Genomic DNA, 71,713 nt, shown 5'->3' with positions numbered 1-71,713 from the left:
CCTCGCATGCCACACTTTTGGAATCTCTCACTTCGTTTAACTCCTTACTCAGCCAGGTGACCTTTTCCCAGAGCTGGGCATTTTCTTCAGTCCCTAACCACAGGCATGTGGCCAGCAGCCACAACAGGCATTCCTTCTTGGGCTTACCCCGGGCAGCAGCAGCAAACCTAGCCCAATGATCGGGTACAGTTCCCAGGTGGCTCCAGGCAGCTCTCAACCTATCCTTATCCCACCCGGGATTCTCCATCCTTGTCACTTCCTTAAGCAAAGCCATCAATGGGGCCCATACAACTCCCTCCATTCTGACCTTTCTCTCCAGACCAGAGCCTCTCAATCCTGCTCATGATGCCAATTTATGTCTCAGCCAGCTGTGGAGTGTTCAGGATTGACTGAGAGTGTGGTCAGATGGTAGAAAGGTAAGAAAGGTTTATTGACTTAACAAAAACACAACTACACGTAGTAACAAGACAAAGAATGACAGACAAAAATAATTCATGTCAGCAAATTATCAGCAGTCCCCTCTGATGTCTGATGTATGACAAGTTTCTCTTTCCACAAAGCTCAGCGAAGTCAGGCGTCCCCAATCAGCGCTGTCCGAGAGGTACCAGGAAAGACCCTGGTATTCAGTCCTTGGGCTCCTTGAGATCCATGGGCCCACTGATCCAGGTCAACAGCTAATTATTCCCTTTCACAGAGCTGTGTCTTCCTTCTGAATGATTTCTGGATGTTTCAGCCAATTTATAACTTCTGAACTGTGCTGTTAACTTACAGCCACTCAGATTCTTTTTACTTCAGCTGTCCTTAGACTAACCAATAGCAGTACAAGCCTTGCATTCCTTTGAGAAGGTTAATTCTAACTATGCCACAGGGCCTTACTACTTCAAGGCTTTGCTAAATTTACTAGGCCTTACTTTATACAAGGCTTTACTACATCTTAAACTTTAATTAGGCTCTTAGCAACAACATATAGCTTAATATCTAAACAAATGACAGAAAAACACTTGGTCTAATCTTCATAGAGCCTTCAGCAAACACCTTTATCACACAGACATAATTTCATCTGTTACAGGGGAGCAGAGCCAGACCTGGAACAGTGCGGGGAGAGCATGGCCAGATGTGGAGTGGCAGGAAAGGGGTGTGTGGAGCAAAGTCACACCTGGAGTGGTAGGAAAATTGGGGTGGAGCAGGGCTGAACCTGGAGCAGTGCAGGGGGGACTGGAGTTGGCCCAGACCCAGAGTGGTGGGGGGTGGAGTGGGGCTGGACCAGGAGTGGTGGGGGGAGTGGAGCAGAGCCAGACCTGGAGTGGCTGTGGGGGAGCAGAGCCAGACCTGGAGCAGTGCAGGGGGAGCATGGCTGGAAGCGGAGTGGCAGGAAAGGCAGGTGTGGAGTGAGGTCAGACCTGTAGTGGCGGGTAAAGTGGGATGGATGGTTTTGGGCTAAACCTGGAGCAGTGCGGGGGGAGTGGAGTGGGGCCAGACCCAGAGTGGTGGAGGTGGAGCGGGGCTGGACCTGGAGCAGAGATGGGGGAGTGGGGCCAGACTTGGAGCAGCCGGTGGGGTGGAGCATGGCTGGACATGGAGTGGCAGGAAAGGGGTGGGGGGGGGTGGAGCGAGGGTGGACCTGGAGTGGTGGGGGAAGGGAGTGGAGCAGGGCTGGACCCAGAGAAGCAGGGAGGGGGTGGAGTGGGGCCAGACCTGGAGTGGCGGGGGCGGGGGCAAACCAGGAGCACGTGGGGGTGTGTAGTGAAGCCAGACATGGAGGGGCAGGCAAGTGGGGGGTGGGCCTGGAGTGGTGGGGGAGGGGAGGGTGGAGTGGGGGTGGATCTGGAGCAGTGGTGGGGGCGGGGGGGTTGCATCCAGAAACACAGCAGCAGGGAAGGGGGAGTAGGCTGGGGCTGGACCTGGAGTGGTGGGGGAGGGGGGGTTGGAGTGGGAGCACATGTGGGGTGGTGAGGAGAGTGGAGTAGAGCCAGACCCAGAGCAGCAGGGGGCGGGGGAGGGGAGAGAGTTGGAGCAGGACAGGACACAGAGGGGCCAGGGGTAGGGCGGCGGGGCACATGCTTGGATGTGGTTCTTGGTCCCCACCCATCTGTCCCCACATCATTCTTGATGGGAAATTTGGTATTTAAATAAACATTAGCACTGTAGTAACACGCACAGCACCTTAATCCCCACTGTCCCCATCCACAGCTCTGAAGGTATCTCCAAACCAGACTTCAGTCCCAAGAGTGCTCAAATCACAGCCTGAAGTTGCTTCTAAATCTGAGTCCAGCTCTTTCAGTGCACAACTCTGGTCAACTGAGCCAGTGAGATCTCTGGCTTTGCCACATTCTTCCACTGTCTGGGAGACCATGTGTTCTCCTCCATGCCTCTCATCCTTTTTTGTTCTTGGTGAGTCCTGCTTCTGCTTCCTCTTTCCTTTGTCTTCTAGTGCCCTAGGGGTTATAATCCAAATTACAGACAGCACAGATCTGATGACTGACCCCTGCTGCTACACACATTGCATTCACATTGTGTATCTAATCAAACATTGTGTTTGTCCACTTTGCCAAAACACTAAAATGAAAGCTCTTTCTTTGGTCGGTTTTACCACAAATGCCAAGTCCTTATCTGAGACACAGTGTTGCTGAAACACATTCTCCATTCTGCACACTTGGTCTCTGTTCTTCATTCCTAGATGCATTGCTTCACATTTGTTTTTATTAACACACATGTGGTTTGACTGTTCCAATTTACTAAATACCCCAAACTGGGCAGCTGGAGCCCACCAGAAGGAGTTTTTTAGAGTCAAAAACATGAAAAAATATTACTTTTCAGGGGCAATATTGGAAGAAAAGATCAAAGATCACCCTTGATGCCTGTCTCTGGACCTTCTCTAGTTCTTCTTACTCCTTTTGAAGGTATGGGGTCACTATGAGAATTTGTGCTGAATGGCCCCCAGAAAACAAATTAAATCCAAGATTTTATTTCCTGTGGTCATTTGAAAAATCTGTTATTCAACCTGTACAGTATAAGTTAATCTTTTTCCTGGGTTATAATTGCTCTAGCAGGACAACAAATCTTCTGGCCAGAGAGATATGTAAAGTACAGAAGTTAAACAAGCATTGGAAAACACCCTGTGCCATCACTTTAAGAGAGCCCAATCACAGCCACAGAAACCTGAGATTCCTACAAGCTTATTTGCATGAACAGCACCATATATTGAGGCCCCCGATCACAATTTTTTCACTAGCCTTGGAGACTGAATCAGGTTGAGAGTCATCTGGATATCATCAGAACTTTGCATCATTGAAAGGTGAGTCCTCTGGGAGTCAGTAAGGCAGAAATAGAGCAAAAACTTTCCTGAGCTATGAAATCAAAAATGTGGATTGTGTAAACTAGACTTTTACAATTCACTTTGGGATGTTTATACCTCCTGGGAATCTGGACCTGAATGGGGAGAAATAGTTTCCCTGTAACAGAATCAATGAAACCAGATTCTCCAGTGGATGTGAATGGATATAGCTATATTGCAATTAGCCAGTCCCTATTCAAGCGGCCTAATGTAATGCAAAATAGCTGATTAGGAATCAAGAGTTGGGAAATATGGACCAAATTCTCAGTGGTATAATTTAATACTGCTCATTCTTGCCAGCCGGGGTGGACATGTTCAGCAGGGGGAAGATGAGAGAGGGGAGGTGCAGTGGTGCAACTACACCCCCTTTCATTCCTGATCCATCTAAATTTTTAAACCAACTGCCTGGCAGTGGCAGCAGCATTTCTATTCAGGAACCAGTGAGGGAATCAATTGACTCCACTACTTACTATATCCCACCTGATTCTTTCTAAACTCTTCATTCCACAGATGTTAATAGCCCTCTCCCCTTTTGAATGCCTTTGATGTTCCACTAATCAAGCTAGCCTATTTTTCTTTAATTCTGCATCTGTTAGTAGCTCCTGGTAATGAAGCTCCCACTTTATAGCCCTGCAGACTGTTTCTTTTTTTATTTGAGCTAAAAACAATAACTCAGGAGTGGAAATAACATTCAGGGAATCTTTGGGTGCACTTTCAAGATGCTCAGGAAGACTAGATTGTGTTTTATGAATCTGAAAAATTCTAATGACTAATGAAACAACATCTTTTATTTTTCCCCCTAGTTTCTTCTGTTTCTATATGTAATATAGCAAATACAAACTTGGGTAAAAATACTTGTTTTTACTTCAATCTTAAATTGAATAATTTAGGCCCCTAACGTAATAGTCAAACCTCTAGTTTCTATTTAACTGGAAAATATATACATTGTATTATATGTGATGATGCACTACAATATCTGCACCCACCCTCCTTTTCAAAATCCAAGATCTGCCCATGCTTACCAAAGGCTTCAGCCCAAAATCATGTTATCGAGTTGATTTCTTCTCACTGGAGCTCTTCAACACCCTAAGACTATCCTTGTTTTCTTCTTCCGCCATCTCCACCCCAGTTATTGTCATCGCTTAATGCTGCATTACTGGGTCTGACACAGTCTACAACATCTTTTTGATAGGGCTGGTTAAAGAGTGGAAAAACATATTTATTAAAAAAAAAAAAATCAAGTTTCCGAAGCAGTTTTCATTTAACATGATTTAAATGGAATTGTTTATAATGGTTATCAAAATGGTTATAAAAATGAAAAAAATCTATAGATTTAGGGTTTGAGGATCAAATTAATCAATGGGGCAGGATCAATCAATCAATCAACATTAATCAAATTGATCATATGCATAAGAATAGCAATCTTCATTTGAAGCACGGGGAAATGAGGCACTTCCAAAGTGGGATTCAGAGAGCCTGGCGGTGTGTAGAGGGAATCTCAGCATGAAGAAGTCTAAGGCTGGAAGGGATTTCAAAGGCCATCTAGCCAGTGGAATCCAACCTTTTTCTCAGGCATGCCACACATTAAGCCTCACACCTTCCTTAAATTCCACACCAATCCCCTTCCCCCACCCAATCTGCTGCTCTGCTTTCTGATCCCTGCCCTGTGATCTCTGCCTGGTCTTCTGCTCTGCTTTCTGCCCTGTGCCCCATGGTTCCTACCCAATCTGCTTTCTGCTGCCTATCCCCTCTGTAGCTGAGCTTCCTATCTCCTCCCTGATCCTCATCATACCACACTCAGAGATATTGCATGTGAGTTGTGGAAGGCATGCCACAATTTGGCCACTCCTGGGTTGGATCCAGCCTCCTTGGATCTTGAAAAAACTTGTGTGACTTGATATGAGTCTTAAATGCTAGTGTTGCTAGACACCAGGGTCCCACTTTCAGGAAGAGTTACCAGACTAGAAGTCTGTACCCTGGGAGTGATGCCAAAAGGCCAGGGGCAGTGTATGGCTGCACAGATTCAGTAGACATACAGCCATACAGGATCCAGTTTGGGATTTAAATACAGCAGCTAGGAACTTACCTAGGAAAGGGAGATCTACCACTTCTGACACTGCTCTCTATGTTGTTCCATAGGGTGACACAATGGCAGCTGCTGAAGAAAAATCACAGGCTAACTGGGAGGAGTTACTCAAGTCAGCCTTCACCGGACAAATGAACCTAGAACGCATCTTTAAGAATAAAGGGTACCTGATTGAGTATCCCAAGCTGAAGAAGTTCCAGACATATTTGAAGGAAGTGACTGATGAAGAGAAGAAAGCCATCTATGAGGCCTACAGCAAGATGTTTGACATCTCTGAGGGCACTGAGGTTATGGAAAAGCAGATCCAGAACTTCCGCAAGGGAGAGAAAGAAGGGAAGAGTCTGTCCCTGACTGACCTGACTGACCTACAGAACATAAAGAGCAAAATAAAGAATTTCATGGACTCAGCTCAAGGCATGAAACAGGTATTCTTACAGTTCATTGACCAGGTTCATAACCAGTTGTGTTATTGCAGAAATTTCAAGTGTGACTGTGAGAAGGTTCTAAAGGATGTTCAGGTGACCCTGGAGAGGGAGAGGGAGAAAAAGGAAAAAGCGGAGCAAGATCAACAGCGTGCAAGACAGGAGATGGAGAAAGCCCGCATCCAGATCAAGGAATACCTGAATTCTTCTCCCTTATGGTATGACCTCAAGTTCATGGCCTCCTTTATGGAAGGAAGTGATGGCAACCACTCTAATGAGCCAAATCTGGCTAAAGATCAAGGAAGTGGACTCAGTGAAAGAATGAAAGAAGACAACGACAAGGCCAAAGGGTTGGTAGAGGCACTGAAGAAGACAAGTGAGGCATTCCGTCAAAGCCTGAATGAAAACAAGGGACAGGAGCTAATCGAGTTCATCTGTAACCTGACGAGCTATGAGCAGAAAAAAGATGACTGCAAGGAATTGATGAAGATACTGTCTGAAGGGCTGGATAATCTGGAGGTGTTGATGTCACAATGGAAGAATATGGTGAACTTCTTCGAGACACTTGAATCTTGCCTCGGCCAGGTCAATCTGAATTTAGATTCTGTTGAAGTCACCCAGAAGTTCACAAAATCCAATCCCAATCTCCCAGTCTATGACCAGGCTATCAAATCGCTTCATGAGGCATACTTGCTGTCTTCCACCTACATCAAGCTATATGATAGTGCTGAATGAATCTTTACTAATCTTTCTTCTAGCTCCATTTCCAACTATGTGCTCATCAATAAATGGAAGGTGGTCCAGAAGACCGTTGAGTACCTGGAGAAGAAGAAAGATATTTAAAATAATTTTAAACACCTTATCATCTTTAAACACCAATCAGCTTCTCTCTCTTTCTCAGAGCCTAAAAGCAGCTTCATTTGTCTTGCTTTCCATATTTTTACAATATAGAAGCAAGAAGGTAACTTGTACACATGACAGGGTTTAATCCTTATTAAATTCAATAGGTTTATGAAAATTTAAATGATTCATTTAAAATTGATGTGTCAATGTTTCTAGGTGGCAGCTTTTAAATCAAATTAAGTCCAGTTCAGGAGAACTTTAACAATCTTTTCTCCAATGCCTGATGAAGGGTGTTTGTGCCCAAAAGCTTGCAATTAATTTTTTTTTTTAAATCTTGTTGGTCTAATAAAAGATATAATCTCTACTATGAGTCCTGATTGCCTTTTCCTCTAGACCAATATGGTTATAACCTGGATACCTAAGTTTAGTGTGCAGTTCAAAGTAAATTCCATCAGCGGAGCCATATAACAATCCACCCCACTGATCTCTTTGGTACACAATTACAGCAGGGGGTCCCAGCAAACCCGGAATCCCCTCACTCCTGAAACACTGTCCCACCTTCAAGCTGCCCACAGGGAGCTGCCCACATCAAGCTGTAGATGCCTGCATGGTCATACACCCCCCGACCCCTTTCTGCATGGCCCTAGCATGGGCACCCCCTTGTGCCTTACTGCCCATTGCTCCCCAAAGTGTGCGCTTAATGACAGCAGTTGTCACCCCATAATCTACCCTGGTTCCATCAAAGAATTAAGACCTGCTTGGGTGCCTAAAAGGTGCACTCTGGAGTGCTTTCATTTGCCCTTCAGAGCAAATAGCCCCCTCCTGCTCACAGGACTCCCCAGGTCCAAACACGCTAGGTCCAAAAGACTCTCCAGGTCCAAAGTGAGAGGATTAATATTAATTTAATGCATTTTTCTGTGTGCAGGCATCTCCCTCTCCCCCCAAGCTGACCTGTGGTTATTTAGCAGAATTGCTGGTTCTACCAGTTTTTCCTGCGTCCCCCTTGCTGGTCCCTCTGCCAGCTGCTGCTAATTTCCTGCTAACTGACCATATTCTGGCTTCAGCAGACTCCTTCATCCAGCTGCCTTGGTCCGTGGGCAGCACAGTGGGAGTGGGTGAAGCCAGGTTTTGACCAAGGTGAATTACAGGTGGGGGGTGGACTTGGTTTTTCCCTGTACATTTGATTTAACCTATGTTGGAAGTCTTCTCCACTCACTGCCAACTGCAGGGAGAGGTCTATCTCTGATATATTTTATCCCATTCCCCCCAGAGAAAAATTTGTATCAATTTGCTTAAGAATCTTAAAGGCCATGAGGGCATTCTTACTTTGGCTATAGCAGTCTGTATTTCTAGTTATCATAAGGATAAAATCATAGTGGGTTAACATGAGGGTAAATTTAACAGGGCATAATGCATCATACAATCTTACCCACCTCCTCACTGTAGTTTTTCTGGAAAAAAAAAAATGCTTCAGGGTCTGAGGGGGCAACATGAATGGGGATATTAATTTAAAAACCATCTTCTGATCAGGGAGCACTTTTGCTCAGTCAGAGATGGATTGGAGGGAGGAGAGGGGGAGGTAAGTCACCTGGGGCCTGAGAGAGCTTATCCAAGGACTGGGATGAGATTCTTAAAGCTCCCAGGTGACTTGGAGGATAAGTCCTGGGACCCGGCTCCAAAGTCCTGGAGGCCCTTGCATACAGCTCCCTGATGCTGCCAGCCCGCCCAGCACCTGTCCCAGAGCTGGCCCCAGATGGGGACATTTTCCCCTAAGGAGAAGTGGAAAGTGCCCAGGCTTTGCCCCTTCCAAAGGGCCATTCTGGCCCACATGGCTCCAACCCCTCTCAGGGCGCGCTGTCTCACATGTGAAGTGAGTCTGCTGGTTCTCAGCATGAGCAGCCAGGTGGTCCTGACAATAAAATATATTACCTCTTGCATGATTCCTGGAATACCACAGTTTTAACATCAATCTAATATTACCATAGCTTGCTTCATTACATTATGCCTGCATGAATTCTCTTTCAGTTTCAGTAAAGCTCACTGTCACTCAGAAGCTCATTTTGAGGCTTCATTCTTTCTACAAAATGCTTTTAAAACTCGTATTATGCACCCCTGGAGCACATACTGCTGCTATTTATTGAATGAGATTACAATAGAGCTGAATTATACACACAGTCTGTATACTTTTCTTCCTTTCAAAATATTAATTCCTGTGCAGACTAAAAATGAGTTTGAGTTGTAGAGCAGAGTAGAGGGTGTTTGGTTTTTGTCAGGCTTCTGGTCTTTGTTGTTTGCCACGTGGCAGGGGATTACTTTCCTTGGAAGTATCGCGTGTTGGCTGCAACTTAGGTTGGGGATTAGGACTGGGCTGTGCCACAGGTGCTGAGTACATGGGAGCCTAAAGGCCCTGGCACCATTCAGGAAGAGGGTAGGGTGACCACCCATTTCTAATTTGGTGGGACAGATTGAAGCCCCCATGGTGAGGGAGGGAGTGGGGCAGGGGCTGGACCTGGGGGTGCTGCCTAGCCATCATTTTGTATGGGGCCTGGGACCTGGGTAGGGAGCAGGACAGAGCCAGGGAGGCCTCTTCGAGGAGATGGTGGGAGGCAGCCCCTTGCTTCTGCAGGGAGGGATGGCGGGGCATAGCTCCCCCAGATTTGTGCATGGGAAAGGGCTGGATGTGAGATTCCCATGGCAGGATCAGGGCTCCCCACCCTGTTGCCCTCCCCCTGGCAGCCCCATGCCACCCTGGTGAGGTGCCCCCTTCCCACCTGGCAGCAGTGGGGGAGGTGGTGTGGAGTTATGCCTGCCGCTGCTGCCAGATGGGAAGGGGACACCTTGCCTCAGTGTCACACCAATTGCCACAATAGACATTTGGAAGGAATTTCACCCCATGATCAGGTTGGAGGTTTTTTTACTTCCTCTGTATCTTAGCGTATGACCCATTTCCTTGGATCTTTTGAGTGTATTTTAACAACAGTTTCAGTGGTGGGACACTGCTAGCCCTTTCCCCCTGCTTCACCTGCGACAGGTTTGGGTGGGTTTGGTATCTTTGGCTGTGGGCCTTGTAGTCATCGAAAAACAGAAAAGTCAGGCTAGAAGGGTACTCCAGAGGTCTTCTAGCCAAGCCTCCTGCTTGAGACAGGATCATCCCTATCCAAACCAAACCATTCTACAAAAATCCATAATCTAAATTATTTTTAAAACAGCCATCAATAGTGACACAACACAACACTAATTATACAACAGGGTTGATTGTATAGTGTTAGGAATAAATTAGAAAACAGGGTGGATAGGACTTACATGGGATAGGAGCTAGGGCTAAATGACCTCTGGAGGTCCCTCCCAGCCTGATTCTTCTGCTCTTCTGTGTGTATAAGCAGCACCAGACTTCAGACAAGAGCAGAAAACACAATAATCTCTTTGAATGTTTGAAAATGCGTATGTGTTTAATGGGATCTGTAGAAGTCACTCCTGTCTCCTTAATTTCCAGAGGCTGGGAGTAAGCACCAGGAGACCAAATTAACTACTTATGTGCTTCTGCTTGCTAGGAACTGGTTGAGAGAGGCTGTGATGAGTACTGATAAAAGGAGCTATGAATTAATCTCCCTTACTTGTGTTGAACTCCCTTAATTCTGACGTCTACCAACTCCTTTTCATGGGTAATTCAGTAAATATTTACTGAGCTACTGGTGTTTACTGAACTACTGAGCTTCCCAAGTGAAAGGGTGCTAGTGAGTTGCAGAGACTGACTTTCCTGATCTAATGGAGGTCTCAGGATTGGAACTGGCCAGTTGCTGGCTTAGCTGAAGATCTTAACCTAGCAAAAGCCAAGACATGACAACCAACCCCCTCAAGTCTGTGACAAAGGCTGGACCAAACATTTTATTGGTAGCAGAGTTGGGAGTTGGGCTGACATCTCTGGAATCAGAAGCCATACTTGCCAAGTGGATGAGGGGCAAGGTTCTGGATTTCTCTGTGCCTCACCCATCACACATGCAGTGAAAGATAATTTAAAGAGGTGTTTGCAGGTGTCAATCGAGGTATAAAGAAATTGGCTTGCTTTTCAACACTATTGATTCCAATTCAGCCTATGGTCCAGGACAAGTTCCAGGTCCTTTGGGTTTTTTTGTATTCATGAAGCCTGACCAGTTGTTCCCCAGTCTTTATTCATGTGTCAGGCCACTGACCCAAACCTGGCACCTCAGCTTATCCAGACCGGCTACTCAGTGTCCAATCTCCCAGGTTTGTTACCCATGGCCTAACTGGAGTGGCTGGACAGGGTTAGATGACCCTCCACGTCCCCCATATAACACACTGAACAGAACAGGAAGTGTCTGGACAATGGGCTTCAACCAGACTCTAGACAGTTTTACTGTTCCCTGTGACTTGCTCCTCTACTCTGTGATCTTCTCTATTCCTGAATCACTCCTAGACCCTGCTCTTGGCCCGACCTCCTATCTCCACAACCTCCCATCTCCATTCCCCTATCCTGAGCCTGGTTGGCACCTCCACCCCCACCCCCTGAAGCAGCCTCATATCCAGCAACTCACCTGTTTGTGTGACATTGTGGACATGATTGTTCTGACCTAAGCACAGGATTTTTCACTTGTCCTTAAGAAATTATGATTCAGTTTAGACTAGGGCTTTGTCATCAACTCCCTGAAGGGTGGATCTGGATCATGGACTTGGGACTTTGGGGGCACTGGAAGACACAGTGCTTCAGTCATGGGCATTTTCCCCATGTCACCAAAGGGAGGAGTGCTGGCAGTAGTCGGGTCCTAGCACCCACCCACCTGTCACTGACCCAAACTGGGTCATTCCAGCCTATTGCTTAAAAAAGGTTGCTGAATGCTGTTTGAGACCATTTGCCCAGTATGTCTAGATCATTCTGAATCCTAATCCTAGGTGGGATACCCCACATTGATAACTGTTTTCTTAGGACTCTAAAATCATCTCCCAGTGGACTGGACATAACATTGAAATCAGTGACAATGGACAAGGGTTTGAAGCAGAAAGGAGAGAGAAGTGCCACAGCCTGGGAGTTCTTGGAGATGTGCTGTCATGGGCACATGCATCCAGCCCTTTCTCCTTCATTCCTCTGCCTCTCTAGGACTCTGAGATTCTGGGTGTGAGAGGAAGCCAAGAGGTAGAAAACATGTCCTGTGTCTTATATCCTTAGTGAAAAATCTGAGAAGAGGAACTGAAAGGCTACAACTAAGTTAAAACATTTTCTGACTTGAGTATGGGTAGGTGTATGGGGCCCCTTGTAGGCCTGTGCAAATAGGATTTGATTTGGATTTGGATTTGGACAATTCAGAGGACAGTGATTCAATTCAGAGATTTGGATCACTCTCCTGAATCAATTCGGCTGAATTGGCTTCAGAAGATTTGGCACTGATTTGGAGAGATTCATAGATTCAGCCATAGATTATAATGAGGAATCACTGAAATACCTATAACTTTGGAATTTTTTAGGAGATTTGGATGAAAACAGCAGATTGGGTAGCCCCTTCAGAGGGCAAGAAGTCTGCCAAGTTTCAAGGAGATAGGTGCAGGGGTTTCAGGGAAACTGTACCTCAAACTGCTGAAAGCACAACTCATGTCACTTGTGTGTGTTAAGGCAGATTTGGATGAAAACAGCAAGGATGGTAACCTGTAACAGTGGGCCTTCCTGGTGCTGATCTCTGTCCATCCACCTGTTTCTGGGCCAGTTTCCCACCCCTCTTTTGCTCAGGCAGAAACAGCTCACAAAAAGGACAGAAAGGCTGCACACAGAGACTTATGTGCTGTTTCTACATCCCTCTCCCAGAGTACTGCGATTGGCAGGAGACTCAGGGAAAGATTACAGTCACTGGCCAGCTACAGATGTCAGTCTTCACCCCCACCCCCCAGCTCCCCCTCCATGTTCTCTTTTCTGTTTCCCTGAAAAACTGCCTTCCGAATATCTGAACCTTTTCCTGAATCTTTTCTGAATTGATTCAGAGGGTTTTTTGATCTCCTGATTCAATTCAGATTCAGTGACTCAGCCTCCAAATTGGGCTGAATCTTCTCTGAATCGAAATGGTGACTGAAGCTTTGCACAGCTCTAAACCCTAGCCCATTCCTGAGGAGAAGGAGGCCAGGGAGCAAGAGGCTGGCTCCAAAACCTTATAAGAACTGCTTGGAGTTAAGAGGGCTTTAGAAAAATCCACTGCTTACCCCAGGTGCAGAAAGTTCAACCAGAGCCTGGAAAACAAAGCCTGGGGGACCTTAGGCCATGACTGACAGACCTGAGGGGAAAGTGACTGGTCAGGTAACCAGGTGCAGGCTTTACAAGCCCTTGCTGAGCCTACAAGCTATCTCTGACTGGTCATTGGGAAGGAGCTCTAGACAGCAGGAGCCAAAGGAAGCTCAGCGACAACATGCACCTAAGTGATGTTATGTATGTTATATCTTTATTGTAGTGTAGCACCAGAAGAAGATATGTGACTGTGAGGGGAGATTTGGTGGCCATGGGGAGTACTTGGGGAGGTGCCACCACTGTGTGAGGGAGTGGAGACAGGGAGCAAGACTGCAAGCTGGAGATCAGGACCTGCAGCTCAAAGGACTGTGTAAGCAGGCCCAGAGCTCAGGAGGGCAAAGAATGAGAGAAAGAGGGCCTGAAGCTCATAGGGATGTATGAGAGCACCTGAACCACGACAAGACAAGTGCAAGTGGCCAGGGAAAATGAGCAGCCTGGTTACAATGACAATGGAGCCAGGATCCATGGCCTCACTCTGATGACTAAAGGCAGCCTCCTAAGATACAAAGAGCATTGAAACATCCAAGTCATGGCAGGTGACAAACCACAGTCAGCTGAGCAAACAGGAGCAGAATACTGAAAGAGCTCCGGCACTGAGGAGGTGCCACAGGCCCTCCTAGAAAGCACTAGGTGGTCACAGTGGGACCTGGGAATCTCTGGTGGGAACACAGATATGGACAATGGGGGCTTGGAAAAGTTCAGTGTCTGGAACTTTACTCACCTGCTTTTGCCTCCCCAGACAAATTCAAGATTTGGGAGGAGACTAGTCTAGCTCAGCTGCGGGGAGGTGGCTGACTCGGAGCCGAGGAGGGTCTTGCCCCGCCCCAGCTCCTACTTGGCCCAGTCCCCCAGGGGAAGAGTAAAGGAGGGGGAGGGGGTACTTAGCAACCCCTCTCCAGGGAGGCAGGGTCCCCCTTGCCTGGGAGTAGCACAGGTGCCAGCGGTGGGCCCACTGTGCATGTGCATAGTTTAAAAGGGCCTGCTAAAGGAAAAATGCCCCAGTTAGGCTTAGGAAGCAGCACAAGATGCACAGATGAAAGCTCATCATGCCCCCGCACCCCGAAGCCCCCCACCAAACCCCAGCACAGCCAGAGATAAGTGGGGGCCCATGGTGGGAACGGACTAGTACAGCTCAGCTGCAAGGAGGCAGCTGATTTGGAGCCGAGGAGGGTCTTACCCTGCCCTGGCTCCTACTTCACCCAGCCCTCCAGGGAGCCATGCGACCAGAGCCTTGTGAACAGGCCACACAAACAGGCATGCTTGTCTGCACACTGCATGAGTTAGCATGGAGTTTTCACAGGAGGGTGAGTAGGAGGGCCCGAGGCCCTGCCTGTGTGCCCTAGGGAAGGCAGTCCCAGCCGCAGCCAGCCTCCCAGCAGCATCATGCGGATGGGCACGTGCTGCTACCCGAGGGTCCTCTCAAGGTGCTCCTTCACAAGGCTGGAGGGTAAGGAATCTCCCTCACCCAGGCCTTCCTGTCCTGTAATGGGCAGGGGCATCCCATGGGACTGGTGAAAGACCAATGCAAAATACCAATTTAGCAAGTTGGCTTTTTCCTAGGTGTTGGTAGTCAACTGTCCAACCTGGTTTAGCAGGGGTCCAATGTTGCCCTTGCTTTTCCTCTGGCTCCCCACATATAAAAAAATGACTTTTTATTGTCCTTGATACTTATAGCCAGTTGGAGTTCAGTCACAGCCTTGGCTTTTTTGGTTCGCTCTCTGCAGGTTCAGACCAGTGCAGAATATTCCTCCCTCCTTGGAGGTGAATCCCATCCTCCATCCTTTGTAGGCCTTTCTTTTCAGATGCAGGAGGTCTGCTAGTTCCCTGCAGAGCCAATGGGGGTTGCAGTGGGTTCTCTGTGACTGGGCTGGGCAAGTTGGGAGATGCTGCCCGGAGAAGGGATGGCCTGGTTAGGCCAGCTGGTGCAATGCCAGAGCCCAAGCCCAGGGCGGGGTGCCACAGGCCTCTTCTCCTCCCTGAACCCCTGAGCTGGGGCCAGAATTGCTCCACTGCCACCCATGCGAATTGGTGCCACTGCACTCTGGCATGGTTGAGACAGGGGCAGCTGTTGGCCCCCCACCAGCAGGGCTGGGGGAGCAGAGGGCTGTTGGTTGCAAGTGAGGGGCATAGTTACAGGAGGCTGTGGCTCGGAAGTGAGGGGAGGGCAGGGGGGCTGTGGGTCGGGAGTGAGGTGTTACCTCTCAGCTCCATGTTCTTGGAGAACCCTGGCACAGGACACAGCCTGTCTGACTCACAAAGGACTCACCCCCTCCCCTCCTCTGCCTGAACAAGAACTAATTAGAGGAAAGACTTACAAAAGACAATGAAGATGCGGTGGGAGACACACCTAAAAGCCCCCCAGACAAGGGTGACAAGAGCGAAGCAACTCCTCTGGTCTCATTTGCATCCGAGATGGAACCAGCTGACAACTCATTTAAATGGGAGACGGGACAGGAATGCACATTCATTAGCATTCACAATGGAGAACAGAGAGTCCAAGGCAAGGACCGCACTGAGTTCTGGAATCAGAAAAGCAGGAGAGCACTGCATGATGGGGGATCCTTGCTCCAAATACTAATCAACCCACATCTACACACACCCAGCTCAGCATTTATCAGACCAATTGTAGTAATGACTCCTCTATTGGTATCCAAAATGCTGAATCTTCCTGTCTGTATTGTGAGCTCCCTCAGAGTAATGCCACCCATAGCCGGGAGCGATTAGTTCCTATTATCCAGCATATGAGCCACTGTTTACCCATAAAGAAACCTAGTGCTCTCCCTTGAGCCATTGTTAGTTCTCTAGAAAAACCCCTACCCAAGCTCAAGTTTCTGTCCTGGTGCTTGGATCCAAAGCTGCACTGGTTCCACTCCTGTTCTGCCTGGAATCCCTCCACTGGTTGTGCTGAGGGCTCTGTCTGTCTGCCAGCTCCAACAACACCTGGGAACCTCGACTGGTTCAAGCTTCACTGAGTGAGACCCCAACTCTCTCTCTTTCTCTCTCTGACTCCAGGAACCTGACTTTTATTCTCTTACTCCAGGAACAGCTTTCTAAACCTGACTTTTGCTAATCAAACTCGAGCTAGTCTTCCCCTAATACCTAACTGAAAATATGTAATATTGTAACTGTTTATTTTTCTCTCTCTTGTATGGCTATTATTACTGGTATCATCATAAATTCATATACCTGGCAATAAATAACTTTTATGGTCAAGCTGGTTGCTATACTTTCTCTCTGAACCTCACCTACTCTTTCTTCCCCTTGACCTCCACATTTGCTCTGTAGCAATGCTTCTTTTACCTAAGGCAAAGATCCCTGTAGTGCCCAAAACCACAGTGGGTTCTGCTCATCAAGGGGGTTACTACTATGACCATTGTGACAAGAGATTGTGACGTGCTGAGTTTTGAAGTGCATGAGTGTATCAGCCGAAAGTGCTGATCGGACCCAGCCTGTTCAGATGTCCTCTGTTAATGTGTGTGTATGTGTGTCTACCTGAATTTATTATTGTCCTGCTGAAATAAGAGATGATCTGAGTTCAAGGCACATGAGGGTTTCAGCCTATCAATGCTGAATAGTCCAGCCTGACTCAGATGTGCTCTGTTAACCTGTGTGCTTGTTTCTGCCTGGATTTTATTGCTGCCCCGATGAACTGAGTTCAAGGCATATGAGGGTGTTAGCCTGTCAAAGCTAAATAACCCAGCCTGGCTCAGGTTTTGATCTATGTGTGTATGTGCATACATGTGTTTGACTGATTTGGCGGTTGGAGGAACCCAGCCCCATTGAGACTGAGTCCTGCAAGATAGCTCCATTGGGGGTGAGGACTTGCAGAAGGGAGAGATACAGCTCCGTATAGAAACACAAGTAACACAAGCAGCACATTGACAGAATTAGAGACCCCCAGAAACATACCCCTAATAAATGAGCACACCCAAAAGTGATGGGCAAATCTGGTAACTAAGGGGTACTGGCAGGGTCAGGGGTCTAAAGGTCAGGGGTGAGGGGCAGCAGCAGGGATGTGGGGCTGTGAGTTGTAACTGAGGGGCACCAGCATAGCCTGGAGGACAAGGGGCCGTAGGAGTGATGGGCACTAGCAGGGTCAGGGGTCTGCAGGTCGGGAGTGAGGAGCAGCACCAGGGATGGGGCAGTGCAGGTTGGGAGTGAGGAGCAGCACCAGGGATGGGGCAGTGCAGGTTGGGAGTGAGGAGCAGCACCAGGGATGGGGCAGTGCAGGTTGGGAGTGAGGAGCAGCACCAGGGATCGGGCAGTGCAGGTCGGGAGTGAGGAGCAGCACCAGGGATGGGGCAGTGCAGGTCGGGAGTGAGGAGCAGCACCAGGGATGGGGCAGTGCAGGTTGGGAGTGAGGAGCAGCACCAGGGATGGGGCAGTGCAGGTGAAGTGCGGTTTTCAATCAGGTTCAGGGCTTTTTGCCCCCCTGCCCCCACTCTGAGCAAGGAGAGGGCAAACCCCTCCAAGCCATTACCTGATTGGTGGAAATGTTCCACCAATCAGAAACACCCTCTTCCAAGCCTGGCATGTTGGGCAAAAGCAGCAAACCCACCACATTAAGATTGACGTGGTGTGTTTTCATTTATGTCACTGTGTACACATGATAGCTCTTAAATCAAATAAAACTGTGTGCACAATTCATAGTAAGTTACAGTAGGGGAAGCAGCATAACATTCCACCCTGCCGATCTTTTTTGATACTCAGTTACAGCAGGGAGCACCAGCAAACCAGCAATCCCCTTACTCCTTAAATACATCCCCCCAAAGCCATAGCTGCCCACAGGGAGCCCTACACCAAGCTGCAGTCACCTGCATGGTCATTCCTCCCACATGGCCCTGGCATGCGTGCCCCCTGTGCCTTGGTGCCTGTGGCTCCCCAAGGGGCATAGTTACCGACAGTGGCACTGTCAACCCATAATCTGCCCCTGCTTCCATCAAAGAACTAAGAACCACTTGGACACCTAAAGGAGGGGTCCTGAAGCACTTTCATTTGCTCTTCAGTGAAAATGCTGCCCTCCCACTCACAGGACTCCCCAGGTCCAAAACGGTTAGGTCACAAAGGCTCCCCAGATCCATAGTGAGAGACAACATTTGTTTTCCAGTCAGTGTAGGGTTACCATAATTCCAGCATCAAAAAAGAGGATACCTGGGAGGGGGAGGGGGGAAGGGGGAGGAGAGAAAGGGGGGAGGGGGAGGGGAATATAATTGGGGGGGGCATTTATATGCCTGTGCCCTTCCTCTGTCCCTCACTCTTAAGCCCCTGCCCCACCAGTCTTGCTGCCCCCCACCCCTCACTCCCAACCCACAGCCCCTTGCCATCCCACCTCTGGCATTTCTGGAAGGCAACTGTAAAAGATACACAAGTTACCTCAAAATATTAACATGTTAACATGTGTGAAGGCACACCCCCTCAATGGCAAACTTACCACCTGCTGCACTTGTAGCATGGGACAGGGAGGGTGTTGGGGTGGGTGCATTTGAGTGGCACTGGAGGGTGAGGGGAAGCATTATCAAAATACTTGGGGGTGGTAACAGAACCACCACAGTTAGGAGTGTGACAGTTGGGGGAGGGCATGGCAGGGGTGTGTCTCTCCATATCTTGGCCACCTGGGTCTGTTACAACCAAACCTGCTGCTATCCCATTGAACTTTGGGGGGCATAACTTTCTACAGGGGCAAATTAAGATTCATTGGGACCCTGGGCCCAGGGCCTCCCCCTACATCCCAGGCCCCCCGACCCATGCCCTCCAGAGCCACTGCCCACTGGGCATGTGCGACATGGGCTGAGCTCCGAAGGCATCCCCTCACCCCGCTGTGGCTCAATACAGCTGCAGTGGCAACCAGCCAATGTGCAGGATCGTGGCTAGGCCAATCCAGGACCTGGCTGTGCTGGGGCTGCTCTGCCACTGGCAGATCCCAGCCATGCATGGCTCCCAGCTCTGGTCCCTGCCACCAGTGGATTCGGCCACTCCCAGGGCTCCAGCATAGTTGTGCTCCCCACCGCCCCCTCCTCCGGTACCTGGCAGTCATGGGCCACCATGTCATGCACACCTGGGCTGGCCCGGCTGCCAGTTTCATCTGCACTGAGGCAGGGCCCCCCATGCCTGGGCACAGCTGGCCTGTGAATTAATCCACCTATGCTTTGGGGCAGGGGGGCGGGGGGAGGTGGCAGTTAAACTACAACTGGCAAGTTAATTTCTCAGAGCACAACACTGCATGGAGTTCACAGTTGTTGCAAAATCCTGACAGCTTTATAGATAGCAATGAAACATTCCAAACCCATTAAAGCCCAGTAAGGTGGTATATTTATAAGCATAAACTGGTTGCCCATAATTTCAAATTTAACCCTGGATGAAGCAGTATTATTTTATTTTAAATGGCTTTAAAATGGCTCCAAATGTTGTATATGTGTGTGTGCATTTTGTCTGCAATCAACCCATTACTGTTCATTTAGATCAGGGGCAGGCAATTGTTTTGGGTGGAGGGCCACTTACCAAGTTTTGGCAGGGTGTCGAGGGCTGCATGTGTAGCCCTGCCCCTTGACAGGTGCCCTGCCTCTGATTGCCATCTTGGACTGGAAGTCCTGCCCTCTAACCCCCAGTCTTTGCCACCAGAAGCCTCTCCTCTTGCCCCTGGAAATACTCCTTTCGTCAAGGGGTTTTGCCATCTCAGAACCAGAAAAATATCAAATTATGTTCTAAAAATCAAACATCTACAACATTCATTCATTTGATTTCCAAAAATATTTTTGTCCTGATTTACATGTGTTTAAGCTATTGTGCAATCACCTCTACGTACATAGTGTACGTAGAGGTGATTGCACAGTAGCTTAAAATGAAATCTTACTCTTGTAACTGTGGGAGGGTGGGGGTCATGAGGGTGGGAATAGATTTGTGGGGGCTTTGGGTGTGTGGGTATGTGGGGGAGGGTGTGGGTGTGAGGTGTAGGAGCATGTGGGGGGTGTGGATATGTGGGTGTGGGTGGGATTGGAGTTTGTGGGGGAATGTGTGGGAGGAAGGGTGACTGAGGTGTGTGAGGGGGTGTAGGTGTGGGGGTCTGCATGTATGGCAATGCAAAGGGGGTGTGGGTGCATGTGTATGGTAGGATGTGCTTGTGGGACTCACCCTATGAACACACACACACACACACACTCCCTCTCCCTCCCCCTCCCATTGCACACACAGACTGTGCTTTCCACACTACTCTCTCTCTCTCTCTCCCCCACAAATTGCACACACACACACACACTCCCTCCCACTCCTCGCCCTGGGGTACTGGCACAGCCCCATGGTCCAGCAATGCAACTGGGGGGCCACATGTTGCTGGAGAAACTGCATGCAGGGCAGGAGTGAAAGCGGCCACAGGCAGAGACTTCTCTGCAGGGGGGGGGGGGCAGGGACAGGGGCAGGGGGTGGAGCAGGGCTAGGCTGGCCTTTCTCCTGAGTGCTGCCAGCTTCCCCTGGGTCCTATTGCTCCTGGCTCCTGTCATCTTTGACATGCAGCCAGGAGCAGATAAATACTAATTTTCTAAACTTTTTAGGTGCTCTGCAGACTGGATAGAATGGCCTGGTGGGCTGCATCTGGCCCGTGAGCCATATTTTGCCCACCCCTGATCTAAATTAACTTTCTATACACTTCTCTACCCAAGGGTATACTGGCAAGTAGAGAGGATGCTGTCCTACTCCCATTGTAAACCAGATAGTACTTGAGCATAGAACCAGGTCCTTGTGGACCACAATATCAAGGTATTTGTAGGAAAAGGGCTTAGGGGAGTAGTGCAGCAGAGTCTGAGCTCACTATGATCTATACCATCTGAAGGGAGATGTGCTCAGCTTGGTTCCCTTCCTCATAAAAATACAAGTCTGGTTTAGACAACAAAAGTAAATAATATGGGTGGTGGATGTCCCCGGAATTATTTTTTTAGTACTAAATCAGTGGTTGACTCTTCATCAAAATCACTTGATTAGACCACATACATTTATAATGCATCAATGTTAGCAAAAGAAAATAACTTTTTTTTTTCCTCAGAAGCAGAGATGAATGTTTCAGGGAGGATGGGGAATATATAATGCAGTGGGTTTGGCAAATCCATTAGAGCTGGAGCTTACATCTGGTTTTGGATTACACTCTAGAAACATGCTTCAGTGGGCAGGCCTTCTTTGTCCTTCTCACAGCCCACTGGTAATGAACCCCACCAATGCTGAGATATCAGCCTCTTTCACTGGGACAGGAATAAGTGTCTGGGGAGAAATCATCATCAGGAGATGCAACTCTTCAACATTTTTTTTTAACTTTTGGTGCGTTGTTCGTTTATCCCCTCATGATTCTATGCAGTGTTCAAGTTCCCATACCTATAAAGAGGTTGAATCAATCCTTATCCTCTTTCCCACTACCTGACACTTTAAATGCTGGAATTCTTTCACTCTCTGAAGATCAACTTCTTTTGTTGACTTCCTGTATTGTATCAATATGGATAATCATTCTGTTTTTGGATTATAATGAATCAGCTGGGTCCAGGGCCAGTTCAAGAATTTCTCTAGGGTGGTAAATCATTTCCCCTGTCTTACACTTCCAATTAAATGAGTGTTGCCTTGTTTGTTTATTTTCTAACAGACTTATAACTATTAGGGCTTAGGCCAGAGTACATCAGAGAGGTCATAGGGTAAGCTGGCTGGTTACAACAAGGACATAAAGAGAAATTGAGAAAGAATGGGTCAAATGGAAAAGCAGCAGTAGTTTCAGGCCAGGAGGCTCCTGAATACATCTTGTAATCAGAGCTGCATCAAGTGTCTGGGGGCAGAAGGAGTGTCCTGGATATAGCCTACAGTCATGCAGCAAAAAGTTGAATGCAAAGCTGAGTCCCTTGAAAAAGTCTTAGCCAAGCCTTAAAGTAAGTGTTAGGAAACAAAACTATGGTGCACAGTGCAGGCTCAGTGCAGCTTTCTAACACATGCTGCTTCTGTGACATATGAAGGAATGTCTTCTCTCTCAGGGAGAAAGACTTCCTACCCCAGGGTTCTCCATGATGGCAGGCCGTGCAGCCTGTCAGTAGCAGTGTCCCCCAGGATACAGAGGACGGATAAATGTAAGTTTGTCATTGAAACACATAACCCCATAGTGTGGAAGGTTTTCATGTGCCCGAGCAATGTAACGAAAGCCACTTCCATCACAGTGCTCACACAAGAGCCAGGCACCCCTCTGGACTTTGTGGGAAGACACTTGGTCATTGAAACATTCCCTAGCAAAGTTGGTTGGTTCTCTCACCACCCTGGAGCAACCTTGATAATCCACGTGTTCATAAAGTGTGATCTGGGGATTACTTAGGTCTTCAGTAATCAGCTGGAGAGAAGTGATCCTGTCATTCATAACATTACCAACATAAGCATATTGTCCTTCCTCAAAGACCACAAGCTTGCCTCTAAAATTCTCATGCTCATAGGCAACCCAGGGCTGTCCAAAAACCTTCACAGAGGAGACACAGTCATTCCAGTTGAAACATGTCAGGTTGCAGATATCAGAGGTGATCTCTTTGCAGCAACCCTGGAAGTTTGCATGCTCATAGATGATAATCTTGTTCATTTTGATGGGTGCCGTAGGAGGTTTGCACTTGGTTTTTTGATGACAAAGTTGTAATTGGTATCCTGTGGGAGAGCAGGGGGGAAGAGAGAAAGAGGGAGAGGAAAGAAGGTCATGACTTGGATGGAGCACCTGCTCAGTGGAGGCTCACCAGATGGTATGTATAATTGGAAGTTGAGTAACATTTGAAACAAACAAGTTAACAGTTATATAAAAAGGTGTGAACACCTGGGCAAATTCAAGGAAAGAAGGGACAAACTACTGCAATTCATTCAACAGGAGTAATCACACCCTTTTGCCCCCCTACAATTGATTCTTAACTCAGTCTCCTGCTCTGTAATTCTAACTTTCCCCATATGGAAAAAACAATTCTTTTTTTAAATCAAGAAGAGGTAGGATAAACATTGGTTAGGCATGCTTTAGGAGTAGCAATATCTGTAATGTGCTATGAAGAGAAACATTTGAAAGCTTCCATTAGATACTTCCTAGGAGAGAGCTGTTCAACTTCTGGCCAACATGCCAGATCCAACCTGCTATGCCATGTCACCCAGCCTCCAGGCCTTCCCATGGGTCTGGCAATTTGGCAGCAGGTGAGCAGTGGTACTTCTTCACCAACAAATTTCTGGATCCATGGGAAGACCCTGACCCTGCATGCTGGGTTAGATGCCTAATCCCAGTGTTCAGGGCCAGAGTTAGGGTGGCATTGGGCCCCAGGGTGCAATCCTAGCATGATAGAAGTGGGGTGGGGCCACATGGGGGTGGTACCAGGCCCAAGGACCTAATCCTGGAATGCTGGGGTAGAAAAAGGTGGAGCTAGGCTCCCAGAGACCAACCCCAGTGGGACAGAGCAGATTTAGACCTCTGGAAACCAATCCTCATATGTGGGGCCTGGTGGGGATTCTATTGGGTCCTCAGGGACCAATCCCATCCGGTGGGGCTCAGCCTAGCCCACAGACTAGTCCTGCCCTAGTCATCTGCCTGCACAGCCAAAAGGTACATCAAGAACTTGGTGAACAACTGTTCACCAGGGAGCCCCTGGAGAAGACCAGGAGCAATGGATACAAACTTCTGGAAGCCTGCTTCAGGCTCAACTCCAGGAAAAGAACTCCTTCACAGTCAGGGTGTCCAGACTGTGGATTAAACTCCCTCCAGTGGTGGTGCAGTCATCTACCCTGGAAATCTTCAAAAGGAGACTGGATATTCCCCTCGCTGGGGTAACTTGACCCCAGTTGTCTTTTCCTGCCTAGTGCAGGGGGACTGGACCCAATGATCTACAAGATCCTTTCCAGCCCCTAACAATCTGTGAATCTGTGAATCTGTGAATCTATGAACCTTTGACCCCCATGTCACTCCTCTCCTGTTGTTTTTTTTTTTTCCACCCTAAATTGTCCCACAAAATCAGTTGTTCCATTCATCCATTAGCCCCCATATAGTGGGTGCTGCTAGTTTACCAGGTGAGCCTTAGAGCCCATGGCAATTTTGAATGGACAAATAGACAGTAAATTCTCAGCATCCCAATGCCCTTGCCTTTGTTGACCAAGTCCTGTGTGGTGGCAGTCCCCCCACACACCCTGTGCCCTCCAGCCCACCAGAGTTTGTCATGGGGCTGGTGCCTTGCCTGGCCTCATGGCACTCCCCACTCTACCACCTGAGCTGGCTGGAGGACACCAGACTGGTCTGCTTTTCCACCATCCATCACCACCACCTCTACACGCTTGTGTGCCGTACGATCCATCATGCCACCCTTGCGTCCCGTGCAGACACCAAGCGGAGGCACCTGCTCAGCGAGGGCATGGCTGAGGCACCCCAGTGGCTGAGTCTATACTCCACCCTCATCCCATGAGCCACTGGGGACCTCAGCTGGTGGCTTCTCCATGGAGCCATTGCCACAGGCATGTATGTGGTGAGCTTCACAGACACCCTGGTATCCTGCCCCTTCGGCAGGCAGAGGGAGACCCTGGTGCACATGACCCTCAAGTGGGCCAGGCTGCAGCCCCTCCACCTCCACCTCCAGAACCTCCTCCTGAGGTTCTGCTTGAATTTCACCCCCCATCTTTTTGTTTTTGATCACTCCATCCATGACCCCAAGTCCTGGCACCTCCTAGTCAACCTCCTCCTGGCCCTGGCCAAGTGGGCCCTGTACTTGACCAGGAAGAAGGCTTTGGCCAGAAAGGTGCCCAGAGTCTGTGGAGCCATTTTCCTTTCATTTGTCCGAGCATGTTTCTGGGCAGAGCACCAGTGGGTGGCATCCATGTGCTCCTTGCATGCCTTTGAGAACTGGTAGGTGTAGCCCAGGAGGGTCTGCTTGATGTCCCCCTCCAAAGCACTTACTTTCATATTTTGACCCTTTGACCTCCACGTCACTCCTATCCTGTTTTTTTTTTTTCCCTTAGTTGTCCCACAAAATCAGTTGTTCCATTCATCCATTAGCCCCCAGGAGCTATTCGTTTAGTGGGTGGGCCTTAGAGCCCACAACAATTTTGAATGGATAAATAGACAGGAGCTTCTCAGGACCAACCACTTGGTATCTGGGGACACTAGCCCCCCATGCCAGCTAGACTGCTGCAGCAGCCGTGACCTAAAGTGCACCCTGTACCCTCCACCCCCTGCAGCAGTCTGGCAGCAGGGCTGTGCCTACAAGTGGGCCATGGCAAAGCCCCATGTCTGCATATCATTGCCTTGCCCTCATAGAGAAGGGGCCTGGCCCAACCCAGCCTGGCCCACCGAGCTAGCGCATGACTTTGGATCACACATGGTCCCACAGCCATGTGTCCCAGTCCTGTCCAAAGGCATGCTAGCAGGCCATGCCATACCAGATCAAGTTGGGTTGGACCAGGCCTGTTCTCCCCGCACAGCCCATGGGTCAGGCAGCATTGCAGTGGGCACAGCCCAGCTAGCTGCTGCTTCCAGGGCTGGGGGCTATATGCTGCAGAGGGGGGGGGGGGCATCTGGCAGTCCCCCGAGCCTCCCCCCACAAACCCCACATTCCCCCACAAACCCACTACTCCCCACACACCCCACATCCCCCCTACACATCCTCTGCCACTACCCAAACACCCACCCACACATCCTACACCCACATCCCCCCCAGAAATGACATAGCCCCCCACCCCCAGTCCCTGCTTACCTGGGACAGCATCAGGGTCTGGGTCACACTGAAGCCTTGTCCCACTTCTGTTTGCCTAGCACACTAAAGGCACATGCTGAGGCAACGGAAGCCCCATAGAGATGTTCTGGCTGGATACCTCTGGGTTGCCTAGGGGCATGGTCCTGAACTATGCCTTGCCCCACATTTTTTCCATGGGGTTTTTTATTGTTTTTTTTTTTTTTTCCATACCTGGAACTCCAGGTACTTTGCAATTCATTGACATTTTTTTCATTCTTGGCATGCCTGTTCTGGCATCTCAAATTGGTTTGAGACTCCACAACGGGCACGTGTACACTCATCTGGACCTGTCCTAGTTGGTTAACTCAAGGATTTGGCACAAGTTACCTTAAAACCAGCATAAAGGCACTTAAAATGAGACCAGTCATTAGTTAGCTGGCTGTTAAACCATAATAAATACCTTCTAAATGTTTTAAAGATAAGCCACTTTAAAGGAGGTTAGAAGCCAGGCAAAGCATGCTTTCTCCAGCCCCAGGGTCTCACCATCTGGGCCAGTGAAGTCCTGCTTCCCACTCCCAGACTACATGAACCCTGCTGCCTTTAACAGTTCTCCTCCATCAGACCCAATCCCAATTCATTGAGATGCATGTCCTTTAATTTTTTTCATTTATTTTTCTTTATTGCCCCTCCAACTCACTTCAAATAGTTTTTGAAGAGTTATCTGTCCTCCCCTCCCCCAACTCATCTCTGGCTGGGCTTCTGCTGCATGTGGAGACAAGGAAGTCTCCATAATGTTTTTTCTGCCTCCCAGCTACATGGCACCACCTACCCTCCTCTCCCACTACACGGGAGGAATTAAGTCCCGGCTTCTTTCCACTCCTCTGCTCATCAGCCGTCTAGTGGCAAGTCACAGTCATGTAGGTCTGAGACAACATGAAGCCTTCACCTGAGACTGCTCCTAAAAACGCTCATCATTTTATAAAATCACAACGTTCCACAGATTTCTTATGTTATACAAGTAACCTGTTCCAAAGCCCTCAGAGTTACGTTATGATCCTAATCTACCTATTAGGCTGGTAAGTGGACTTAGGCACCTGTGTGTGACTGTATTGATTCACCCTTTTCAAGGCCTAAAAAGCCATTGCTGCATCTGCTTACGTAACCTAATGTCACCTTACTCATAATAATGAATCAGAAAAAAACAGAGGGGAGACAAAAGACCCACGTACCTTTTGCATCAACTGTTTTTGAGGGCTGAGAGCAGAATGGGATAGAATTACACTTGGGCACCTCAATCAGCCCAGGCACTGAATAGAATTTACCCTTGGTCTCCAGCTTCACGTTTGTTGTCCACCAGGTGGAACAGAATTCTACCCTAAGACCCTCCCTTGAAGATGCATGGGCAGCCTGCAGAAATACTTCAGTGACAGTTCAGTTCCTTCTACAGATGTTCTCATATCGTCAAGGGAAGTGCTTGGCTTGAGTGAACTGTGGAGACTAAATCTGTACACTCCCAATAGTTCTTGTCTAGCAGCTTTAACTCCCTCCCTCATTGTTAAAGGTGCTTTGGCAAATACACCTCTAACAGTCAGTCTTATAATGTATTCTGAGTCTTTACCTTTGCTTCTGCAGCAATTTGAACTTGAAGAGTTCTCTGTTCAGGTTCCTTTCCCCCACAGGCTGACCAGGGCTTCTCCTACATCTGCAGTTTTTATCCACTCAGAGCTGCCAATCAGAGTTTAAGATCTGTGTTATCTCCGTCCAATACCAAATCACTCTGGTGTGCTAATACCATAGAAGGTTATGGCAATGCAAATAAGGGATTTCTTGTCCAAGATTTATAGCAGATTAGAACTTGGCTCAGGATACAAACAAATAATGTATAAAACCAGACATACCGGTGAAGACCTAAGTCATAGAAGGTTTGGGGATTTTTGTAAAGTAGACAGACAATACTGCACAAATTTAATTAAGAGTGGAGCAGAGGAGAAATGAATTCTCACCTTTATGAGATGCCAAAGTGCTTGATTTTGTTGTGAAACTAGTTAATCTGTAATAATAAAAAGCAGCCTGAAAGGATGGTCCCTATTAATGGAACAGTGGGACAAATGCACCTGGAGCATCGCAGAATTCAGAGAATGTGAGAGAGACTTTGTTCATGCCTCTTCAAGAGGTCCAATTTGAATGTGCAATGTAAACTGTATATGAGAAAAAAAGAAAAACATTGAAACAGAAGAGAACAGACATATTACAGAAAATATTGTTAATGAAATATGTGAAATACATGAGAGGACTGAAATAGAGCATGTCTTTGCACTGGTGATAAACAATCCCAGGAAAATAAAAACCAGCATAAGACTTCCTAATAGACAGATATAGCTGCATAATACTGAAACAGAAGGTGATTCAAGATCGAGGAACCAGCTAAGAGGTCAAAGAACTGAGAAGCCTTGGTGCTGGATTTCTTTGACCGAGCTCCTAAGCAGAGTGCATCACAACAGCGTAAGAGAATCTTACAACTTTATAACATGGCCATCTTTGGGTCTAAACTTAAAAGTATTGTAGGAATAATGCTGACAAAAAGGACATACAAGAGAGCCATTCTTACAAAGAGATCCTTCAAACTTACTCAAACCTAACAGTAGAAGAGAAATGACATGAAGATGACAAAAAATAAATAACTTGCAGCTAGACATTTAATAGGATTATCTGGATAAGAAAGGGAGAAAGCTGAGCAAGGAGATGACAGCTTTTGTTGGGAATGGATTCTAATCAGCAGGGCCTGATGAACTTAATCCCAGGGTTCTGAAGGACCTGGCAGAGGAGATCTCAGAGCCCTTTCCACTGATCTTCATTAACTTGTGAGAGATGGGTCAGGTACCAAAACGAAATGGAAAAGGGACAACAGAGCACCACTCTTTCAAAAAAAAATAGAAGAAGAAGAAGAAGAAGGACCTGGCAACTACAGACCAGTCAGCCTCACCTCAGTACCTGGGAAGTTACTGAAGCAAATCTTAAGGAAAGCTATTTACAAGCACCAGCAGGAGGAAACACTAATCACAAGCAGCCAGCATGGGTTTCTGAAAAACATATAGTGTCAAACACTTTTGATCTCCTCCTTTCACAAAGTAACTACTTCGGTGGATGAAGGGAATGCCATGTATCTGGACTTCAGCAAGACTTTTGACAAGGTCTCACGTGACATTCTCATAAAGAAACTGGAGATATGTGGACTAGGTCAAACTACTGCAAGGTAGATAAATACAGGCAACCCCTGCTTAGTGCTCTTAACTGGTTCCTGAAAAAATGACCATTGAAAGAAAAAGCATTAAGCAAAACCAAATTTCCCATAAGATTTAATGTAAATAATAGGGGTGTGTGAAGCTTTGGTTCCTGATTCAATTTGGTGGAGATTCGGCCAGATTCAGTGGCCGAATCTCCAAATCCGAATTGAATCAGAGGACCCTCTAATCTCTCTGAATCAAATCGGAACCCTCTGAATCAATTCAGAGAAATTCTGAAAGATTCAGAGATTTGGACATAGACACAGCTTTAAATGTTTTTTTCTACATACCTCTAGGTAGCATGTGGCTCATGAGTGCTGCAATTCTGGGGCGAATGGAGCAACCCACAGAGGTGCAGGGGTCTCCCCAGAGCACTTGGCAGCACTTGGCCACTTCTGGACCTGGGAGTGGACCAGAAGCACTTCCAGTCCACTACTGGGTCCACTGGGGACTGCATAGCGCCCCCCCCCCCCCCCACACACACACACACACCCTCACGGCTCAGCGACTGGTGCCTCCTGGATCTGGGAGAGGCACTTGGGATCCTCCTGAGGCCTATCATCAAGTCAGGGAGGTGAGGGGGATGCCTCCTGGCATGCTCCCCAGTGGACTTGGAAGTGGACCAGAAGTACTTCCAGTCCACTTCTGGGTTCACTGCCAAGCACATGGAGGGCCCACTGCACTCCTGTGGGACGCTCCATCTGCCCTAGCATCGCAGCATTCATAAGCCACGCTGGTACCCTGAGGTATGTAGAAAAAACATTTATGTCTATGTCCGAATCGGTGATTCTCTGAATCAGCATCGAAACTTCAGATTTAGATTTGGCCAAATTGAATCAGGGACAGTGATTTGAATCAACGAATCAAATCACTGTCCCTGATTCAGACCAAATCTGAATCCAAATCAAATAGGGCACACTTTGCATGATCCTAGTACATAAATATAATTTGTTAATGTGGCTAGCTCCCCACTAGTACTACAAATCACTTAATTTGGACATCTAAATGTATGTAAATGGTTTATTTAAGATTTTTAACTTTGAAATAATATACAAAATTGCAAAAGAAATGAATGACCTGTATGTACAGGTTCACTTTCACTTTTCACTTTCTAAAACCTCCACAATTACTCTTAGGGCTTTCTTTAGCAATTGAAAGAGTGAAAGAATCAGGGCTGTCAAGATTAGTGGCAGTTTCAGGGGATTTTGAAGTATTTGGCTGAGCAGTTTTTTGAGGGCTGGCTGCAGGGGTTGAAGCAGGAGTTGTGCATTTCCTGAAGACAGAATCCATTGACGGCTGTACTTTGGGCTTCTTTTTTTTCATTGTGAAGCAGTCTGTAACAATTCACTTAATTGTTAACTCCTTTTGCAACTGCAGAACTGTGCTGCTTGTCAGGGTCATTCTCATCAAAGTAGGAAAGAAAAGCTTCAAGATCTTTGAAAGCTTCAGCCATGCCTTTACTGGTTAAGGCCCTTGCTGGTTGACCATCTTCCTCAAAACAGCAGAGAAGCCATAACGAAGAGCAAGATGCTATTTGAATGAGGTCATCATTGCTCAATTCCTCCCTGTTGGAATCAATCAACTCCTGAATTTCCTCTGGTTCAAGTTCATCAAGTCCAATTTTCTTTCCAAGCTCAATGATATTGTCCTGGATTGTCACCACTGGTTCCTCAAACCTTTGGAAATCCTGGACACAGTCTTCCCAAAGCTTTCACCAGACACCATTCATTGTTTTGGAAGCAACTTCATTCCAGGCACTTAAATGTTATCAATTGCCATGCAGATATTATAGCCCTTCCAAAATTATTTTAGGGTTGGAGCACCCTCTCCATCTGACTGCCTGGGCTGGACAGATGTTTTCTTTATGTAATAAGCCTTAAAGGCAACAATGACTTTGTTCATCAGCAATGGTCTGTCAGTTGTAAAAGAGAGATGGTATTGGGGGGGGCAGGAAAACAACTTTTACATTATCACTGAGGTTATCAAGTATAGTAGGATGTCCTGGTGCATTGTCTAAAATGAGAAGTGCGTTGTTGGACAGATTGTTCTCAGCACAATATTTCTCAACTGCAGGACAGAAATAATCCCTGAACCAACTCTTGATGCTGTCACCCAGGCCTTCTTGTTAGACTTGCAAATGATTGGCAGACTGCTTTTAAGCTACCCCTTGAGAGCCCTGGGATTTTATGAGTGGTATACAAGCAATGGTTTCAAATTAAAATCACCTGCAGCATTACCACCTAATAATAAAGTAAGTTGATCCTTGCACACCTTAAAACCTGGCATTGACTTCTCCTCCCTCGAAATGTAAGTCCTAGAAGGCATCCTCTTCCAGAACAGGCCTGTCTCATCAACACTGAAGACTTGTTGAGGCGTATAAAACCCCCTCCTCAATGGTTTCCACAAGTTCATTTTTATAACTGGAAGCTGCTTGGGTGTCCGCACTAGCAGCCTCCCCCTGAACAGAAAAGTTATGCAAGTTAGTCCTCTCAGATCTTTCAAACTACCCCTCACTTGCAATAAAAGGCTTACAATCAGACCCCTCAGGCAAATGTTTCTTTAAATCATCATACAGACTCTTAGCCTACTTCAGAATAAGCAGCATACTCAGGGCATATGGAGTTGTATCCTCAATCCAAACACTTAACAGCCCCTCCATTTCTAACATAATTGGAGCCCTACTCCCACTGAGTTTCAAAGGATTCAAAGCTTTGCAATCCTACTGCATTCTTTTATTTTGTCTTTATTTTTCAATGTGGTCCTAACAGTTGACTCAGCCAAATTCAATGCAGTGCAGACTTCATTCTGGCATTCACCTGCTTGAGTTGGCTTCAGGACTTCCAATTTAAGTTTCAGCATTACACTATTGCACTGTTTGTTCTCAGCACTTGCAGTTACAAAGTCAGTTGCATGTTTCTGACTCATGATGTTTGATTTCAAAGGTCAAAATTAATTGCTAAACACAGAACACAAAAGTTTGGCAGGAGGTTTTGAGTGGAGTTTCACAACAGTTTCTCCTGGGCCCAGTACCATTCAATGTCTTTATTAATTGGAAGCTTGCATAAAAAGCTTCCTGAACAAATCTGCAGAGGACAGGAAACTGGGAAAGACTGTGAACATGAAGGATATGAGCTCAATTCCAAAGGATCTTGGCAGATTGGAAAGTTGGGCTTCAGCTAACAGGATGAAGTTCAATGGAAACATGAGTCATTAGTGTGACGAGATCATCAGGAAAGCTAAACACACTTTATCATGCATCGGCAGATGCATGACAAATAGATCCAAGGAGGAGATACTTCCCCTCTATACAGCATTGGTCAGACCACAGTTGGAGTACTGCCTCCAGTTTTGGGTGCTGTACTTCAAGAAGGATGTGGACAACCTCGAGAGAGTCCAGAGGAAGGCCACTCATATGGTTAGGGGCTTACAGGACAAGCCTTATGAGGAGAGACTGAGGGACCTGGACCTCCTCAGCCTCCACAAGAGAAGGCTGAGAGGTGACCTTTGGCCACCATCATGCTCAGGGGCAATCAGCATGGGTTCATCAAAGGCAGGTCCTGCCTGACCAACCTGACTGCCTTTTATGACCAAGTAACTAAATCCTTGGATGATGGTGTCACCATGGACGTAGTCTTTCTAGACTTTAAGAAGGTCTTTGATGCTGTCTCTCACCCCATCCTTATCAATAAATTAAGTGACTGTGACATTGATGCCTACACAGTTGGATGGGTAAAAAATTGGCTGATGGGACGCACCCAGAGAGTAGTGGTGGACGGGTTGTACTCAACCTGGAGAGATGTGAGCAGCGGGGTACCCCAGGGCTCAGTCCTCAGGCCCGCACTGTTTAACATCTTCATCAGCAACTTGGACGAGGGGGTGGAAAGCACACTGTCCAAGTTTGCTGATGACACTAAGATGTGGGGCGAGGTGGATACACTCAAAGGGAGAGAAAGGCTGCAAATAGATTTAGACAGACTACAGAAGTGGGCAGACGAGAATAGGATGGGGTTCAATGTAGACAAATGCAGGGTGCTGCACCTTGGGAGAAGGAATCCACAGCACACATACAGGCTGGGGAGTTCCCTTCTTGAAAGCACAGAGGCGGAAAGGGATCTTGGAGTCATTATTGAAACTATAGCTACTATGAAACTATGAAATTCATTAGGGGGATGCAGCAAGGGATCGGAGAGGCTCTGTTCACCAGGGCATGTCTTGGGATAACAAGGAACAATGGTCACAAACTTACAGAGAGAAGATTTAGGCTAGATATCAGGAAACACTTCTTCACAGTAAGGGTGGCCAAAATCTGGAATGGACTTCCAAGGGAGGTGGTGCTGGCCCTACCTTGGGGGTCTTTAAGAGAAGGCTGGATACGCATCTGGCTGGGGTTATCTGACCCCAGCGTTTTTTCCTGCCTAGGCAGGGGTTGGACTTGATAATCTGCTGAGGTCCCTTCTGACCCCAGCATCTATGAATCTATGACTACAAGGTGCTACGCCTCAGGAGAAATCATCAAATACAAAAATATAAAATGAGTGACACTTGGCTGGATGGCAAACTGTGGAAAAGGACCTGGGAGTCTTGGTAGACCACAGACTCAGAGTATAAGACCTGAAGGAAACATTGTGATCTGCTCTGGATAGACTGGGCCACTAGCCTTTCCTGAAGAAACTCTTGTTTGAATTAGATCATGTCTAGTAGCAAAACAGCTAATATTGATCTAAAAATTACCATTGACAGAGATGCCACTCCCTAGCCCTTGTTCAAGTGATTCAGTGCTTAAGTTCTGCCCGTGTTGAAATTGGTTCCTTATGTCCAGCCTGAATGGGCATGTCCACACATGGTGTGGACATTTGACTCCCTGGGGACAACTAGTGGCACATCTTGCTCCTCTGCTTCTTGTCCCTGGGAAACACCCATGCCACATGCACCTTTGTGTGTGGCAAGTTACGCCAGGTGGGGTAGAGTAGGTTGCGGTGCCCACTGTACAGCCTTAGTTGGGGTCCTGGGGGCTCTCCCAGGGCTGCAGCCATGGAGATTCTGCTGGGAGGAGTCTGGCCAGCAGCCACAGCATGGCTCCAGGCAGCCTGGCTCTGCTTTTTAGCAGTACGTGTTGCCTAAGCGTGCATCACGCTGGGGTTTTTTTCCTCATTTTTTTTTTTTTGACCACTGGATATCCAGGAGTCAAAAAAAACTGCAGGGAAAAACAAAATTGGCACAATGCTCACTAGGCAGCATGCCCTTGCAATGTGGAGGACACCAGGTTATGTGATATATGGTATAGCAAATATGTTTGCAGCACCACATACTGCATGACCACGCTCGTCTGGATGCACCCAGTATGTCCAGTTTTTACTTCCAGCCACTGGCTCCTCTTCTGAGCTTGTCTTCTGGAGCAAAGATCCCCTTACATAAGTTTTGCTCCCCATCTGGGTGTGAACAATTGTCTGATCCTGTGGATAGGGGCAGGGTCCCCTGTGGGCAATCCCATGACATCTGATTGCTGTGGCCCATCTCAGCGATCGGCTGGTGCTTGCATGGGGGGCACTTGCCTGCCCCCCCTGCCCATTGCCTAAGCGGTGAGCGCAGCCAATAAGGGGGTGCACTGGTGCTCTCAGGGGGTGCACGTGCACCCCCGTGCACTCCCTACGCATCACCACTGAGTGGAGGTGTATTTGTAGTTTGGTGTGCTCTGAGAATGCTCACTTTGTGTGGTCGACAGCCAGGCTACTTGGGGAAAGCCAAACAGGATCTCTGGTACCAAAATGTTGGATGTAGGATCCTAAAGTCACATTTAGAAACTCATGTCCATTCTTGGCTCACCCCCTTCTTGATATTTTACCCTGCAGAGAAGCTGACAGTTGTGTCCCCAGCCTGGTGAGTGCACACACATTCTTAGCCTGTGTTCAGGGTCAATAGGTTTCCAGGAACAGTTAGTTCAACCACATGGGGAAGGAAGCTCCTCTGTCTTTATCTGTCATCCAGTTTTGGGTGCTGTACTTTAAGAAGTTAAAATTGGTCTCTTAAGTCCAGCCTGAATATGTCCACTTCCAGTTTCCACTTCTAGTCACTGGCCCCTCTTCTGAGTTTGTCTTCTGAAGCAAAGATCCCCTTACAAAAGTTTTGTTCCCCATTTGGGCATGAACAGACTGTGATCAAGATACCCTTCAGCCTTCCCTTGGTAATGCTTTGTTCATGGAGCTCCTCTGGTACTACACATCATGAGGTTGTTTTCTGGTCTTTCCTCATCAGGCCTCTCTGTGACCTGAACTGTCTCCAACATTTCAGCTTTATCTCTGATGTGTGGAAATCAGGAGTGTGTTGACCCTGCCTCTGTATGAAGTCCAGGAATACCACTGAGAAGCATGACCCACATTCTCAATCCTGTTATGTAGGTGCCCAATGCTGGCAATTAGTATACTGAGGTGACCGTATGGTCAGGCCCCACTCTATAGTTGTCTCTTCAGGCATGCTAATTGATATGTGGAAGGCAGGGTAGACATACTGAGGGTGGCTTCATCACTGAATATCCAAGGGCAGTGTGTGTGGAGAGAAAAAAACAATGGATGGGATCTGCTCCTCAGTGGAGCTCATAGAAGCAGCACAGAAGCAGTGTACATAAGCCCAAAATCTGGACCAGCAGGGATTGATTGAGCACCAGACAGAGGTGACAGAGCCTCCTTTCTCTGACTTGGGATCCCTCTGTTTATCACTCCAAGGATCCCACTATGCTTTCACAAGAGCACCAGCCTGGGAGCTTGTATGCAGCTGAGTCTTCCCCAGAACTGGCAGCCTAAAAAGGACAGAGCACTTCTCCCACCTCCCCCTGCCCCCAGCATAGCATGGCAGCACATTCTTTCCCCCTAGATGGGTGACTTTACACCTTGATGCATTAAAATGTATATTATCTCTTTGTTCCCAGCAATATAGAGCTCTCTACGCTTATGGCTTTCCTCTGCATTGCTGAGCACTGCTTCCATCACAGTGTCATCTGCAAACCTTTGCAGAAATGACTTTGTGTTTTATGGGTGGGGAGAATAATTATATTTCATGCTGAGATTTCTGAAATCTCCTCTGGGATCTTGGGTGGCAGCTGGGGAATGTCCATGGAGGTGCTGATTTCTCAGCTACCTGTGGTCTTAAAGCAGGTGATATACCTGTCTCTATGCCAGACAAGATCATTGGAGTATGGGAAGCTGAGCAGCACTCCCATCCTTACATGGCCTACACAGAGGTTGAAGAATCTGGGAAAGTAAAATTAAAATGTGAAGGGTTTCAGATCCAGAAAGACATGGTGGTAATGGCAGCTCACTAACCCTGAGCCCAGGTGAGGACACTAGTCTGATCTCCATGGGTCAAGAGGAACACACCACAGCTCTGATGTGTAGCAGGGCCATGAAACATCTGGATGATCCTGCACAGCCAATTTCTCTAGTCTCAGGGTCACAGGTATTAAGCAGGTTGGAATAAGGTCAGGTTTAGGTGCTTAAATTCACCTCATCCTCCTTTTCTCTGTGGGATAAATATTTTATCCTTTGGTTCTCTCCACGGAAGGTGAAACACTGTCAAGCTGAATAACCAAGCAACTGCCTGCCCCCGGGTCCCCCCAGCCTGCTAGCAAGGAAAGAGTGACACCAGGCACCATGTGCTCCATGGCTGGCTGAAGCAGATAAACCTGAGGAGTAAGAACAACTCTGACATACTGCTGGGGGTGGACCTGAGATGTAAAATGATCACATCTTCAGAGAGTTTTTCTCTGATTATGCTACTCTGGTTCAGATGTGCATAGGCAATTCCTCTGAAAAGATATCAATATTCAAAGTAAGCAGCTTCCTTGGATCCTGAAGAACCCAAATGCTGACACCATCTTATCCCATGTTGGGGGAGATGCTAGGGTTGTCTCATCCCAGAACTAGGAGGATAATAGGTAGAAATCTCAGGGTGATATTGCAAATTACAAGTAGATCACTTAAAGAGCACTTAAAAACTTCCTAGTTTCATAGTTGATAGGGTCGGAAGGGACCTGAGCAGATCATCAAGACCTACCTCCTGCCATGGCAGGAAAGAGCGCTGGGGTCAAATGACCCCAGCAAGGTATTCATCCAGCCTCCTCTTAAAGACCCCCAGGGTAGGAGCCAGCACCACTTCTCTTGGAAGTTGGTTCCAGATCCTAGCCACCCTGACAGTGAAGTAGCGCCTCCTGATGTCTAGTCTGAATCTACCCTCTGCCGGCTTGTGACCGTTATTTCTAGTCACTCCCGGTAGTGCTCAGGGGAACAGGGACTCCCCCAATGCCTGCTGGTCCCCCCTGACTAGTTTGTAACAGGCCACTAGATCCCCCTCAGCCTTCTCTTGTGGAGGCTGAACAGGTTCAGGTCCCGTAGCCTCTCCTCGTAGGGCCTGCCCTGCTGCCCCCTGATCATGCGGGTGGCCCTCCTCTGGACCCTCTCCATGCTGTCCACATCCCTCCTGAAGTGCAGCGCCCAGGACTGGACACAGTACTCCAACTGTGGCCTGACCAGTGTCACGTAGAGGGGGAGGATCACCTCCTTGGACCTGCTTGAGATGCATCTGTGGATGCATGACAAGGTGTGGTTGGCCTTCCTGAACGTGTCCCCACACTGTTGGCCCATCTTCATTTTGGCTTCACTGATGATTCCAAGATCCTTTTCTGCCTCTGCACTGACAAGAAGGGAGTTCCCCAGCCTGTAGGTGTGCCGCTGGTTCTTCCCCCTCAGGTGTAGCACCTTGCACTGGTCAGTGTTGAAACTCATCCTGTTCTCATCCGTCCACCCCTGTAACCTGTCTAGGTTCAATTGCAGCCTATTCCTCCCTTCTAGTGTGCCCACTTCCCCCCACATCTTATTGCGGCCTGTGGATTTGAACAGGGTGCTTTTTACCCCCTCGTCCAAGTCACTGATGAAGATGTTGAACAGTGCGGGCCTGACGACCGAGCCCTGGGGGACCCCACTGCCCACATCCCTCCAGGTCGAATAAGACCCGTCCACCACCACTCTCTGGGTCCGGTCCTCCAGCCAGTTAGTGACCCATTTGACTGTGTAGGTGTTGACACCTCAGCCCCTAGTTTTTTAATGAGAATGGGGTGAGAGACAGTGTCGAAGGCCTTCCTGAAGTCCAGAAAGACTACGTCCACTGCTACCCCTGCGTCTAAGGATTTTGTGACCTGGTCGTAGAAGGTCACCAGGTTGGTCTGACAGGACCTGCCTCGAATGAAGCCGTGTTGGTTGCCCCTGAGCATAACCTCCTCTGCTGGCCCCTCATGGACATGTGCCAGGATAATTCTCTCAAAAAGCTTACCCAGGATCAAGGTAAGACTAACTGGCCTATAGTTTCCTGGGTCTTCCTTCCTCCCTTTTTTGAAAATGGGAACCACACTGGCCTTTTTTCAGTCCTCTGGCATTACACCAGAGCACCGTGAGTGCTCGTAAAGCCGTGCCAGGGGTTCCGCCATGATCTCTCCTCATTCCCTCAGTGCTCTGGGGTGGAGATCGTCAGGACCAGCTGGTTTAAATACATCCAGTCCCTCCAGAAGTCCCTGACTAGATCCTCACTGACCCTAGGCCTGGGTGCACCTCCCCTGGGTCCTATGGGAGTCCCAGTGGGGGGGTGACCTGGTCCCTGGTCAGAAAAATGGAGGCAAAGAAGTTGTTAAATAAGTTAGCTTTGTCATCGGCCAGATTTCCTAACGTGTCTTGCAGAGGCCCCATGTTACCCAGTACCTTCTTTTTGCCCCCTATGTATTTAAAAAATGACTTCTTGTCATCTTTAATCCAGGTAGCTAGTCCCAGTCTCATCTCCGCCTTGGCCTTCCTGACCACCCCCCTGCAGCCCCGCAACAGAGGAATAGTCCTCCCTGGTGATGGTCCCTCCCTTCCATTGGGTGTACGCCTCTTAGTTTGTTAACTAAAAACTTAAACACTTCTGAGCTTTCACCTGAGATCAAACCACCAATTTCTAGTCCTTCACTATCCCAGGAAGTGGGTTGCTGGGTGGACTTGTTCACTGCTGCTGCTCTGTACTGCCAACTTGCCAAGTCTTGCAAACTGTTCTTTTGCTTGGAGTGTTTTTCTAATGAGTGACGTTCCCTGGGTGTGCATGTTCCTACACCCTGTGCTCCCTTGCTGCCTCTTGCAAGCTGCCCCTTGCCAGTTGGTGGGGTCTTTTCTGCCTGTTTTTCGCCTTGTTCTTATCAGTTTCTGCTCCCAGCTGCTTCCCCTCCTTCACCCCAAAGTACCAGAGTTACATTTTTGTGCAGTGAGGCCCCTGAAACCGCTCTGTAGCCGTAACATAACAAATGTTCACACCTGCAGAGTGCTTTTGAAACGGCTGAACAAGTCAAAATTTAATCCCCATCTGATGTAGTATCAGATAGGGGTACTTTAGGGTCCAGCAAGGGTTGCTTTAGGTTTCTTGTAAGGGTTAATTTTGGGCCATTCTGCCCACATCCCATGCTGCTTCGTGGGGCTGGTCTGGTGCTCCTATGGAGAAGCATCAGCACAGCCCCACCCCAGGGACTCATAGAGAAGGGACAGAAAATCTATCTTCTCCTTGTGCAGCTGGGAGGGAGTCCCCACCATGCATGCCGCCTCCCACTGCCCTGCCCTGCCCTGCCCTGCCCTGTCCTGCTGGGGTCCTGGGGGGAGTTAGGCTGGGCCCACATGGCAGGGGGAGACTTTCTATTCCTTCCCCCACCCGAGACTCTTGACAATGGCACGAAGAAGGGAGCCCCTCTGCTGTGTGGGCCAGGCCCAGATCCCCAAGATCCAGTAGGGGGAGCATTTAGGGGGATGGACACGTTGTGGGGGTTGCTCTGTCCCCTCCCTCCTCCTCCACTGCTGCTGACAGTTGCCTTCTGATGGGGTTCAATAGCGCTCTAACTCACGGCATTTAACTGGACAGCTGCCTAACCATGTGTATGCAGGGTCACAGCCTGTCTAGTGCATCCTGCTTCCCTCCCAGCCTTTCCAGTCCCTCCTGAGGGGTCTCTGCACCTTGGGGCACTCTGATACATCTGTGGCTCAGTGTTTCTGCAGCCTGTTCTGTAGCTTGGGGACTTGCAAGGAATCAGTCCGATCTCTATGGGAGGTGCAATTCCTGACCTGGAGAGGTGGAAGTGGTCACTTTGACACCTTGGGCAGAGGTGCTGCAAGGGCTGGAGGATGCTGCAGGATGCTGTGGGAGCCCCTTTTAAGTTGTATCCTGGGGCTGGTGCCCTTCTGGTCCCCACGAGTTACACCACTGCCGACTTGTTAATGTCAGATCAGACCAGAGCCCTTTCGAAGACTCCTCCCCTCTGCGCAGGGCTGTGGGGATAAAGAAGTCCAAATCCCCAGGACCCTGGTGGGGATGTGAACAGCCACTTCTCCCACTGTGCTCTCTCCAGGCCGTCTTAGGGCCTGGCCACTGAATGAGCAGAGATGTCCCTAGTGGAGAAGTGATGCTGCTTGCTCTTGCCAGGGCCCGTGGGTGCTTCTCCGTGAAGGGAAGGTGGGAGCCCCGTGCTGGGCCCTGGGTTAGCAGAGAATTAGAAAAGCCCCTGCTGCTTCCCCATGGCCTGCCTGGGGTTACTAGGCTTCAAGGTGGCTCCTGCTAAACATCTGCAGTCTGTGCTCAGCTCCCCAAGTGGAGGCAAGCAGCGGGGCTGGAAATGTTGTTTTGAAGCCACCATTGGGCTGACCTCAGGTAACCAGGAGAGCCCCCACATCTGGATCCCTGGAGGAGGATGTTTGCGGAGGCCAGGAGTGTGAGGGCATGGGCCATGTGAGTGGTTGTTGCAGACATGAAACTATTGCCATCAGCTTTCTGATGTGGGCAGCTGATAGCCCCGTCCATCCCTCCCCTGTGCCCTGGCATGGCTGAACGGTCCAAAATCCTTGCAGCAAAGGGCAGAGGAGTCATTGGGTTCTGAGGAACCCCAAGAGACCAGGCTTAGGACTCTCTGGCTGCAGCTTCTTGGCATCTCTGAGCATTTTAGTCTGCTGGGAGGCCATGTCCTGTTTCACATATAGGGAATCTGAGACAGGGGCTGTGGGAAGGACTGCCCCAAAGCCACCCAGGGAGTGAATGGCAGAGCCAGGGATGGAGCCTGCGAGCTTTCCCCGCAATCCTGTGCTTGGAGCATGTGGCCTTGTATCAGTGCCTCAGAGCTAATGGTGCCCAGCCTCCCCTGGAGGTGACAGGCTGCATCCAGGAGGGCTTGGTGTGATCCCTCCCGGGCAGCACCGGGCACAGTTCGAGTTGTCTGCCTTGTCTCTGGGACTCAGGGGGCTGCTGTGTGGAGGATGGCAGGGGGTCTCCAGCACCTTGGGATCCCAAAGCGGGATGAAGAAGCACCCTCCATCCAACTGCCCCATCCCTGTGCTCAGGACCCTGTGCTGTGCTCCCTTGCAGGATATCGCTGTTTTTGCCAAATACCAGTGGCTCTTCAATGAGTGTAAAGTGGTCTTGCAGAGAAGTTGTGTCCTGACAAAGCATCTGTAAGACCAGGGGGAAACCCTGCTTGATCTGGAGCTGTGTCTGAGTCCTGCAACAGCTCCAGAAAGTGGTGAGGATGATAGGACCATGGCCTTGCCCAGCGCTTCTTGGGGTGGGTGGGTATGAGGGCCTGCTAAGGGATGGGAAATGGGATCTTGGCCTGCGCAGGTGTTACTACATGTGAGAGGCTGTTTGTCTCTCGGGCGATTTCATATGTGGAAGTGTAGGGTTGGGACCTTGGACTGTGTGTGTGTGTGCCTCTTGCGGGCTAAGATCAAGTGTGGGGGCAACTGAACCCCTAGACCTCTGGCCTTGGGCCTGTAGTATGCCTGCCAAAGGATTCGGGAACATCTGAAGTCCTAGGGTGATAGGACGGGCATGAACAGCGCGTGCCTCTGGCATCTGGGGGGGCACAGCGGCACTGTCAGCAGTGGGGGAGGGAGTGGCGAATGCCAACTGGGGGTTGGCGACCACCCACAGGCATCACCAGCAGCATCAGCCTTTTTGCAGGGGGTGCATCACCATGCTCAGGGGATGCAAATGCACCCACGTGCACCCCCTACACATTGCCCCAAGGACGGGGATAAAGGACACTTGCCGGAAGTAGTGCCATACGTAGTATTTGGAACAATTGAGTTTCTGCCTCCTAAATAACTATGGTTTATGGAACGATTGAGTTCTGCTCAATTGATATGATTTAGAACTGATTTTGCTTATTTGACCTGGAATACGAAATATAATTATTAAAAAAAAAAGTGTGTGCGCAGATGTGTCTGGTAGCATGTGAGCACTAGTGACAAGAGCGTGCACATACATGTGGTGGTGGCAGTGAGTGAGTGTGTGATCCTGTGATGGTGGTTGGTGTGTGTGTGCACACACATGTACATTGTGGACAGGACTGTGTACACCCCTGTATCAGTGGTGACGTGGTGCAGCCTCGGTTTTTGAGCAGGACCCAACTGACTGTGCATGTGCATGTAAGGCCCAGTAACGTGAAAGCCTGCTCCCCTGTGTCACAGTTGCTGCCTAGTTGATTTTCTCTGTGCCCGCACAGGCAGCACTGAAGGAAGCGAGCTGTTGCTTACAGACACTTCTACATCTCTGAAGTAATTAGTCTATAGGGTGCCTTATGATTCTGATAGGAGGTCACCCCTGCTCCCACCAGCGGAGCAAAGGAAAATCTCAAACTCAGCTTCCCCATTGCAAACCTGCCACGCTAGGTATTCCGGGAACTGTCGTTCTACCTGATGGCCATATTGAAAATGGACCAGGAGAGGAAATCCCAGACATTCAGTTTACATTTAAAAAACCCATCCGGACACAGCAGAGGGATGGGGCTGTTGCACTGCATCAGGCAGCCTGGCCACAGCCCCCTTCCCCCTCCTTCCACCCGGGCAGCATCTCCTGGCCACTCAGCCCCTGCGAGCACTGTCACTGGCCCTGTGCTGCCCACCTGGCCATGCAGTTCCCCACTGCCCTCAGAGCCAACCCCTACCCCTCCTACCCTGCAGCAGCTCCAGCCTCCGCCCCCGCCCCCTGCCCTGCCCAGATGTCAGGGATCGTGCTTTACTCAGCTTCTGGGAGCAGGGAGAGGGTGAACTGAGCTAGATTGGTATTTGGCTCCCCTGCTGGAATTTGCAGGGAATTTCACACTGGACTTAATTCGTTTGAAAGCCTGTGCCGTGTAAACACAAACGTCATGCACCAAAATTACCCGGGTTCAATTTTTTAAAGCTTGTTAAATTGATGAGGATTAAACATGATGGCATGTACAAACACCCACGAAGAGAAACAGCAGCTCATGGGACACAACTGGGCTGGGAGTTTCCTATTTCCTGCCGTTGTTCTTCATCATCGCTGATTGAGTCTAAAAAATCCTGTTTGCCTGGAGCGCCAACCTGGCAACCTCCCCCACTACCCTAGTGCAAACACGTCCTGCTCTGGGAACAAGATGATATTAGAAATTAATTAAATGGTTTATAAGTGGATTAGAAAGCATCTCAAAGATAGAAACCGAAGAGGGAGTATAAATGCTTCCTTTTTCAGATGGGAAGAATTAAACACTGGGGTACCCCAGAGATCTGCGGTGGGCCCAGTGCTGTTTAACATATTCATAAGTGGTTTGGAAAAGGGGGTGAGTAAAGAGGTGGCCAAATTTGCAGATGACAAACTTATTCAAAGCAGTAAAAAATAAGGTGGACTGTGAGGAACTGCAGAAGGGTCCGATGCCATCGAGTGACTGGGCAATTAAATGGCAGGCAAAATCCATTGTAGATACGTGTAAAGTGATGCATTTGGGCACAAGTAACACAAGTTATACCTACACTATGACAGGCTCTTCATTAGATGTTACCACACAAGGACAAGATCTGGGAGCACATTATTTCACCTCTGACTGGTTCATGTACCAATGCAGACCAGTGTTGTTTCACCTCTCCTCTCCTGTCTCTGTCCATTCTGCCTTTCCTGTCCTTTCTCCTCTCTGTTCCTATTCTGCTTCCCTTCTTCTCCCTGCTGCTTTTTCTCTACTTATAAATACTCTTTCATTTACTTTCCCTTTCCATCTCAGCCCCTCCTATTTATTCCCAGAAGTTGGTGGATTTACTTGAAAACACATGATGCAGTCAGGAATCAGTCCAAAGCCCAAATATGGGGGGGAAAGTCAGCAGAAGACAGGAGCTCAGCTCCAGGATGACACACAGAGGAGGAGGCCACCTGTCCATCTGCCCTGAGCTCCTGATGGAGCCAGTGACCATAGAGCGGGGACAACTTCTGCCAAGCTGGCACCACCCAGCACTGCGAGGAACGTGCCCATGTCTCAGGTGACACCTTCCCCTGTGCCAGCTGCAGAGCAGGGGTGCTGAGAGGGAGCTTCTGGCCCAACACCCACCTGAGAAACCTGGTGGTGAAGATTAAGCAGCAGAAGTTGAAACCAGGAAAGGAGCAAATGCAATGACAGGTCCCCAAGTTCACCTAGCGCTGGACAGGTGCTTTTGCACCAGCTTGGCCCCTGCCACTGCTCTGTATACCTGGGTGTGTTGTATCACACTTTCAACAGACCACTTGTTCCTCATTGGATTTTCCTAGATCAGTGGTGTTTCCTACCATGAAATGGCCAGCAGCCTCTGTGATGGGAAGCCCTGTGTGACTGCAGTGAGCCTGGGACTGCGCAGATGACACAGACGACTTCTCCACCCTCCACACAGAAGAGCTTGACTTTATCCTGGTGCTTCTGACACTGATTTCCCAGTTGCTCCTTTTCTGGTGGAGTTCAACCCAGAAGTGACCAGGGAGAGGGAATGGGGAAAGGCCAGGAGGTGAATCTGGATCTGGAAAAAGCAAAAAGAACACCTAAATCAAAAGTTGCAGCGCCTACACAAGCCAGCGCCTTGGGGTTGGGAGGTGAGGAAGGCCATTGAAAACCAGATCAGGGCCTGATACAGGTAACAAGCCAGGAAGAAGGTCTACCTGACCTGGGACCCCTGGGTGGAGGAGGGGGAGGAGAGGTCTGCTTATTTTATCAAGATAAAGGAAACCAAGAAGAAAGCCATGACCAACCTGGTAGGCAGAGCAGGGTGGAGCACTGGTCGAGTGAGGGGATGCTGCAGAGAGGTAGTTCCTTGTGTTAGTCTGAAGTGAGGCAGGAGGCAGGATAGAGATGCACCTTATAGATGCAGGCTCATGGGCCTGATCTGGCCTGCAGAGCCAAGTCATCCATCCCCACAGGTCCAGAAATTGGGCGATGGGGGAATTTTTGGACTTGAGGGGAGCCCCATGTAGTAGCAGAAACAAGTGGAGGACTGAGGCATCTGCCCTGGGCTCCAACCTCAAGGGCAGGAGCTGAAAAAATAGAAGCTGCTGCATTGCCAGTGGCACAGCCAGTGACGCTGTCCCCACCTGCCACCCCCCGCCGCACCACCCAGGCACTCCAGTACCCAGCGTGCTCAGGCATCATGTTACATGTTCTGAGTGCGGGGCTATTTGCCCAGTCCAACAACACACTCATACCCAGATGTGATGCGTGACCCTGGACTCACACACCAGAAAGGTTGAGCACCACCGGACTCACTGAATTTGAGATGCATCAGCTTTCAGGAGCAAGAGGTCATCTCATGCAATGCTATGGAAGGATGTGGAGAACAGGCTGTATAACACAGAGGTTTTATTTAATATAAAAGATAGGGACTGGAAGTTGAGAGAGGCAAAGCAGTAAAGTGATAAATCCCTGGGGACAGCAGTGATCTGTACGTGAAGGATGAGAATTTAGAGATGGTCCCTTCCAACAGGCAGGGTGTGAGTGTGGGGGTTGGGAAATGCACCCTGGGGTCCAGGCCAGTAGCAGGATCCAGGCAGAAACATGTCTTGTGACTGGGAGACCCCAGCTCTGTCCCGCCACCCACCCCCACCTGGAAGCATCTGAGGGGCTTGCAGTCTGGCCGGGCAGAGAGGGGACAGTCTGTGCCACCTATCACGGCAGTGATGGGTATTCCCTCAGAGCTGGGCTGGAACCAGAATCAGGGGACCTGCATTGGTGCCCCATCATTGTCACAAGGACTGAAGAAAGGGCGCAGGGTCCCAGAGAAGGAGTCAGTGAAAGTGAAGAGATGGGACCTGTCCGTCACATTGTAAAACGAGACCTCGCCCAGCTCATAGACCAGGAAAACCCCCACCCGCCTCGGCTGCACACTCACGGGGAGGGAGGTCCTGGGGGTGGTGTTGGCCATATATCTCCCATCCCACAGCCACACGGTCCAGTATCCATTGCTGGGTGACAGTATGACCTGTCCCTTCCTGCGCACAGACTCCCTGCACACACCCAGGTCCCAGCTCATCTTGTCTCCCACCTCCACCTCCCAGTAGTGCCTCCTGCCCATGAACCCCTCAGAGCCCAGGACACTGGGAGAAGGATCAAATCTCTCAGGGATGCCAGGCAGATCCTGTCGTGTGTCTGTGTCTCACACATTTCTAATTCTCAGACAGGACAAGTTTGGGATGTGCCGTGTTTGGGTCCAGGGTCATGTCCACTGGGGAGAGAGTCACAGGTCAGAGCCGGGGCAGGCGGGTCCCAGGGATCACAGCGAATTCTCTGCATCCCAGGAATTGCTGGTCAGCCCCTGTCTGTGAAATCACCATCGCCCCAAGGGGAAGTGGGGAGAACAGGAAACAGCCCCAGGGGTAGAGTGACACGTCCCCACAGGCCTCTTTATCCCCTGGGGCAGAGTGGCAGAGGAGAGGGCAGGTGCCAGGGGGTGGGGGAGGTCAAGTCTGGGAAGGGAGAGGGGCATGAGAAGACATCATGACACCAGGTCCCTGCCCTGCCCCTCCCACCCCCCCAGCCGGGCTGCTCTGCCCTGGGGGAACAGCTGTGGGGGAGAGGGGACAAGATGAGCAGTCTCCAAACCCATGAAATGGTGTCTACTGGGAAAGGGGTGAGGAGGGGCAGGCAGTGAGGCTGAGAGGGATGGGGCTGGCAGGGATTGGGGTGGGAGATGGCAGGGGGAGCAGAGGGGCCCGGAGAGTAGCCTGCACTGGGAGAAGGGGATGGCAGGGATGAGAAGAGAGGGCAGGGCCCAGGGGGTCCCTGGGGTCTGGTTCACTTGGTTTGCTGCTCACAGCAGATTGGTGCCTGTCCCTACCCACCCCAGGCTGAGCTGCTGTGTCCCAGCTGGGACCCTCCATGTCCCCAGCCCTGAGGACACAGAGCTGCAGCCAGGGCAGCCCCACTGCCAGCTCCTCCCTCACGGTCCAGCCCAGCCCAGCCCAGGGGAGGGCTGTGCATGCGGATGGGGTCACTGTGGGGGGAGGGCGGGTAGAAGGGCACCTCAACAATTAAGTTGAAAATGAAGACTCAGCTTCAACCTGACCTCTCTGCCCAGAGCAGTTAGGTCCTTGGGAACCACAAGCTGCACAGACCTGCTCCAGCTCCATCTGCACTTCCCCTGCATGTATAATGCTCCCAGAAACTGGTTTAGAAACACCTGTGCCTTCATCCTGCCTTGGTTTCAACATCCAGTCAGAGGCAGAACCAGGGCAGGGTTGAGGGATCCCTGCAGGGCTGGGCTCTCACATCCCAGTCTGGCTGCAAACTGGCACAAGACAGGCCCTCCCCAATGGTCAGCCTGGCTCCAAGCTCATCTGACCCACACAGGGATGGTGACAGCTCTGCACGGCTGGGCATGTGCATGCCTATTTGTCCACCTTTAAAAGTGTGGGCCCAGCCCACCAAGTCATGTGTTAGCCTCCCTTAAGCAGGGAGGCTACAGAAAAAGGGGGCAATTGAATTCTTGGGGCAAAGGATGAAAAACAGGGATGGAAGTCAAAGGTTCATAACAAGTGTACCAAGTGGGGACACAGAGTACAGCACACCAGACAGCACCCACCAGCCCTCAAACGTGTCCAAGGAGCCAGCAGACACTGCCCAGTGGCAGTCTGCTTAGAGACAGGAATGGATCAGGGAAAGGAAAACAACACCACATTCCTCAGGGACCCTCCCAGCCAGAGCCTCCTTTCTGGTCAAGGGCACGGCCAGGACCAGGGCCAGGAGGAGGTTGACCAGGAAGACCTCGGCCTTGGTGGGGTCGTTGTTGGGGAATGCATAAATAAAAAGGCATGGGGATAGTGTAGCCAGAAACTCAGTAAGAGGTTCCAGAGGAGGAGGCACAGGGGGCTGGGCATAGATTCATAGAGTCATAGATGCTAGGGTCAGAAGGGACCTCAATAGATCATCGAGTCCGACCCCCTGCATAGGCAGGAAAGAGTGCTGGGTTTAGATGACCCCAGCTAGACGCTTATCTAACCTCCTCTTGAAGACCCCCAGGGTAGGGGAGAGCACCACCTCCCTTGGGAGCCCGTTCCAGACCTTGGCCACTCCAACTGTGAAGAAGTTCTTCCTAATGTCCAATCTAAATCTGCTCTCTGCTAGCTTATGGCCATTGTTTCTTGTAACCCCCGGGGACGCCTTGGTGAATAAGAACTCACCAATTCCCTTCTGTGCCCCCGTGATGAACTTATAGGCAGCCACAAGGTCGCCTCTCAACCTTCTCTTGCTGAGGCTGAAAAGGTCCAATTTTTCTAGTCTCTCCTCGTAGGGCTTGGTCTGCAGGCCCTTAACCATACGAGTGGCCCTTCTCTGAACCCTCTCCAGGTTATCCGCATCCTTCTTGAATTGCGGCGCCCAGAGGGATGTACATGGATGTGAGCAGTGGGACACAACAGGTTTCCCTGCACAGCCTGCTGTAGGTGAGAGTCTCCAGGCCATGCCACACAGCTGACCCAGGTCATCAAAGGCCCAAACCTGAGGAACTAACCCTTCCACACCCAGACCTGGCTCTCCCAGCTCAGGGTAAGAGCAGCTGTCTGGGGTCACCTCTGTCGGGGCTGGGGATGGACTGGTTGCTGGTTTGCACCATCACGGACAGGGAGCAACAGGGAGCCTGTCTGGAACCTGCCACCTGGGTGCGTGTCTGTTGCTGCCTGGAGGAGCTGGAGCCTGGCTGGTGTCTGCACTCTCTGGGCAACCCCAGGCCTGGCTGAGGTTGCTGCTGCCCTCCCTGCTGCCTCAGGGAAGGAGCCATGAAGCCTCCTCCTGGAGGGAGGGAGCTGAAGTGGCAGAAGCCACGGCCCAAAGCCCAGGCAGGGCAGAGACCTGAGCAAGAGCTGCCATAGACAGGCAAAGGGAACAGCTGGGCCCAGACTGGGCTGCAGCCAGGGAGGGGTGTGTGCCAGGGAGAGAGCCCAGAGGTGCCAGGAGGAAGCAGAAGGCAGGGAGGGACACACTGGTGGCATGGCTGGGAGAAGCAGCCCAGGGGCAGCACATCCTAGGGGCTGAGTGTGTCTGGAAAGGAGCTGGGAACAGGAACCATGGACCGGCCTCCTACTGCCTCATCCACCAGCGCTCAGGACCCCATGGACAGGATGGAGCCAAGGCAATCCCTGTGGTAGCTCTGGGCTCGGTGGGGATTCTCTGTTAGTAATAATGCAGACCCCCTCCCCTGCCCCTGTAGCCTGAGAGAGACACAGGGGGTATTGTCTTTGGCTTGGTCTAGGCTGGGAAGAAGGCAGCATCTCAGTGTGCTTCCTTGTCCCTGCCCAGCCTGGCCTGGGGCGGACCTAGTGTGATACCTGCTGGATGCTCTGATCCAGACATGGAGGGAAGAAATCGCCTCAGATGCTTCTCAGGCACTTAGGAAATGGGCAGAGCAGAGAGCAGAGGGAGAGAGCAGTGTTCGGTCTGAAGTGAGCTCTGAAGAGGACCTCAGCCGGACAGCCCACTGCCATTCCCTCTCCCCACCCTGTCACGGTACCAGGATGGGGGTGCTCAGGCTACGTGCTGGGACCCAGAGGGTGGGACCCACACCTTGCAGCTAGGATGCTCTTTGTGACCCTGGGCAGGTCTCCAGAGCTCCCTGAGCCTCAGCTGGAAAGAGGGGGTCACGGGCTGTTCTTGTCCTTTAGATTAGTACCCACCAGGCAGGGCAGGGGTCATCTCCCACCCCTTGTCCCTGCAGCTCTAAGCACAGCAGGGCCTGGTCTCAGCTGGCATCTCCTTGCACTGCTGGACAAACAGCCACGCACTGAGGGCCAGATCCTGCCAACCACCCTGATACTGAGCAGCACCTCGCTTCTCACACCACACACAGTCATGGTGCCAGCTCCTGGCAGGAGTCTGATGTGGAGTTTGAGCTTCTGCAGTGCCCTGTGCACTGCAGACAGAGCCGGCCCATCCTAACCTACAGAGCCAGTGGCCAGAGGGGGCCCTGCAGTCAAGGGTCTGTGCCCCGCTGCCCCCCCCCCCCCCGGCGCCATGTTTAAAGAGCTCAATGCAGGCAGGGAGGAGGAGTTCCCAGTCCTGCTTCCACCCCAGCTCCAGCCCCAGCCCACATTTTTGATTTTTCAATGGATCAGGAGCCCTCAGAACTATATCTTACAGGGGGCCCCAAAAACTTGTGTGCCAGTCCTGACTGCAAGGGCTCACACAGCAGCCTGCCCCTTCCCTGCTTCCTTCTCCAGGATGCAGCCAGACCCCTGGCAGCTGAGCAGGGAGAGCCAGGGCTCTGGGTCCTGGAGAAGAGACACAGCTCCTCTTTCCCATGGAGGGGACCTTACAAGTTCTGGTAGGCGAGGCCCTGTTCCTCACCCCAGCAACTCCTGGGGGTGTCTAGCTCTCCCCTGTCCTCCATCTGGTACCTGCCACTGCTTCACACACGGAGAGAGGAGCGTATCCAGCAGACACAGCCAGGGCTGGGGTCAGCACGGACCAGCTCATCACCTCACTCGCAGGAGTCAGCAGAGCTGCCAGGGAGGGCAGATGTACCAGGGTCTGATGGCCTCAGAGCTTCCTGCAGGACCCCTGGACCAGCCTGGCCTGGGGCGGACCTAGTGTGATACCTGCTGGATGCTCTGTAAGGAATGGTCTGTCTCCTTGCATGTGTAATCTGCTAGGCAGCACCCCTGGGAGTCAAGAGGCAGTGGGGGGAGCCGGGGCCAGGTGGCCCTGAGGAAATGGTGGCCTCACTCACCTGCATGTCTTTGGGCTCTGGCGAGTGCTGAAAAAGACACAAAGCAGAGTTCAGACAAACACGTACAACTCCCAAGAGACATAGATTGGTGAGCAAGACATTGCAGAGACCAAAATGAGGACTTACCCAGTTCTGGCAGAGTCCCGAGGAAGAACAGAGGGAGAGAAAATAAAAACAGATCAGTCAGTAGCCTTAATCCTCACTGACAAACTTGCTCCTGGGCTACATACAACCAGTGCTGGCTTCAGGAGGAATGTTGCCTGGGTGCAGAAGGCAGGATCGAATCCCCAGTCCACAGTTAGGGCCTCTACAGCACCTGCCCTGTGACAGCCTCCCACCGCCAGCCCTAGAAGGCAGTGGGGCTGCCCCTGTGGGGGTCACTCATGGGTGCAAGGGAGGCAGAACTGGACAAAGACCCTCCCCCTGCTCCAGCCCCTTTGTGCAGATGCAGCAGACAGGCTGGAGCTGGCCCTGACTGCACAGGTGAGCAGTGCCTGGGCACAGGTAGGGCTCAGCTGGCACAGAGCAATGTAACCAGCACCTGTGCAAGCTGCCATCTGCTACTCTGGGGTGGGTGTCAGGGCAGAGATTGTGCTGGGGTAGATCAGGGTACTCCCCTCCGAAAGGACCACATTCAACTGGAGTTGGTCAGAACAACCCCTGGGACAATCTGTGAACCAGAGACCATGACTGGCTCCTGCTCATCCCCTCCCCTCATTCCTCTGGTTGGGAAGAATCTGGGCTCAGCTCAAAGGTCTCTCAGGGATCTCTCCCTCCAGGAAGTGATTCTGTGATTGAGGTGATGCTGGGAGTGAGCTCAAGTGGTGCTGAGGGCCTGCAGTTTTTGTGTGCTTCCATTGGAGCAGAGGATATTCAGCTCTTCACAGGGTTGGGCACCAGCAGTGAGCTGGGGCATCTCTCTTGGAGCCCTGGATTAGACAAGAACATTGTTATAGACGTTGCTGTACCATGAATGCTGCTCTGTCCCTATGCTTTGACTTCCAGGGACAAGGCTTCTCTCAGCCCATCCCTGATCAGGGATCTTGGCCAGTCATTAAGGGTTCGTATACATGTAAGCAGAGCCTGCTCCAACACACTATAAATCCAGCGTGTTTAATCGAGTCTGCTGGAGCACGAAAATTGATGTGTTCTGGCAGCCTTCCACATCACGTGTATCAGCATTGCCGTGTGGTTCCACACTGAAAAAACAGCAGCATGGCACTTTGAAGTAAAACAGGTTCGATGAGCTTCAGTTCAAAGCATCCCAAGGCCATTTTTTCACTGTAGGGATGCTGATACATGTGATGTCCAGGCACTTTTAATTAGTGCGACTCAGCACCACATCCCATACCACCTGTAAAAATTCCCTAAGTGTTTAAGAGCCTCCTTGAGGTGGGAGAAGCTTGGGACATTGGGCCAGATGGTGGCAAAAGAGAACCGTCTGGCCCAGCTCTCAGGGGAGAGCACAAACTCCGAACAAAAAGGCCGTGGTGCTGGAAGAGGACAAACAGGCTGGCAGAGACACAGAAGAGCCTGGGCCAGACCCAGGCACGCCTGGACAGGAAGGTGAGGTCACATCTGGCATGGTGGAGGGTCTTGGTTTAGTTGTGGGACTAGACAAGTTCAGGAAACCTGAGTTGAAGAGCCCCGTGGTTCAGAAGAAAGTCATGAGCTGCAAAAAGGGATCCCAGATCAAGCAGGGCTGATCTATACTGCAGCAGCCTGTGTGCACCCTTCCCCCTGAGACACCTGCCTCAATGCAGACACAGAAGCTCAACTCTGAGTGTTTTCTGGAGGAGGAAGCAGTCTTGGTCCCAGGGGGGAGGAAGCCAGAGTGGGGGTCTCAGTTCTCAGGAGTTGGGGTAAGACAGATCCCACATCCTGGCCTCTGCTGTGGCCTCATGGAGCTGTCACTGGCTCTGCTGGTGAAGGTCCAGTGGGGGATCAAACTGATCTACCAGAGCACAAGGGCCTGACCCTGTATGTGCCGCATGGGGAAGGCAACAGGGGCATAGGGCCCAGGCCTGTCCTATGGAGGGCACTGGGACTTAGGGGTGGGGCCAGGGCTTCCCCAGGATGAGGCCCCATTCCTACAGAACTGTCCTGTTACAAGTCCTCTCTGAAGGGGAAGGGGGTGGCGGGGTCAGGGTGTTTTCAATGATGTCGGTATCAGTAGAGCCAGTAAAAGTGTGCTTACCTCCCAGTTTCCTGTATCTTGCTGCAAAGTGAGAAAAAAAAATTAATGTGGAGCCACACAGATTCCCTGGCCCCATCCCAGACAAGGGCAACAGCCCATCAGACAGTACAGAAGCTGGGAGCAGGTTGGCATCCAGGGGTTAAAGTCAGAAGTACTCAAGCAGCAAGGATTTGGGGGCTGTAGGGTGATATCTTTTATTAGATGAACTGCACAGCTGGGATTAAGGAGGCCTGAAGAAGAATGCCTTGTGTTCAATAGAAGTCTAACTCAATCCCAGCTATGCAGTCAGTCCAATAAAAACTGTCAGCCCCCAAATGTGTTGCCTCTTGCATAACTCCTGGACCATCGCAGCTACAACATCATGCTAACATCACTGAGAACAGAAGTCTACACAGACCTAGACAACATTGGTTCAGGTCCTCTGTGCAAGGCCTGTCTGCATGTGCCTGTGCTCTCCTTGTCCCTTAGCCCTGAAGGAGTACAGGGCTCCCCAGAATGCTGTCACCTTGGTGGGTTCAGGCCCTGCGTAAGCCTTGAGGAACGCAGTCTGAGGGATCCATCCTGGTCCCAGGGGTGCGGCTGTACAGTGGGAGGTCCCAGGACTCTGAGGAGGATGCAAAACAGAATCTGAACCTCCTGCAGTGCTTAAAGCTCCTCAGCTGGAGGTAACGACTGGGGCCAACATGGCAGTCGGAGGAGCAGGATAGTTCTAGGGGGAAGCGAGGAAGGCATTTTCTCTTGTTTCCAGACTATAGGGCCCCTGGTCATTATCAGTGACAGTGCCCCAACTTTTGGTGGCAGGGGAAGGGGTGACAACTTGGCCTCTACCCAGACCACACAGATCTAACACTAGCTCCATTGGAGAATGTCCAGCAGGGGATTTACCAGCCCCATGACAGCATGTGGCTCTCACCCTGCTGTGCTGAGTGGGGATGGCAACAGGGGTCACAGGGCCCAGGACTGCCCCTAGCAGCACTGCAAACATGGGTGGGACCTTGGAGCGCACTCAAGGTTGGGCCCATTCATACAGAATTGTCCTTGTCAGGAGGCCTCTCTGGAGATGGGGAGGGACACATGGTTGTTTTCAATGAGGGCAGACGGTCCGTGAAACCAGTACATGGCACTTACTTTCCATTGCCCTGTACTGCTCTGGAAAGGGAGAAGGAACACGGATGAATGCAGAGCCCAAGAAATTCCCTGGCCCCATCCCAAATCAGAGCAGCATTGCACTGCCTGCCAATACTGAAACTGAGATCAAGCTGCTATCTAGATAACAAGTATGTGAGCACCAAGGACTTCTTGGAGCTGGTGAGATATCTTTTACTGAGGAACTGCACAGCTGGGATAGAGCAGACCCAAAGAAGATTGCCTTGTTTTCAATAACTTGTCTAACTCAGTCCCAGCTATGCAGTCAGTCCAATAGGAGATATCAGCATGAAATTGCTCACCTCTCATGTAACTTCTGGACCATCATGGATACAACATCAGACCAAGGACAGATGTCAAAACAGAACTAGACAATGTGGATTTGCATCCTCTTTGCAAGGACTGTCTGTGTACTCCCATGCTCTCCATGTTGCATGATCCTGAAGGAGTATAGGACTCCCCAGGAGGCTGTCACCTTGGTGGGCTCTGGGGAAAAGTCGTGTTTAGTGCTAGAGGGTTGGAGTCCGGAGGGTCTGTCCTGGTCCCAGTGGTGAGGCAGCAGAGTGTGAGGTCCCAGCTCTCAGAAGAGGATGCTAGACACAGAACCTGCACCCCATGCAGATGCCCAGAGCCCCTGAGCTGGAGGTAATGGCTGGGGGCCAACATGGCAGTCAGGTGAGCAGGATGGTTCTAGGGGGAAGTGTAGAGGATATTTTCCCTTGTTTCCAGACTACAGGGCCCCTGGTATATATCATTATGTAGCACATCGGGATTCCAGGGGTTGCCATCATGCCCTCTGGTGGCTCCACAACTGTTCTCTGCTCTGCCCCTAGTGTCCCTGCCCTCCTGTCTCACCCGCCATGCCTACAGGTAATAATATAATTAAAAGGGAGGCTTCCCACAGGCTTTCATGTGTGCCCCAATTCTAGCTGAAACCCATGGGGTTCACAGGCACCCTACTGGTCTCTACTATGCCCTCAGGTGTAGTAGGCCCTCTCAGCCCCAGGCTCCTGGCTGTGCTTCTCTTGACTGTGCCACTCTGGGGCACCTACAGCCTTAAGGCCTCATTGCATGGCTCTATTCCTTCCCTACACCATGCCACAAGCCTCACAGGTCTTGCTGTATCCCTACTCTCCTGCTGTGGCTTTGATCTCCTCAGCCACCACCCCTTTCCTCTTGGCCCTCTACCCTGGGCCCGCTGTATTGGACTCGGTTCTGTATTGGACGAGCACTAGCTCTGGTGTAGCATTTCCAGGCTCCTGGCCCCTGTGTTAAAGCACCCCTCTCAGGTGTTGGGCCCCTTGCCCTGCCAGGCACTGTGGCCTCATGGTCTGCCTCATTTCAGAAGCAACACTTGCTTGGGCTCTGAGCCTGCCTCTGGCAGATGTCCAGATGATCACGTGCTCCACGAGCACCAACAGGACCTCTGTATTCTACCCCTTACAGTAGCTCCTACCCCTGGGGCTTGCAGAGATAGACTAGCTGACCAGCTCAGGCCCTGGGCATTCATGCCTCTCAGGGCTCTGCCCCCTTCCAGTCAGGATGCTGCCCTGGGCTGCCGGCACACCCTGATTAATTGGCCTCACTGCCCAGTTTCTATGGTGCTCTGCCGCTGCTGAGCCCTGCCTGCCCTGCAGTGCTCCTGTGCTGGCTGCTTCTCTCTTAAAGGAACAGACAGCCCCAGGCTCTCACTTACACAGTGACAATGACCAAACGTTTGGTGGCAGGGGATGGGGCCCACACCTTCGCCTTTGCCCAGGCACCACAGCTCTGACCCAGCTTTGCTGCGGCGTGTCCAGCAGGGGATTTACCAGCCCCATAACAGCACATGGATCTGACCCTGCTTGTGCTGTGTGGGGAAGGTAACAGGGATCACAGGGCCCAGGACTGCCCCCAGCAGGCACTGCAAGCTTGGGTGGGGTCCTTGGAACGCACTCAAGGTTGGGCCTATTCATATACAACTGTCTTTGTTAGGAGGCCTCTCTGGGGTTGGGGAGGGACATGTGGTTGGTTTTCTGGGTATTTTCAATGCGGGTAAGGGATCAGTGAAGCCAGTAAAGGTCACTTACTTTCCATTTCCTTGTACTTCCCTGTGAAGGGAGAAAGAACACGGTTGAATGCAGAGACCAAGAAATTCTCTGGTCCCATATAGGCAGCATCTCCCTGTCTGTCAATACAGAAACTGGGAGTAGGCTGCCATCTAGACAACAAGTCAGCACCAAAGGGACGCCTTGAGATGTTGGACACCTTCAAGCCAGCTGGTTCTGATAGATTGTACCCCAGAGAGTTTAAGGAGCTGGCAGGAGTCATAGCTCAGCCACTGGCAGAAATATTTGAAAACTCATGGCACTCAGGTGAAGTACCTGAAGATGGGAAGAAGGCCAATGTGGTGCCTATCTTCAAGAAAGGGAGGAAAGTAGATCCAGGGAGCTACAGGCCAATAAACTTGACCTCAATCCCTGGAAATATTCTTGAAAAAATTATCAAAGACATCATTCTTGACAAACTGGCTGATGGCAACATCCTGAGGGATAGCTAGCACAGGTTTGTTACGGGTAAGTCTTGCCTGACAAATCTTATCTCCTTCTATGGCCAGGTGACATATCACCTGGGCAAGGGAGAAGAGATTGACATAATATACCTGGACTTTAAAAAAGCCTTTGATCTGGTGTCCCATGATCTCCTCATGGAAAAATTGGCCAACTGTGGCCTCAGCTACATCTCAGTTTGATGGCTGGGGAATTGGCTCCAAGGCTGGACCCAGAGAGTAGTAGTCAATGTAAGTGAATCATCATGGTGCTCCATGACCAGTGGTATCCCCCAAGGCTTTGTCCTTAGACCTGTCCTCTTTAACGTCTTTATTAACAGTGTGGACATTGGTGTCAGAAGTGGATTGGCCAAGTTCACCAATGACACTAAACTTTGGGGTAGAGCGTCCACGCCCAAGGATAGACTGTTGATCCAGGCTGACTTGGATAGGCTTGGAAAGTGTGTGGTGAGGGTGGCGGGGATATAAACCAACAAATGCAACGTACTCTACCTCAGGAAAAAAAAGCCCTCAGCACGCTTATAGGCTCAGCAGTGCTATGATCACTAGCACTAAGGCCGAAAAAGACACGGGGGTCATGATTGACTACAAGATGAACATAAGCCACCAATGCAATGCTGCAGCTGGTAAAGCAAACAAAACTCTTCCTTGCATCCATGCTTCTCAAGCAAATCCCAGGATGTTATCCTCCCACTGTACTTGGCCTTGGTGAGGCTACAGCTGGAGTAATGCATCCAATTCTGGGCTCCACAATTCAAGAAGGACGTGGACAAACTTGAGAGAGTCCAGGGGAGAGCCACATGCATAATCAGAGGGCAAGAGAATAGGTCTTATGATGAGAGGCTGAGAACCATGGGACTCTTCAGCCTGGAAAAGCGCAAGCTCAGCAGTGACCTAGTGGCAGCCTATGAATATATCAGGGGTGTGCATCATGATCTGGGGGGAACCTCTCTTCACCAGAGTGCCCCAAAAGGTGACAAGGTCCAACCATCACAAACTGCTCCAAGACCGTTTTAGGCTGGACATAAGGAAAAACTTCTTTACTGTCTGAGCCTCCAAGGCCTGGAATAGACCCCCCGAGAGATGTTGCAGGCACCTACTCTGGGCTCCTTTAAGAAACGTTCAGACACTTATCTTGCTGGGATCCTTCGACCCTAGTTGACTTCCTGCCCCTCGGGCCGGGAGCTGGACCAGAAGATCTTCCAAGGTCCCTTTCAGCCCTAGTGTCTATGAAATCTATGAAGGGCTTTTTGGAGCTGGGGAGATATTTTTTATTGGTGGACTGCACAGCTGGGATAGCATAGACCTGAAGAAGAATGCCTTGTGTTCAATAACGTGATCCCAGCTATGCAGTTGGTCCAATAAAAGATATCACCACAAAATTGCTCACCTCTCACCTAACTCCTAGACCACCAGAGATACAACATCACTCTGAGGACAGATGCCAACACAGATCTAGACAATGTGGGTTTACATCCTCTCTGCAAGGCCTGTCTGTGTGCTCCTGTGCTCTCCCTGTCACGTGGTCCTGAAGGAGTATAGGATTCCCCATGAGGCTGCCACCTTGTTGGGCTCTGGTGAAAGGCTGTTCTTAGTGCTAGAGGGTTGGAGTCTGAAGGGTCCGTCCTGGTCCCAGTGGTGAGGCAGCAGAGTGTGAGCTCCCAGCTCTCAGAAGAGGATGCTAGACACAGAACCTGCACCCCATGCAGGTGCCCAGAGCCCCTGAGCTGGAGGTGATGGCTGGGGGCCAACATGGCAGTCAGGTGAACAGGATGGTTCTAGGGGGAAGTGAAGAGGGCAGTTTCCCTTGTTTCCAGACTATGGGGTCCCTGGTCATTATCAGTATGTAGCCCATTGGGGCCCCAGGGGTGGCCGTGATATCCCCTGGTGGCTTTGCCCATAGATGCCTTCCCTACTGAATCATCCACCATGTCCAGATGTAAGAATATGATTAAAAGGGAGGCTTCGCACAGGCTTTCATGTGTGCCCCAATTCTAGCTGAACCCCACTGGGGCTCCCAGGCACCCTACTGGTCTCTACTATGCCCCCAGGTTTAGTGGGCCCTCTGAGGCACTAGCTCTGGTGTAGCATTTCCAGGTTCCTGGCCCCTGTGTGAAAGTACCCCTCTCAGGTGCTGGTCCCCTGGCCCTGCCAGGCTCTGTGGCCTCATGGTCTGCCTTGTTCCAGATGCAATCTTTGCTCAGGCCTTGAGCCTGCCCCTGGCAGACGTCCAGATGATCACGTGCTTCACGAGCACCAATGGGACCTCCGTATTCTACCCCTTACAGTCCCAACCCAACCGCCAGTGCTAAACCACAACCCAAACAATAAGCCCCCATGCTATAAAATAAACACAAGGGGAAGTTGCTCACTGCCCTTTAAAAGGGAAAACTTTCCCTCACCTCTTGCCAAGGTTATCTCCCACCCCTAAGCATATCCGTGTGAGTTCCTGCAGCCTCAGTAGTGCACTCTCCTCCTGTCCCAGCCAGGAGCTCCTACCCCTGGGGCTTGCAGGGATAGACTTGCTTGCCAGTTCAGGCCCTGGGCTTTCATGCCTCCAAGGGCTCTGCCCTCTTCCAGTCAGGATGCTACCCTGGGTTGCCTTCAGACCCTGATTAATTGACCTCACTGCCCAGTTTCTATGGTGCCCTGCAGCTGCTAAGCCCTGCCTGCCCTGCAGTGCTTCTGTGTTGGATGCTGCTCTCTTAAAGGAACAGACATCCCCAGGCTCTCATTACACAGAGACTGTGACAGTGACCCAATGTTTGGTGGCAGGGGAAGGGGCCCACACCTTGGCCTTTGCACAGACCGCACATCTCTGACACTGGCTCTGCTGTGGAGTGTCCAGCAGGGGATTTACCAGCCCCATGATAGCACATGAGTCTGACCCTGCTTGTGCTGTGTGGGGAAGGCAACAGGGGTCACTGGGCCCAGGATTGCCCCCAGCAGGCATTATGAATGTGGGTGGGGTCCTTGGAGACACTCAAGGTTCGGCCCATTCATACATAACTGTCCTTGTTAGGAGGCCTCTCTGGAGTTGGGGAGGGACATGTGGTTGGTTTTCTGGGTGTTTTCAATGTGGGCAGGGGATCAGTGAACCCAGTAAAGGGCACTCACCTTCTGTTTCCTTTTACTGCCCTATAAAAGGAGAAAGAACAAGAATGAATGCAGAGCCCAGGACATTCCATGGTCCCATCCAAGACAAGGGAAGATCTCTCTCTGGCACCCACTTGCTGCCACTCCCCCTGCCTTTAACTGCCATTTCCTTGCTTTCCTGCCTGCTGTTGTCTGCTCCAGCACCACGTGGCTCCCGGCTACATGACTGTAACTGCAGGACTCAGCAAGAGCCGGCTCAGCCTGGCCTCTGAGATTCCTGCTGTGGTGGAGGGAAGCAGGAACAGCCCCAGCATTCCAGACCAGAAGCCTCTGCTAGGCCAGAAACCTGTACCAGGGCTGGGTGGGCCTTGCTGCTAGGTCCTGCTGCCAGCTTCCCCTGACTTCTATCATCTTTGACAGGCATCCAGGAGCAGATAAATAGTAATTTTTTTAACTTTTTAGGGTCCCTATGGGTCAGATAAAATGGCCTGGTGGGCCAGATCCAGCCCACAGGCCATTTTTTCCCCACCCCTGTCCTCGGTGCAGCTAAAAAGGAACACATTTGTTGGGATAAATATATTCAAGATGCAGCCAGGAGGGAACGAAGAGTGAAAGGACTTTCCATTTACCTCCCACCCTTTTTACCATGCAGACTGGGCAATGAGCACTAGAAAAGTGGATGATTTTTTCTAGAAATTAACACTTTTATCAGTGAGCAAGAAGAGTTAACAAAACCAGACACTCCTGTGGCCACACCTTTCTTAATAACTAAGTAAAAGGGATAAAATACCCTTTCCCCACATCTCAGGAAAAATTCAGACCTGCAGCATTTCTAATTGTTTGTGCCATTGGCCTGAAATACCCAGCACAACAAATAAGTGCTCCATGAATCATGTCTATAGAGTGCAAAACACCCTTTCCTGGGTTGTCCAGGGTTGTGAATTCTCACAGCCTCTAATGGGAACCCCATGGCCAGCCTGGACAATTCCAACACAAGGGCCTGCAACAGGAGCAAACCAGATGATTTACACTTTCATGATGAGTCAGAGGTGAGAGGGACCAGTCTCCTGAGAGAGAATTGGAAGAAAGAAAGGAGGAAGGCCTTAAAAGCGAGAATGCATAGTTCATCAGATAACTTAGGAGGGAACCTTACTGGCAACTGCTGGAGCTTCGGAGCTCTTTCAGTGGCTGGAGTAAATGAAGTAACCCAAGACCAGCCCTATGAGCCACAACCCACATGGGTGACCCCTTAAAAAGAAAAACCATCCCAGAGCCCAAAGGGCCTTTTGTACCCCCTTTCCTGGGCCCAGTCTCCCTGGGAACTGGCCCACCCGGCAGGCCCCATGCTGGGCCAGGCCAGCCCTGCAGCAGCGCAGCTTCCCTTGTCCCTACCTGGGGCTGGGGCGTGCTTAAGGCTGCTGGTAGCACCCGTGTCCTGTGGGAGCTGGAAGCGCTCCACCAGTTCAAGGTGGGGGATCTGCTCCAGCATCTTCCGGGCCATGACCAGGGCCCTGTTGGTGTAGTGCTGCACCATGAATTTGGCGATGTTTTGGCGTGAGGCATCATCCAGGTCCCCTTGTGGGATCTGCGGCTTGAGGGCCGGGTCTTTCAGGAAGAATTTGAACTTCATGAACTCCTCCTCTTCCAGCTCCTGCAGGACCTGCAGCAGCAGCTGCATGGCCATGACAGGTCCTCAACCCCTGGGCACCAGAACCAGTCATGGGAATTAACTAGTTAATTAACTCATTAAAAAGTTAAAAATGTAAAGAAATTGCAAACTTTTAACTTTAACTAGTTTTGAAAAAAAAAAAGGTTAACTTTAACTTTTTTTAAAGTTAAAAGTTTTAAAAAATTGAAATCCGGCTTTCCCAGAATGTTTCCTGACACAGCCACTCTATAAGTTACATGTGGACAAGCCAATAAAGCTACTCCAACTTTAACTCTAGATGAAACAGTATTAAAACTTTTAAATTGCTTTTAAAATAGCTCCAAATGGTGTGTGTGTGTGTGTGTTTTGTCTATAATCAGCCCATTATAGTTCATCCAGATTAACTTTCATACACTGCTCTACCCAAGGGTATGCTGACACATAGGGAGGAGGCTGTCCTACTCCCACTGTAAACCAGATAGCACTTGAGCACAGAACCAGGTCCTAGTGGACCGCAATATCAAGGTATCTGTGGAAACAGATCTTAGGGGAGTATTGCAGCAGTCTGAGCTCACTATGATCTATACCTTCTGCAAGGAGATGTGCTCAGCTTGGTTCCTTTCCTCATAAAAATACAAGTCTGGTTTAGACAACAAAAGTAAATAATATGGGTGGTGGATGTCCCCGGAATTATGTTTTTAGTACTAAATCAGTGGTTGACTCTTCATCAAAATCACTTGATTAGACCACATACATTTATAATGCATCAATGTTAGCAGAAGAAAGGCCCTTCTCATTTTAGACAATGCACCAGGACATCCTAGAGAAGGGCCTTGTTGGACAGATTGTTCTCAGCACAATATTTCTCAACTGCAGGACAAAAATAATCCCTGAACCAAGGCTGAAAGATTGACACTGTCACTCAGGCCTTCTTGTTAGACATCCAAGTGACTGGCAGACTGCTTTTTAAAATACCCCTTGAGAGCCCTGGGATTTTATGAGTGGTATACAAGCAACAGTTTCAGTTTAAAATCCCCTGCAGTATTAGCACCAAGCAATAAAGTAAGTTGATCCTTGCACACCTTAAAACCTGACATCAACTACTCGTCCCTGGAAATGTAAGTCCTAGCAGGCATCTTCTTTCAGAACAGGCCTGTCTTGTCAACACTAAAGACTTGTTGAAGAGTATTATCCCCCTCCTCAATGATTTCCGCAAGTTCAGTTTTATAGCTGGATATCCAGGGGTCAAAAAAACTGTGGGGAAAAAAAACAACTGTTGCAATGCACACTCAGGTAGCACACCTTTGCAAAGCAGAGAACACCAGACTATGTGGTATGCGGTGCTACAAATGTTTGCAACACTATATATTGCATGATCGTGCTCATCTGGACACACCCAATATGTCCAGTTTCCACTTCCAGTGACTGGTTCCTCTTCTGAGCTTGTCCTCTGAAGCAAAGATCCCTTTACCAAAGTTTTGTTCCCCATTTGGACATGAACAGAGGGTGATCAAGACACCCTTCAGCCGTCTCTTGGTAATGCTCTTTTTCATTGAACTCCTGGTGCTACACACCACGACGTATGCTTTCTGGTCTTTTCTTGTCAGGCGTCTCTGTGAACTGAACTGTCTCCAACATTTCAGCGTCATTCCTGATGTGTGGCAATCAGGGGTGTGTTGACGCTTCCTCTGTACTGTGGAAGAAATGAAACTTCGTGTTGTGGTTGTATCAGAATTGGCAGAGCCATCTTGGTTTATTTAAAGCTATCCAAGTGATCACAAGGAGGGTTCTCAAAGGAGCTCTGACCTCTACAAGTTTACAAGTGTATTTATACTTTAGACAGCAGGAAAAGATGCAGGGTTCAGACAAAGCAACCTTGAGAGAAACAGAAAGATGTTGATCATTCATTTGTCACACGTAAGCAGTTTACTTATTCAGAAAAAAAACACACTGTGTTTTGGGAACAGTTATCAGCTTCTGGTTTGGGGGAAAGGAGGAGGTTAACATCTGCACACAGAACTTAATATATCAAGACAAAACAAGACATGAAGGTTTTTTCTTATCTTAGAACATTTTGAAACACATAGCATCAGCATCAGCATCTTTTTCTCTTCTCTTTCTCTCTCTTTGTCTCTCCTCTTAGTCAAGTAAGATGTCTGGTGAAACTTATTTCCACATTCCCCACTTTTGGGCCTTTTTTGGCCCAACATGTTAGATATTTATAGCCATGAGCCTTTTAACTTCTAATTTTTCTCTCTCTTTACCTTTTCACTATTTTAGCATACATATCACAAAAGTCGGTCCAATTAAGGGATAAAGCAATCATGGACATCCCTGTCATTGTACTAGGAGGCAAGTGGGAACATACCCAGCATTTAGAAACATTTAAATCCTTTGCATATTGATAAGACAGTTGAGGAAAAGTGTTTTGGTGAGCATGCCAGTGTGGGAGTGATCTTTTTGACCTGCTTTGAAGTCTAGTCTGATTTACAAAGCTTCTTTTAGCTGGTGAGCCTTTAATTTCATATAAGATGATCCAAAAGGAAAGACTGAGAAGTACCCAAGTCATGACTAACCAACCCCACCTCAGGAACCAGGAACTAGGTAGAGGCCTTTTTCCTTTCCTGAAGGGCATAGTAGTGTCGTTGGGGTATGTTTTCTTTGCTCTGTAGTGGCAAATTCTCTTTGCCAGTAGGCACTTGACTTACTTCTGGTCTTGAGCTCTCCTGTTGGCAGGCACTAGGCTCACTACCAGTCTGTGGAGGCTGATTACAAGGTTGATATGGAGGAGACTCTGGGTTTAATGGGGCTGTTGTTTTCTTATTGTGTGAAGCATGGATCCACGGTTGGAGTCCTTGACACTTTATTGCAGTGTTGGTTGTCAGGAGTACCTGGAATGGGCCTTTCCAGTGGGGTTCCAGCGATGACTCCGGTTGATGGACTTTTACACGGACCCAGTCACCAGGCAGGATGGATTGGCATGGCTCATCTGGTTCCTTGGGGAGAGTTGCTTGTATCTGTGAATGAAAAGCCTTAACACACTTCATTAGTGCCGTACAGTAGTCTAGAATAGTATCATCAAGTAAATATATATCGCAAAAGTGGGAGGCAACAGGTGGTGAAGCAGAGAGCCTCATGGGTCTTCCCATCAGGATTTCATGTGGGCTAAGTTCAGTCCTTCAGCTGACAGTAGATCTCATACTCATAAGGGCTATGGGAAGTGCATCTGGCCATTTCAAGTGAGTTTCAGCACAAATTTTGGCCAGTTTGTTTTTTAAAACGCCATTTTGGCGTTCCACTAGGCCCGAGGCCTGTGGATGGTACGGGCAAAGAAAGTTCTGCTGGATTTGCAGGACATTGCAGACTTCTTTCATTATCTGCCCAGTAAAATGAGTTCCCCTATTAGAGTTTATGGATAAAGGAATACCAAACCTTGGAATTGTCTCTGAGCAACTTTTTGCTCACAGTGATGGTATCAGCTTTTGCACATGGGTAGGCTTCTACCCATCCAGAAAACATACATACAATCACAAGAACATATTCATAAGAACAACATTTCTGCATCTGAATAAAATCTATTTGTAAATGAACAAACAGCCCCCAAGGTGGGGGATGTGCTGCTTTTTTTGTTTTTACAGGCTTTTCCACATTATGGGCGTGACAAATAGGGCAGGTATGACAATATTGTTGAGCCACAGATGGAAAAGTTGGAGCAAACAATGAAGCTTAACAGCTTCTATCATCCCCCTTTGCTTATGTGGGCTACGCTGTGGTGTATGCAAGCAAGATAGGGAAGAAGGACCGTTGGGGCAACCGGGCGGCTATCTGGGGAGCACCACAAATGGTCAGGGTGTAGCAAACACCCAGCCAGTCTCCACGTATATTTTTCTGGTTCTGGAGCCTGATCTTGGAGAAAGGCAACGTCATGAAGACTTGCCAATGGAGACTGGTTAGTCGAGATAGACAAAAACACAGGTGTAGCCTGAGGAGTGGAAATAGCCACAGCTTTGGCAGCGGAGTCTGCCAGAGCATTCCCACATGTAACATCATCATAAGGTTTCTGGTGAGCTTCGCATTTAATAATAGCAACAGCAGAAGGTAACTGTAAAGCATTTAACAAGGCATTTACGTATGAACCATTACTAATTATGGCACCTCCTAACATGAGGAAGCCTCTTTGCTTCCAAAGTTAACCATAATCATGTACAATACCAAAGGCATAGCAACAATTAGTGTAAATATTAACAGAGGTTTCAGAGGCTAGGGTGCAAGCCCTGGTAAGGGCCACAAACTCAGCAACTTGAGTTGAATACACACTAGGCAAGTGATGGCTTTCTATAACATCATATTGGGGACATACTGCATATCCTGCAACAAAAGAACTTTTTGAGTTTCTTTGACATGATCCATCAACATAAAATACTAGATTTGGGTTTTGCAAGGGGGTGTCCTTTAGATCAGTGCGGGGCATTGTTAGGTGGGCAGTAACAGCAATACAATCATGGGGTTCACCATCTGAAGCAGTAGGCAACAGGGAGGCAGGGTTTAAAACAGGGCATCTAGTTAAAGTAATATTTCCAGCGGAAAGAAGCAAAATGTCATACTTAGTCAATCTAGCATTTGAAAGGTGTTGAGTTTTAGTTTTTAGTAAAAGGGCTGCTACAGCGTGTGGGACAGCAACAGTAAGGGGAGAACCTAATACAAGGGTACAGGACAGTTCAACAGTAATAGCAGCTGCAGCTACAGCACAAAGACATGGAGGAAGTCCAGCTGCAACTGGGTCAAAAGCAGAGCTACAATAAGCAATGGGACGGTGCTTGTCTCCATGTGCTTGAGTGAGCACAGGAAATGCAAATCCATCTTTTTCATGACAAAAAAGAATAAAGGGTTTAGTATGATCAGGAAGGCCTAGGGTAGGAGCTTGTGACAGAGCTTGTTTAATAGAGGCAAAAGTGGCTTCGGCTTCTGAAGTCCAGGGCAAAGGCTCAGGGGAATTAATAGGAGTCAGGTTTTGCAGTGACTTGACTATAGAGGCATAGCCAAGTATCCACTAGCAGCAGTAGCCAGCCATGCCTAGGAAAGTACGCATTTGGGACACAGTAGTTGGTCTAAGGATTTTAAGAATAACTTCTATCCTGGAAGAAGAAAGCAGTTGTTCTCCAGCGGAAATATCATGACCCAAATAGAGGACACGAGGGAGACAAAGTTGTAGCTTTTCTTTAGATGCCTTATGGCATTTTAGGGCAAGAGAGGTGAGGAGAGTTAAAGAATCAGCTTTACAGGCTTTAAGGGAGGTAGATGCTAAGAGAAGATCATCAACATACTGCACAAGCACAGAATTTTCTTTAAATATTATGTTATCTAAATCCTTCAGAATTTGAAAATAAAGAGAAGGGGATTCAGTATAGCCTTGGGGCAATCGAGTCCAGGTATACTGAAGTCCCTGATAGGTAAATGCAAAGAGAAACTGGCTATCAGGGTGTATAGGGATACAGAAAAATGCAGAACACAAGTCAACAACAGTCAAATAACAGGCATTAGGAGGAATACAGGACAACATAGTGGCTGGATTTGGTACAACAGGAAAAGTAGGTAAAACTGCAGAATTTACTGCATGGAGGTCTTGTGCAATGCGATAGGTATTCTTTCCAGGTTTCTTTACAGGAAGAATAGGTGTATTACAAGGGCTCTTAGATGGAACAATGATACCTTGCTTCAAAATAACTGTTATAACAAGGCATTTCCCTTCTTCAGTGATTTCCCCTTTTGTCCTTACTGCTCTGGAAGGAAGGGAAGACAGATGCCGAATAGCTGGTGTAATATATCCAATATAACATGATCCTGACCAGTTGCCAGGCAACCAAAAATATGCAAAATCTCCGCAAATATAATAAGTTCCATTATATGCCAATCATTTCCTATTTTGAGCATGAGTACTATTTAAAATGATGGTTGGTGCCCATGCCGAACAGTTAAATGTTATCTTTCCATATCCCTTCATTTCAAGGCTCACATTATTGTTCATTGAAGAACAATCAATAATATAATTACAGGTACTAGTTCCTACCCATCTGGTACCATTATATTTATAACACAAAAGTCCAGGAACTTTTCTGGCTAACTGGATATGTGGAAATGGAGCAGGATCAGAAAAGGGAGGAAGACATTGGGAAAAAGTCTGATTTGACCAAAATCCTACAGCATTTACAATAGCAGAGGAGAGGGGGGCTGTAGAAAATTCTTCAGCTCGGAGAGTAGAGTGACTTGTGCCAGTGTTTACTAAACATTTTGTAGGAGTGCTATTTATTAAACAGGAAACAAAGGGATCCTCTTGATTAAGTGAGAGAAGCAGGGCTCTGATGATGTTATCATTCCTCAGGCTGTTCTAACACGAGGCTTCTTGATTTGGGACGGAAAATTGAGTGAGAGGAGGTGGTGGCTGGTTAAAGGTCATCCCCGGCTGGCCAGGCCGGTGAGGACATTGAGCCTTCCAGTGTCCTGGTTGGCCACAATAATAACAACTGTCGTTATTTTGGGACTGAAATTCTCCTCATCCCATCCCACGACCACGTCCCCTGCCTCTGAATTGTCCTCGATAGAAACCTCGGCTTCTATCTCTGCCTAAAGTTTGTATTTCTAAAGACATTAGCTTAGTTTCCATGGATTCCTTTTTCTTTTCTTGGCAGGCTGCACAGTGATTAGCAATGGTGACTAATTCTGTAAGTGTCTTAGTTTGCCAACCTACAGCAATTATACGCAGCTGTTCCTGGACTTTAGAAAGAAGTCCTTGGACAAAAGCGGCAGCAACTGCTTCTGGGGCAGTTTCAGTAGCATCTTCAATGCCAGAATGTCTTTCAAATACGAGTTTCAAGCGATCCATGTAGTCTGCTGGGGATTCTCCTTTGTTTTGCTTAGAGTTATTTATTTTGGCCCAGTCAGTTTTCCTGGGGCAGATTTTAAGCACGGCCTCAAGAAGGCGTTCTCAGGTACCTACTAAGAGACCTCCCATTCCGGGGCCTTGAGGAGGCCAATTAGCCTGTGCGATGAGGCGGTCACAGACCTCAGAGGGCAGAGCACTTCTCATTAATTGGTTTAAACCTGCCCATGTTGGCTCGTAACAATTGATTGCTGTTTCCAATTCATCTCTAAACTTCTGGGGTTCTTCCCTGATATTGGGGAATTGCTTAACAAGGTTTAGGAGATCTCCTGGGGTCTAGGGGGCATGGACTGTGACTGTAGTTTCCCCATTTGGACCCTGCCCTGGGAGCTGGCATAAAGGCATAAGATGAGTCTTTTTCATTTTTAAAGGTGGGACTGGACCATATTGGGTGCCGGACCTTAAATAAGAGGAGGTCAAGGCTTCAGGATACAGATGCCATGTCTCCGGTGGCCACGGGCATGCCCCGGGGGCAGGTGATGGTCGTTGAGTGATGGTTTCCTGATGGGGTGGGCTGATTCTGCAGGAAGAATCTATTTGGTTACTTTGAACTTCCTCGGGTTCAGATTGTGCCTGGGACAGGTATGGGGGTGGCACACTGAAAAAATCAATTATGTCTTCTACAGATTCATTCTCAGTCAATTGTGGATAAAGTTGTGTTGGTGCTGATGATGCTGTTGATGGGGGATCCCCTATTGGTGCATTTTTCTGTTTGAATTCTTTTATCTGACATTCTAGTTTTTCTTGGGAGTCCTTAAGGCTCTGAACTTGAGATTCTTGACGTCTTTTGGAAGCTTCTGCGTACCAATCAAAAAATGTATCCCACTGAGTCTGTGGTGTTTTATTGCTTCTTGACTCAAGGGCTTCGCGGAGATGAAGGATTTTACTTAAATCAAATGTTCCCTTCAGGGGAAACTGCAAGCTAGAATCATCTCTGGTATACCAATTCCATTTGCCTAGAATCTTACAACTTTTATGGCCATAGTGTGTGTACATGTACTGGAGTCCCTTTTGGCGGAGCCAGTACATCTTTAGACCCTCCGCTCCTCATGTCTTTAAGCTCAATTCACACAGGTCTTTCACACAGGAGAGGCTTATTGAGGGTGTCTGGTCAGGTCATAAGATTTGCTAGTGGCGCAGGAATGCTGTGGCTAATGTCCAAAGACAAGACTCTGCAGCACCGGCACACAACGCAGTTACTCACTGTTACACATAGCTCATTCATGAGAGTGGGGGTAGGGAAAATTCGTCACACAACCCTGATCTCCTTCAGTCTAAGAGTTTCCACCTTGCACCCTTGCTTTCGAAGACCACACAGAACAAGTCTGGCATTCTCGGGGCGGCTGCACAAGGTTTCCACTCCTAGCTTCAGAAAGACTTCATAGTTCTTTGCAGAACTTAACTCAACTCACACGGGGAAACACATTCACTGACAACAGCAACACAGTGTCAAACTCTTTTCTACTTACAGTTCCTACTTACACAGTGGGTCTGACAAGTCTAGCCTCAAAAGGGATGGATAGGGTAAGCCTCAAGCAGTGAACAGGAAGACACACAGGCAGTCTCTCACCGAAAAGCCCCAATAGAGATTTCAAAAGGTCTCTTACTTTAGTTTGGCGCCGGGACGTCAGCAAGGAGACGGTCTGTATCTCAACCGATCACTCCGGGTGTCTCTATCTGAGTCACAGCACCAAATTGTGGAAGAAATCAAACTTCACGTTGTGGTTGTATCAGAACTGGCAGAGCCATCTAGGTTTATTTAAAGCTATCCAAGTTATCACAAGGAGGGTTCTCAAAGGAACTCGACCTCTACAAGTTTACAAGTGTATTTATACTTTAGACAGCAGGAAAAGATGCAGGGTTCAGACAAAGCAACCTTGAAAGAAACAGGAAGAAGCTGATCATTTGCTTGTCACACGTAAGCAGTTTACTTATTCAGAAAAAACCCCACTGAGTTTTGGGAACAGCTATCAGCTTCTGGTTCAGGGGAAAGGAGGAGGTTAACATCTGCACACAGAACTTAATATATCAAGACAAAACAAGGCATGAAGGTTTTTTCTTATCTTAGAACATTTTGAAACACATAGCATCGGCATCAGCATCTTTTTCTCGTCTCTTTTTCTCTCTTTGTCTCTCCTCTTAGTCAAGTAAGAGGCCTGGTGAAACTTATTTCCACAGTACCAAGTCCAGGAATGCCACTGAGAATCATGACCCACCTGCTCATTCCTGTTATGTAGGCACCCAATGCTGACAGTTAGCATATTGAGGTGATCTGAGAGCATGGTCAGGTCCCACTCTATAGCTGTCTCTTCAGGCAGGCTTACTGATATGTGAAAGGTAGTGTAGACATACTGAGGGTGGTGCATTGCTGAATATCCAAGGGCAGGGTGCATGGAAAGAAAAAAATAATGGGTGGGATCTGCTCCTCGGTGGAGCTCATAGAGCAAGTAAAGTAGATAAGCCCCTGATCTGGCCCCCAGTAAGGGACTGACTGAGCATCAGACACAGAGGTGACATACCCTCCTTTCTCTGACTTGAGATCCCTCTGTTTATCACTGCAAGGATTGCACATACTATTTCATAAGAGCACCAGCCTGGAAGGTTGTATGCTGCTGATTCTCCCCCAGAACTGGCAGCCCTAAGGACAGAGCACCCCTCCCCCCAAGCATAGCTTGTCAGCACATTCTTTACTCCTAGATGGGTGACTTTACACCTTGTTACATTTAAATGCATATCATCTCTTCCTTCCCAGCAGTACAGAGCTCTCTACACTTGTGGCTTTCCTCTGCATTGCTGACCACTGCTTCCATCACTGTGTCATCTGTAAACCTTTGCAGAAATGACTTTTTGTTTTATGGGTGGGGAGAATAATTGAATATCTTGATGAGATATCTGAAATCTTCTCTGGGATCTTGGGAGGGAGCTGGGGAGGGTCCATGGAGGTGCTGATTTCTTAGCCACATGTGGTCTCAAAGCAGGAGATTATAACCTTTCCATGCCAGACAAGATCATTGGAGGATGAGAAGCTGAGAAGTACTCCCATCCTTGCATGGCCTACATAAAGGTTGAAGAATCTGGGAAGGTAAAATTTAAATGTGAAGGGTTTAGGATCCAGAAAGACATGGTGGTAATGGCAGCTCACTAACCCTGAGCCCAGGTGAGGACACTAGTCTGATCTCCATGGGTCAAG

General features: G+C 49.3%; 1 protein-coding gene and 1 long non-coding RNA gene across 2 annotated transcripts; both read right to left on the bottom strand.

Moving 5' to 3' along the window:
• Window positions 1-20,931: 20,931 nt before the first annotated feature.
• Window positions 20,932-27,332, bottom strand: LOC106738293 (uncharacterized). The gene is made up of 2 exons (XR_001372618.2): window positions 27,273-27,332; window positions 20,932-22,613 (listed from the first exon to the last, which is right to left on the bottom strand). It is a non-coding gene; the product is annotated as an uncharacterized LOC106738293 (long non-coding RNA).
• A 13,521-nt stretch (window positions 27,333-40,853) lies between these two features.
• LOC109286366 (E3 ubiquitin-protein ligase TRIM39-like) lies at window positions 40,854-61,616 on the bottom strand. Its single transcript, XM_019500391.2, is given in 6 exon segments — window positions 40,854-40,952; window positions 42,887-42,924; window positions 45,989-46,383; window positions 46,385-46,457; window positions 56,364-56,384; window positions 61,331-61,616. Coding segments are annotated over 6 exon segments (912 nt in total).
• Between the last annotated feature and the right edge of the window lie 10,097 nt (window positions 61,617-71,713).

Source organism: Alligator mississippiensis, chromosome 11, assembly GCF_030867095.1.
Source record: "Alligator mississippiensis isolate rAllMis1 chromosome 11, rAllMis1, whole genome shotgun sequence".
NCBI classification, from domain to species: Eukaryota; Metazoa; Chordata; order Crocodylia; family Alligatoridae; genus Alligator; species Alligator mississippiensis.
Note: the sequence above shows the minus strand (reverse complement) of the source record. Positions and strands in the feature narration are given on the sequence as shown.